The following is a 71,167-nucleotide window of genomic DNA, read 5'->3' on the forward strand; positions in this document are numbered from 1 at the left end:
CTAGACATTTATTTATGCAGTGAATATATATTTATTAAGCTCCAGTTTTGTGCTGACCATGTTGCTAGGCACTGGGAACATAGTGAAACAAGGAAGACAGTCCCTGACCTCAAAAAGCTTAAGTCCAATGGGAGAAGGTGGGGAAAAAACTCAAAAGCTAGCTGACAATAAAATAATTGCACATTAATGGATGGAACAACAAAGAGTAATATACATACAATGGAATATTGGGCTTCCCTGGTAGCTCAGTGGTAAGGGATCTGCCTGCAATGCAGGAGACAGGGGAGTTGAGGGTTTGATTCCTGGGTCAGGAAGATCCCCTGGGAAAGGAAATGGCAACCCACTCCAGTATTCTTGCCTGGAGAATCCCATGGCCAGAGGAGACTGGAGGACTACAGTACATGGGGTTGCAAAGAGTCAAACATGACTAATGCAACTTAGCACACATAATAGAATATTATTCAATCTGAAAGAGGAAGAAAATTCTGACAGTACACGGATTAAGAACCTTATGCTAAGTGAAACAAACTTATCACCAAAGAAAACAAGGACTGTAGCATTTCACTTATCACAACCCAAGTAGTGAAAGTAGAGATAGAAAGTAGAATGGTGGCCCCCAGAGAGCAGGGAAGGGACAAGAGGGAAGTAATTGAATGTGTGTAGAGTTTCTGTTTTACAGGATGAAAAGCTCCTGGGGATTAGTTGCACAACCATGTGAGTGTACTTAACACTACTGAACTGTACCCTTAAAAATGGCTTGATTTGATATGTGCTTTGCCAATTTATACATTTTTTTAATTGCATATTGTAGCCGGAAAAGGTCATGAGACTCACCCGTCTCTGGGCACTGTTACCTGGGGTGCCAGAAAGGTTAGAGAGGAGATTTCTTACCTCTGACTGCTTCCCAGGGAGACTTGTCCTGAGCTTATCTTATTTCAGCAGAAATCCAGTTCCCCCTCACCTCTCCCATTTGGAGAGCCTTAAAATTCCTTATTCATTCCAATATTCATTGGAAGGACTGATGTTGAAGCTGAAACTCCAATACTTTGGCCACCTAATGCAAAGAGCTGACTCATTGGAAAAAACCCTGATACTGGGAAAGACTGAAGGCGGGAGGAGAAGGGGACGACAGAGGATGAGATGGTTGGATGGCATCACTGACTCAATGGACATGGGTTTGAGTGGGCTCAAGGAGTTGGTGATGGACAGGGAGGCTTGGCGTGCCGCAGTCCATGGGGTCGCAAAGAGTCGGATACGACTGAACGACTGAACTGAACTGAATTGCATACTCCTTAAAACAGTTTCCTCTCCAGCCAGGCTGCAGTGGGGACCATTCCTGAGCAGAACTGGGAGTAAGAGGGCGGGTTGTCTAGACACCTCCACTTTCTCCTTTCAGAGCTTCCTGCTCCGTTTTAGCCTGGAGTGAAGGAAAGTGTGATGAAAAGTAGCAAGGACTTTGCAATCAGACTGACCTGGACTTAAAGCCCCAGCTTGCATTACTTCATCTCCCTGAGCCTCATTTCCCTCAAATGGACACTAGGCTGACATGAGAATTAATACGATTAGGCAGGGGAAATTCCTAGCACGGTGCCTTGCATAAAGGCCACCAACAAACATCGGTTCATCCACTCTCGCACCTCTGAAACCACTATCCTTAGTTTTGCACAAACGCCCATTTCCCCCTCCTCTTTACTGCGCTGTTTTGTATTTCACTGATCCTTTCCCTCCTGAAAACAAATCAGTTTTAGGTCCTGTTTCCCCAGGATCCTGCTAGGTGGTAGAATATATTCTGAAAAATAAATACAATATTAATAAATATTCAAGCTCCAATAAATCATGTTGATTTCAAGGAGCATTTTCACCTAACACAAAGGAGTGAATAATGTGGAAATTCCAGGCACCACTACAAGAGTGGGGAAGATATTTGGAGCAAAGGGGCATTGGGGGCATGCCACATGTCGCATGGTGAATGCACATCCCAGGATGGTGCTGGCCTTGATCCTACATGAGTTTGGCATGACCAGACCTATGGTTTCCGTTTTTCACCTCCCTATCCATCTATCGGAGAAGCAGGAGGATATTCACAAATCGTTGAGCAGAGTTGTTTCTTTTTTTTTTGGCCCTAACATATTCAGGCTAATCAGTCTAGAGCTGTCAGTTGTAGCTTGTCAACTCACAGCTATCAGAAGCCCTCGTCTCACGGGGCAGGCTGACATTTCTGCCTGTCTTGGTACTTGCTGTGAGTGACCAAACCAAGAAGCAGAGGCCTGGCTGAGGCTCAGCTCTCAGGTTTTCCAGCGGCCCTTCCTTGACAATCTGCCTTTCTTTCCATGTGCTGACACGGAGGTGGTGCAGCGAGTGAGCTGACTTTCAGAGGCTGTGACCACTCCAGTCTCTCTGGGAACCTTAATTGGGTTCTAGTCACCAAGCAAGGGCTTGCCAGGTGGTTCAGCGATAAAGAATGCACCTGCCAACGCAGGAGACTCGGGTTCGCTCCCTGGGTCGGGAAGATCCCCTGGAGAAGGAAATGGCAACCCACTCAAGTATTCTTGCCTGGGAAATCCCATGGACAGAGTGGCCTGGTGGGCTATAGTACCTGGGGTTGCAACGAGTCGGACACAACTTAGCGACTGAACGACAACACGACCAAGCGAGGCTACTGGCAGGTCGCAGTGGACACATAAGTATCCTCCAAGGAGTGGTCATAGGATGAGGGAAGAGCACAGAGCAGGCAGAACTCAAATTTGGTGAACTGAGTTGACTTGAATGAAACTGCTGGTCACTGGGGAGGATTCCAGAAGCTGGCTGTGTGAGGCTAGAGGTAAGGAGATGTGAGCAGAGGTGCAGGACAGGACAGCCGGCACACAGTACCAACTCTCAGCTCCTTTCCTATATGTGTGGTGCATCTTTAACTCAACAGACAGTAAAGACTAACACTCAGCCAACATCTCATTCAACAGAAATGAACACGTAAGGCAGGGGCTAAGTGACATGGGGGTGCAGAAATAAGCTGGACTGGGATTTTGCCTTCGTAAAGCACTGCAGAAGATGAAACATATGCACAAACTACTACTATGTAGAGTAGAAGGTGGTCAGTTGCCCCATAAGATGGGCCACCAAAGGGACCCAAAAGAAAGGGCAAGCCTACTTCTCTCTGAAGAACTCCTAAAGGGCTTTGTGGAGCGGGTGGCGTTGACTGAACCTTCACATACACAGCACACTCAGAGGCATGAACAACTGAGGGAAGTGGAGATAGATTCCTGCCTTACACACTGTTGGTCCTTTCTTGGACTAGAACCTGGTGGTCTGAAGTCGACGATGAGAGAGTGAAAAAAGGAAAGAGGCTAATATTCCCTGGGTTATGCAGCCAGCTTTCATGCTCCAGGGAATCAGCCAGAAATAGAGAGAGAAAGAAAGACAGACAGACACGGGGACCCAAGCTCTGATGGAGCAAAGGTGTTTTAATCAACATGGTGTGGGCATATATACTGTCTTCCAAGGATCTCAGCAAAAGACATCTCAGCAAAGATAGAGATTAAAATTCCAGATTTACAAAACATAAGGTGATCCCTATTTAAGAGAGAGTGTTGTAAACAATCACTTTTTACTGTATGGTTCCTAAGAAAGAAGAGGGTACTTACCACCATATTGAAAAACTAACGAAGGAAATACCTGGATTCCTCAACCCTGGGAAAGGCATGCGCCTCCTCTTAATTCCTGAATATTCAGGAATTAATAAGGACCAGATGATTCCTGACAGATCCAAAACAGCACACAGGAAGCCTCCTGCTAAATGCTTCCTGACAACACCCAGCACTGTCCCTGACAATGCAGGAATTCAAAGAAACATAATTCAAGGTTGAATTCAGCTGGGGATTAGTTCCTGCAAGAGAGCAGGCATGTGCTTGGCACAGAGATACAAACCCAAAAAGGCTCCAATGTTTACTGTCTACTCAGGGCTTCTCAAACTGGAAGGATTTATCCACTGTGGGTCATGACACCATTTTAGGGGGCCATGACCTACATTTTTTAATGAAATGGGTACCTTCATTGAAATGAAGATATCCTAAGTATGTTTCATGAAATTTTTATTGTGTGTGCATGTGTGTGTGTGTGTGTGTGTACTGGGTTGAGAAGTAAATGTATTTCCAGAATGCTACAGATTTCAGCCAAAAAAAAAAAATTTTTTTTTGAGAAACCCTCATGTAGTGAGAGAGACCAAAATAGAAATTATTCGTGTGCTTCAGTGGATTAGAGAACAGGCAGGGAGTGAGAATTGCTGGGGGCCAGGGAAGCTTAGGAGGAGACAGGAGAAAGGAGGGGAGGGAGTGGCTGATGATGCTTCCTTCATCCTCAGAATTAGAACGGAGACGCATCTGAACGGGCCCTCGGTGCTGTGTTGTCTTACACTGAAGAAGTATGTCAACATCCGTGCCTTACCGGAAGTCACCTTTACCATCCACGGAGTCCCCTACAGCCTCCAACCAACTGTCTGTACCCTGCTGGTGAGACCTGCTTCCTTATTCTGCAAGTCACAGGCCATCCTCACCCACCAGCCACTTCCCCTTTTCAAACAACCGCCTGCCCTCAGGCTGCCCCCTCCCCTAGACCCAGTTTGCAGGCATCCCCTCTGCCAGGGGCCCAGCTGCCCAGGGTGGGAAGGACAGGCGTTGCCTCTAATTTGTTGTTCTGCTGTGAAGCGGCAGCCAGCCTTGCCCAAGCCATTTAATGAGGTTTCCTGACATTGTCGGGGCGACTTTTCAACTGACAAAGTTTAATCCCTCAGCCACCAAGTCAGACCAGGATCCTTTCATCCCATTTTATAGATGAGGGAACGGAGACTCAGAGAGTTAAGTGATTTAAGATATGAGCTGCTGGGGTCGGGGTGGGGATAGAGAATAAGGTTATATCTCTTCTAACAGTCAAGCTAACATTCTCCTCAAACAAGAAAATGCTTGTTCCAGGAGACTGGTAGATTTGGAGAGTGAGGTAAAAAGGGAACTGCCAGGCATTTTGGAAATCTGTGATCCTGAGTTTTCAACACTGCATTTCTTTGGCGACACACTCTAATACACTGGCTTTGCCCTAGAGTTACATATGGCATCAGGGTCATTACACCAGGTTGGAAGCAGAACGGCGTGAATGGAGGGTTTTGCCTACCTCCACACCTTGACCTCCATTAACCCCTTCTCAAAGCCACCAAGTATAAACGGGCAAAGCAAATGAAAATGAACGTTTTGCTTTAAAACACAGCTCCGTATCAAGCCTGCTAAGCTCTTCCAACAAAGGAATTCTGGAGCTGTCAGCTGTGAACACCATGCTGAGGACAAACTAGACATTTCAACTGTGCTCAGTTCCCCAGCCTCCCCTCCCCTCCAGGGCCCCACACTCTCTCGTGGCCACCCTGTATGAGCCCCAGCTCACCCACACACCTCCCCTGGACCATTATGGTGCCATTGTCCTTTTACGCCAGCAGTTTTCCAATCACAGCCGCCTCAATCCATCAAGGAGACTGTCCTAAATCTGCATCTTTATCTCCTTCCTCTCAGGAAGACTCTTGAAGCCCTCATTGAATTTTCCCAAACCCTCACTGGCAACCTCAAATTTCAAATGGCTGTTGAAACAACAACTCCTACTTGTTAGACCCCAAGTTTTCAGCAAATCAAAAAGCAGGTTTGGGGAGGTCACACTCTTCTCATGGAAAAATGGATGCCTACCTGCCATAAAGCCAGAAGAAGCCACTCAAATGATTCTTTCCAGAAAATCAACAAGAGAATAGCAGTGGTGAATCACTTACAGAGCAATACCTCTACTTTAACAAATTAAGTTGAGCTTTGCTGGAAACTAAAGAAACCAGAATTTAAGCCAAGATCTTCTAACGCAAAACCTTTTGCTGTTCCAGCCACAAGGTTTGAGTTTTCTCAGCTGTAAAATGGGGGTGTATAACAGATGAACGATTATCAAAACTGTAGAAGTTAGAAGCCAAGACCTACATATACGAAACTGTGCAAACACTTCGTTGAGTGAACATGGATAGGTGTATGAAAAGGAGAGAAAAACTGATGTCAGGTTGCCACAGCCTACAGCAGCTTGAAGCAGGGCTTCGGTTCCCAGCCAGAGACTGTAGTCAAGCCAAGGCTGTGAGAGCAGAGTCCTGGCCACTAGACCACTGGGACCAGTCGCCAGTGGCAAGGCCCTGGCCCACCAGCTGTGTAGGAGCGAATTTCCACATAGAGATGGGAAGTAGTGAAGTGAGTAAAATGTTTACTAGGAGCAAAAAAGTATGTGTGGATAGACACATGGACGGGCTCAGAGAGAGTCAAACTCTCATGGCAGTTCAAGCCACTTTTCAGGACGCTTCTTCTGGGTTTCCTTTGGCCAGTCATCTTGCCCTGCCTGTTTCTGAGTCCGTATTTGGTGTATTTCAGGGTCCTCCATGTGTGCACACATGTCTCTTAGCAAGATGGATTCTAGCAAAGAGGCCCATGGGTAGCTGATATCACTCACTGTGGGGTGGCACCTCCTCCCTTTCTGACCTCCAGAGAGCTTTTCTGCTTGCATGTAGTCTGGGAGGTCTCCTTAACTTCAGGAATAAGGAATCTGCAGTCTTTTATCTCTTGTCTGGGCAAGGCCCGCCTTGTTTCCCCCTCTATTTTGCAGTATCTGAGTGCCGGGGAGAACCTGTTCAGCTTGGGGCTTATCCATCACCCGCCTCAGAACCAACCAGCCGCAGCAGTGAGGCAGCTCCGGTGCCTTTCAGAGCAGCTACCATCACCACACATGTAGCCTCTAGTCAGCCCTACTTCCTTCTTTCCCTGTATTTACATTCTTCTTTGCAACTCCAGAAATTCATGGGTGGAATGAAGTTTTGAGTCAGTGTCTTTCAAGATTCTGACGTCCAACCTCCAGCTGGGTCCTTCTGGACACTAGGCAACGTATCTATTAGATGCTTTCGCTCTGTCTTTGACCGAGGGAATACCCTTGTGGAGCTGGCCCCAGCAGTCGCCTAAGCAGGGGCCTTGTGTCTGGGCCTAGCCCCTTGGAAATTCAGCTGGGTATTCTCCACAGCTGTCAAAAAACCACTACAATATTGTAAACCAATTAGCCTCCAATTAAAATAAATAAATTGTTTTTTTTAAGTTATTCTCAATAGAGTGTAGTTGCAATTGTTCCAGAGCTACAACCAAATTAGAGTGAAGCAGCGTGAGAACATACACAGAAACACACACTCACACACACTTCATACACACCCACCTTCACGCCAACTCCATTTCCGTGATGGAAGAGCTAAGCTGAATGCCCATACTTCTCATTGCTTTTTGCTGATGGTGGAGACCTGGCCTGGGAAGACTTCTTATTGGAGCTGCTGCACTCTGTCCCTGTCCACAGGATAGTAGAATGACTCCGAGGTCATTCTGGGAATCACAATCACAACTACAATCCTAAGGGATGTGGGAAACTTTTATTGCTTTATTGCTTTTTGTCTTATGATGGGAATCTCCAAACATGTGCTCAAGCAGAGATTACAATACAATAAATCCCTGTGCACCCCAACTCAATTTTTACAACACAGCCACACATGGCCAGGCCTGTTTTATCTTGCACCACCAGGCACTCCTCTCCCCAGCCCCACATACCTGGGTTATTTTGAAGCAAATTCTTAGCATCATATTATAAATCATCACATCAAAAATTTATCCATAAACCCTTCTAATACAGGTATCCCCTGCTTTTCAAAAGTTCACTTTATACCACTTAGACTTTATGAAAGACCTACATTAGTATCTGGGCTTCCCAGGTGGTGCTAGTGGTAAAGAACCTGCTTGCCAATGCAAGAGATGTAAGAGATGAGGGTTCAATCTTTGTGTCAGGAAGATCCCCTGAAGGAGGGCATGACAACCCACTCTGGTACTCTTGCCTGGAGAATTCCATCAACAGAGGAGCCTGGCAGACAACAGTCCGTAGGGTTGCACTGAGTTGGACGTGACTGAAGTAACTTAGCATGCAGGTACGCACACACCAAAAAAGTTCATGGCTGCTCATATATGCACACACTTTTTTTGGTTTTGTTTTTAGTCTTTTTTGCACATGTATATATATATATATATATATATATATATACATATATATATATATAATGAAATTATTGCTTTCAGAGTGGATTGAGAATAATCCGATCCAAATAAACCAAAAGCAGCGTAAGAAATTTCTTGCCTGGGAAATCCCGTGGACGGAGGAGCCTGGCAGGCTACAGTCCACGGGGTCACAAAGAGTTGGACACGACTGAATGACTTCACTATAGGCTTCCCTGATAGCTCAGTTGGTAAAGAATGCACCTGCAATCCAGGAGACCCTGGTTTGATTCCTGGGTTGGGAAGATATCCTGAAGAAGCAAAAGGGTACCCACTCCAGTATTCTGGCCTGGAGAATTCCATGGACTGTATGGGGTCGCAAAGAGTCTGACACGACTGAGCGCCTTTCACTTCACTTCACTTAGCATAATAAAGGAGCTAACAACACAAGCTCTGTGGAGGCGGGAGCCAATGTTTAGAGAACACCCCCGCAGTCTCTCTCCTCAAGGAGGATTTCTACATGGGCAGCTACGCTGGTGTGCCCGCCTGGTACCTGTGGTTCCAGGAGCCTGAGTGGCGGAGCTGAGTGTGAAAGCGATGCTTCAGTCACATCTTAGGAAGTGAAAGCGCCCTCACCTGGTTCTGTTCTGAGCACTCTGGCCCCTCGAGGCAGAAGCGATGCTTTTAGTCAGCGTGGACTCGCTGCCTGCTGCCTGTGTAAACCTGCCTAGCCCGGATAGCTGCTTTGGTTTTTCCACAACTGACTCTGGCTCCTTGTGACCTTCACCTCTGAAATCCAGGACCCTGCTCCGTGTCTGGTGCTAGGTCACCACCTCTCAGGGAGGGGCTGAGAGCTCTGGCCAAGCTCCACCGTGCCCCGGGAAGGATGCTGCATTCATTTCCTAGTGCTGCCACAGCCGGGCACCACACGTGAGTGGCCCAAGGCACAGGTATCCACGGCCTCACAGTTCTGGAGACTGAAAACCAAGACGGATGGTGTCAGCAAGGCCACACTCCTCCTTGGAATCACGGGGAGCAATCTTTGCTCGCCTGAGCCAGCTTGTGGTGGCGGCTGGAATCCTCATCGTCCTTGGCTTGCAGCTGTGTTGCTCCAGGGTCTGCCTCCCTCATCACCTGCTGTCCCTGTGGTCTCTGTGTCCCTTCCTTCTTATAAGGACACCAGCCATACCAGATGAAGGGCCCACCCTACCCTACTATGACCTCACCTCAATTTTAATTGCCCTTTCAATGACCCTGTTTCCAAATAGGGTCATTCTGAGGCATAGGGCTTCAGACTCCAACCTATCTTTCAGGGGAACAAAATTCAAGCCAGAGCAAATGCTCTGATAACTAACCGCTCTTAGAAGGACCCCTAAAGTCCTTTTAGGAGTTTTTGGTGTTTTGTTCTTTTCTTTTCTTTCTCTTCTTTCCCTCATGAAAAATCTGTAAATTAGGCAGAGCAGGTTTTCTTACCTTGCTTTGTTAATGGGGAAATTGGAGTATAAAGCAATGACATGATTTGTCAAAAATAGAGATAAAAGGAGGATGCATGTCTCACAGCTCCTCACCCACGGCTTCTGATTCATACTCCTCCCCCGCTCAGCAGTTCAGGATTTGTCAAAGCTAAGGATGAAAGGTCGATTCCAGCCAGTCTCCCTAACAACGTTTTCTTGTTAAAATAAAAATATGTAAGCTGCTGAAAGATTAGTGGCTGCTGACTCCCCCAAAGAATCCAAACACCTTCCTCCTTTCTGCTCCTACATGGAGATAAGATACTGCCAAGAGGATTCCAGGGAACCGCTTCTGTTTGTGGAGGGAGAGGAGGCATCACTTCCTTTGAGGCATCGTCCTCCTCCTGTTCTAAGTCCTATAGCCTCTCCTGGGGGTCCAGAGTTCCCATCATCACCTCCGACATGATAGGAAGAACACAGGCCTCAAGTCACCGCTGTCAGAGCCTCTCACTTGGGAATGGGAATCTTGAGTGGATTGGGACCACTTGAGTGGGAATTCCCAATCTTGAGTGGGAGTGGGACCGCACAGGGTGGAGGGGTGCCTGGCACTGAGTCGTGCGTGGCAGGCACTTAGAGGCAGCTCCCGAGTCCTCAGTGATGAGGTCGTCAGGGCTTCTCTGCTTCTGTCCTTCCTGCTGTGTCTACTGTTCTCAGCTAAAGAGCTCTGGCATGTGAATATCCCCATGGAAGGGAGGCTGGGATGACTGTCCTCTGTGGTCTTCGTGGCCTCAGGAGCATGGCTCAGCGACTTTGGCTAGGGAGCTCTTAAAAGAACTTGTGCATATGAGAGGAGGTGTGCAAGAGCTCAGCCAACATCCACACAGGGCTGGAGTGTGCGGAAGACATCAGGGTTTAGAGCCACACGGCCAGGCCGCAGGAGTGCTCCACTCCTCAGCTTCAGCATCTGCCCTCGTCTCCTCCACACTTGCTCGGTTATGACACAACGCGTTTCTTGCACAGAGAACCCCCCCAAATCAAAGTGTACTCCTCATTCATGGAGGGGCCAGTTGAAAACACAACGTTTCAAAACCCTGGGCTCCATGTGCTTGGGGTTCCCGCGCCCCCTTGGACCTCAGTTATTCCACTATCTTGTGGACAGGGAGAGAGTGCAGCAGTTCTGCTCGGAAGTCTTCCCAGGCCAGATTGGGAAGAGGCCCCGGTACCAGCGGGACCCTTCTCTACGTTTATTTGAACTGAACTCTACAGGAGCAGGCGCTCTGTCTTGTTCATCCTTCTGTCCATTGGCTAAAATGTGGTCCACGGCCACACCTGTCCACAGGTGCTGGGAATGGCAGCGAGCCGTGGCCTGGCAGTGTACGGTCGTCTCTGCCTCACCAGGCCTCTTGCGAGGATCCCTTCTTTTCTCCTGCTTCTTAAATGTGAGTGTGTCTCGCGTCTGCCTCAGCCTCCTCTCTCTGTCCTCTTCCCACCACTCTGGGATGGGGCGTCTCTGCTGGGTATGGCCGGTGGAGACAACTCCCGAGTCGACAAACAATCTCTAAACATCTGACTTTTTCAAATAGCTCCTGTATCTTTGTTTCTCATCCTGCACTAGCCTGGAAATACAATTCTTTCATTTGCCCGGCAAATACTTATGGAGCCCTACCTTAGGCCTGTTTCCCTAAGGGGAAATTTTTTTGAAATGCCTGAGTCAGAAGCTTATACTTAACTTTTTATTGGGAAGTTCAATTCCAAGGAAGCAAAAAAGGGGAAAAGGGAAGTGAGGAAGACAGAGAAGGGGAATAGATACAAGGAGGCGAGCTCAGAATGGACCATTGGCAGGATGGTGTGAGGGCCGTGAGTGAGGTAGGACTCCTATCTGCCAGCATCTTTCTTCTCCTGGATCTGTTGCTCAGAGCCTTTCTTGGGGGATTTGGTCCCCACACATTCGACTTGTAATCCTGGCCTCTCCAGGGAAGTCCAGGGAGCCAGGGCTCCTGCAACCCCCCAGCCTGGGAAGAGGCCCAGCGCGTTGTCCTTGGCCAGCATCCTGCCCGCAGGCTCCTTGACCCCGGAGGTCGTGTTCACAGGTCTGAGACCAGGGAACCGGCAGGAGTGCTCCCCAGTGCTGCTCTGGCCAGAAGCAAGACGGGGAGCGGTGGGGAGGCAGGCCTAGCCCAGAGCGAGTGCCGGGCACTGTCACTGTGGCCTAGCACAGAAGCATGCACCAGACAGGGAGAGCCTGCCCTCGCGGAGCCTAACTGGGGTCAGAAGACGTCCAGCTGACAGGAGCCCCGTATCCCCCTGCCAAACGCATTGTCTCCCCCCAAGGTGAGCGGCATCACACCCTGACCCCCCGGGTCTGCAGAGCTGCGGCTGCTCCCCCGCCCCTCACGCTTCCCCTCAACCCCGAGCAGGCCTCAGGGTCAGTCAGCATTCGTGAGTGCCCTTCCAGTGCTGGAAGTGAGGGCAGGCAGGGTCTTGCTCCCTGCCGAACACGAGGCACGCAGCCACACCCGGCCGCGGTAGGGTCTGCTGGGCGGGTGATGGTGTCAGGCCGGGGTTTAACCTCCACGACGGCCCCGGCGGGTCCGTCACAGATCGCTCCCGCCACTTGCTCCCTTGTGCCCCGTCACTGCCTTTCACCAGGACTCTTTCCAGAGCATCCCAACGATCTGACCTGGTCCTCCTCCTCCCAGACACATTTCGGAAGCCCAGCTCAAACCACATTTTGCCCCTGCTCCAGGCTTCCCAGCGTCTCCTCGCGGCTCACCTCAAACACAGGCTCCGGGCTCCAGGGCTCTGGAGGGCCTGGCCTCCATCTCACCTCCTCCCTCCATTCCCGTGTCCTCTACCCTGGACCAAACAGGGCCATCTCATTACTTCAGCTTCATAGTTTTACTCCCAAGATTCTTTCTTCCCTGTTCACCAAAGGAGCACAGTCCCCAGAAGGACCCCTTTTCAACAGGTGTTGACACTGTAGCGTGAGGTACTAGAACCAGTGCCACAGACATCCAGGTTGGTGTCTCAGCCCTGTGGGATGTGCCCTGTGAAATGGCCAGCCCTGACAGGCGCCTTTTTTGTGCCATCTCCCTTCTGCCAGGCAGATCAGCCTCTCCTCTTGAAACCAAAGGGGGGCCCTGTGGGGCTTCCAGCACAGAGGCCCTTTCCCGCTCATTTCTTGTAGGCAAGACTCCAGCCTCCGTGACTTTCCCTGAGGTCCAAAGGGCAGCTGTGAACAGTCGCTAACCACGGGAGGAGACACCAAGACCCACCGGAGGCCAAGATTAAAGGGCCCAGAGGATCAGGAGACTCTGCACACACCCTCACCTCGTCAGCAAGCCCACTCCTGGGAAGGACAGTTACGAAGCTTTTCATCCAGTCCTCCTGGGGGGGACACTTACTTTTCAAGGCTGGAGTCTACTGTGTCACCCTTTGCCTGGCAAAGTAATGAAGCTATCCTTTGCTCCTTCACCTGAAAACTCTGACTCTGATACTCCACTCAGCACCAGTGTGCAGAGAAGCTGAGCTTTCAGCGTCACTCTCCCTGCCTCCCAGGGCCCACACCATGCCCCCACCAAGACCACTTCTCATAGTGAAACTCACTCCCTGTCCACATGTCACACATCTGCACATGTTCCCAAGGCTATGCATCCTCCAGTGAAAATCCTTCCTCTCCACAAAGCTTTCCTATTTGAGATCCTTTAAATCTCCACAACCCTTCAGCTATGTTCCTTATACCATGATGTGCACCATGTCTTATTCCCACTGATAAAATGCAAGTATCCATTTTGTGTCCCCACGAAGGGTCTGACTGTTGAATGAATGCATGCAAGAGAAAGAAAAGAAGGAAATTCAGTGAACACATAGTCAGGGCCTCCCCCACAGAGCAGAGGCTGAACGCCATTTCCCAGTGGAGCACGTGTCAGAGGGAGAGAGGGGAAGCTGCTGACTTTTGATCCATGTGGCCAGAGGAAGCAGAGACTAGAGCCCAAAGGTGCTTGGTGACTTGGCTTCCGAAGGCGTTAAGGGCAGTTCTGCAAACGCCTCCTAAAAGCTTAAGTTTCAGTCTCACGTTCAGAACCAGCTGAGGACAGTCCACTTCCCCTACTCACAAGCGCCCACAGCAGTCAGGGGGCCCGTGATCACTTCTGCATGCTCTCTAAAGAGGCTCCAATGCACTTCTATAACTTTACAGATACCGGTCTTCCTCTCCCCCAACACACATATGTCATTTAAAACCAGGTCTCAGAGAAGGAGATGAATGGGGTGTGGGGGATTCCAAAGGGCACCCATTTAAAACCAAATTGGCTGTCAGAAACCAGTGGTTGTCCTGAGGGTGAACTGATACACCCTTTCAGTTCAAGTAGACCAAGAGGAATTTGCGCTGGAATTTTTCCAACTTTAATGTATGGTGTCCAATTATTACACTTCATGGAAATCACTGCACCCTCCCTCCAGGCATGTTTGCCAGTGAAACAAAGAAATGAGTTTCAACTAGAGCTTTTGTTCCACCAAACACTCCTTTTCAGGCCCTGTATCTGTCACTACATGTGGCCAAGTGTGGGTTCAAGGATATTAAGTCCACCCTTAAGAAACGTATAGTCTAGCTGACCAAACAGGCCTAGACAGTAAGCATGATGAAGTGGTGTTGGAGACCCAAACTGGACAAAAAAGAACTTTCTAACAATGAGGATTATTAAACAAAGGATGGACCTCATGAGGAGGGAAAAATCCCAGCTCAGGAGGAATGCGGGGATGGGGGGACGTGTACATCCCCAGTGTATAAATGTATTATAAGCCTTAGAGGGGATCCTTGGGATCTAGTGACCCACCTCATTTGCAAGTGTCTAAACTCACTTTATTCCCCTTTAATCTGCCAACCGTAGTTGCCAAGGCATAGTTACAGGCAGCTCAGATGACCCCCACAATGATGATGCGAGCGGGACTCAAGGGCGACAGGGACAGAGCAAATAGAGTAGGTGACTGAGCAGTTAATCCCACTAGGGAGTTGTCAGTGGAAACATACTGGAGACCGCTATAAGTTAATGCTTGCTCAGGAAAGCAGGCTTGCTTAACCACAAAACCAAGCGGGCTTGCTTAGCAACAAAACCACGCAACAGAAGCACATGACATGCCCCAAACAGTGAAACAACGGTGGCATGAGACCCGTGCACCACCCAGCGAGCTCGGTGCATTAATGAGCCCTAGGACATGCTCTCTGCACACATCAAAAAACAGTAATTGTGGACCTAGCTTGACCACGTAGGGATGAGAAAACTCCCCTGGTCAACCTGGAGGAGGAATTGGTGATGGAAGCATGATGTCTACTCAAGAAATACAAAGACGTTCTCCTGCTCCCTACTTTCCTTTGATTATAAAGCTGTAGCCCAGTAAGTTCTCGGGCGCGGCATTTCTCAACAGCCACCTGTAAGCCTCACCAGCATCCTATTCTAAATGAATCACTTCTCATCTATCACTTTGCTGTCACTGAACTCTTCTCTGCACTGGGACATAAAGGACTATCGCACAAGCTCTTCGGAGGCCCCAGAAATGACACCTAATGGCTTCAAGGGCACAAAACATTTCTGTGTCCTTCATTTCCTTGATTATAGGAAATAGCCTTCATTCAGCCTTCCCTGAGCGCCAATGGGCAGTTTCAAGGAGTTGTTAGTTAGGGAAGGGAGGGGATGCAAGACAAGGGAGAAGCAATGCAGCCCAGCCTTGGGGCAAGGTCCTGTTTCCCATCAACGGATACACACACTATCTTTGAGCCATTCTGCAGATACTGAAACCCCCTCCAGGTGAGAGAAGTTAAGGACTATCAATGGTATGCCGCCCGCCCGCAGGCTTGCAGACCCCAGACCAGTTGGACCTGAAGGATGACGGTACTGACTTCTACTTACCTCATCCAAGAATGTCCACGAGCTGATCATACCTTCTTTGAACAATTACTATAAAACCTCTCACCACCTTCTTAGGTTGGGACACACAATTTTGAGGACATTAGCCCGCTGTGGCTCCCCTTTACCTGGCAAAATAATAAAGCTATCCTTTTCTGCTTCACCCCAAAGTCTGTCTCTGGGTTTTGATTTGGCATTGGTGTACAGGGAAGTTGAGCTTTAGGGAACACTAACATTTTAACTCACTGTAGGTTCCTAAGAACTTCAGGTTGGGTCACATGCCCTTACCCAAGAAGCCCGGGGAGATGTCAGGACTTGCCTCCCATTTCACCAGTCTGGTTCTGTGTGTGTGTGTGTGTTGGGGGTGGGGGTTGGTGGAGAGGGAGGTATTGATGGGTTGGTGTGTATGTGCAGCGTTAAGAGTGAGGAGGGCGAGGTGTGGGGACCAGAACCTCTCCCTAGCAGGCTGACAGCAGGACACATGTGAGTCTGATAATTCAACCAACAAAAGGGCAGCTTTACTGGCTGGCTTCCAGCAGCAGATGCAGAAGTTCCTAAAAACAGCCAGAGGCTTTTTATGCTAACAGACCCTCTGAGCCACAGACTCAGACCCTCACGCCTCTCCTGCCTTACCCCTGCCATCCACCCCGCCCGCCCTGCCCTGCCCCAGGGCCCAACGTCTCAGTAAACTCAGTTCTCAGGGGCCCCAGATCCAGTCCGCTGGGAGCCCAGCTTTCCATCCCCACCCACTCCACCCACACGGCTGAGGTCACACCGGCCCAGCCTCTTTTGCAACTTTCCCAAGTTTGTGCGTAAAGAGAGAGGAGGAAAACTCAGAAGGAAGTGACTTGGCTTCAACAAGTTTGCTCCCAAAGCCTTTTTCCTCTGATCTAGCTGAGACTGCTGTTCTAAGAGGAGCCCCCCAGACTCAGAGAAAACCCCCCACCTGCCATCGGAGGCTGAAAAGGCTCTGGAAGGTTTTCCTGGCTCTTGTCTGTTCCAGCAACACCAGAGGTATTTGGGTTCGGGGGTGTGGGGAGGAGTGGAGGATAGGGAGGCTTTGAATCTGGCAGCTGCGGAGCGTAGATCCAGCCCAGAGACCCCCTCCACGCTTCAGCAGCTCCCAGGGGGTGGCAGGAAGCCAAGACAGAAAGGACTCTTTGCCCAGCCCAGGGAGCCGGGGCCCGGCTCGGGGCTCTGCATGGCCGCAGGTGGGGGCAGGATGGTGCGGCTGGACACACAGTCAGAGGAGGGCAGAGAGGGAGCCGGGCGGGGCTGGGTCCTGCATCACCCCGTCACACTGACAGGGCACCTTCCGGCATGGAACCGCGTCAACCCAAGGGTCTCATAGGGGAATGGGAAACTCCTGGTGTAGGAAAGCGTCCCTCTTGTTCTAAATCATAAATATTCCTCAGCATAGCTCTGCAGGGCTCGGGGAGTCAATGAACAGAGTTGAACAGACTCAGAGCTTAGCCTTGGCTCACCGCAAGCTAGTTGTTCTCAACTCTGGAGTCCACTGGGCTATAATGGCATTTTGTTAACTGCAAAGTGTCATATAAATGCTAGGCATTGTATATTAATAAAAGTAATTGCTTTGGACTGGCTGATCCATTCCCCACCACAAAGTGCTGCAGAGATAGTGACTGATCTATATCTTCAACCTCCATAGTACTGATGTGTGGTAGGCATGCAGTACATATCCTGAAGAAAGGATGGGTGGATGGATGGGGGTGGATAGATGACTGTTTATTGAAGACTCAATATTCCTGGCATGCGTCAGCCTCTAGGGGGATTGAAAGGTGTGAGGCATTGTCCTGCCCTCTAGGCACTGACAGTCTACTTGGGGAGATAGGACAAATACCCCCAAAGAACTTAAAGAACAGGAGTGCTGAGCCTCCTGAAACCAAGACTGGGGGTATACCTCCCCGAGGGAACGGGTCTAAACCTGCTAGGATTTGGGTGGGTGAGGCAGACTTGCAAGGCTTCCTGAGAGGCAATAAAGACGTGTGCTCTCTTGATAGCCTCTTTTCAAAGACAAACTTGCTCCCAAAGACAAAGTTGCTCCCAAACTTGTAAACCCCATTTATGTGTTGGGGTGGATACCTCTGTGATTTGCCAAGGCGTGGGAGCAGAGAGGGCAGGCAGCGCCATGGAGTAGGAGGAGGGGGCAGGCTTTGCCATCTTCTGAACGCCCGTCTGCCCTGCTCACTGCCTCTCATCCCTCCTTCCTGTCCGCAGCAGTGACCCTCACCCAACACCAAGGAGGCAGAAGCTTGTGTCTGGGTCCCAGTTGGGGCCAGAAGGGCAGAGAGAGAAGGAAAGTGGGCAGGTAAAAGCAGTGCAGGTCCAAGAGTTCTTAGGAGACTGGCTTAAAAAAACATGTGCGGAGGGATGTGCGCTGGGGAGGTATCAGCTCTGTCTCTCTTACTCTCTGGGCAATGAGTTACACTGCAGCTTTAGCAGATGGGCAAGGCTGAGTCCTGCCAAGCAAGAGAACAGTCCCTGGCAGACTCTGCTCTGTGTGGGCTGGGCTGGCTGAACAGGGGCCCTGCTTTCCAGACCTGCTTTTCTCTGTTATTTAACAGTGGAGGGTGATGACTCAGTCTGGCCTCTAGGAGGATGCACTGGTTTAAAGCATCTGAGTCAGCTGGGTTGGGAGGGAGAAAGCTTTTGACAGTCACTGCCAAAGCCTAGCCAAAGGCAGAACCCGGAGGATATGGGAAGAGCCTTCAGCACATGCTTCCCTGGTGAGCCCAGCCAGTGTCTACCCACAAGCCACCTTCTGTCACCATTGATGCCATCCTGATCACCCTCCTACTGCTAGTTATCCTGGGGCCAGTGACCAAGCTGTTTTATTTTATTTTTCAAATAGAAGGACTCACACATTTACTACTGAACCACCCTACCAATGCATAAGCATAGAAACAAAGAGAAAAAACATTTTTTCCCCAGTAGAATGTGCCCAGCTGTCCAGACAGTGGTGATGTTTTCAGCTACATGTGATAAATAGCAGTGACCTTTATACAGTATCAACACGGGACCCTCTCACGTGGCATTCCTTACAGACCTAGCTGGGTTCTTCTCCGAGGTCTCTTGGAGTTGTACCTGGTCTTGTTACCAGCTGTCATGTGAACCCATTGGGAGAATGGGATATTTCTTCTGCTTCTGTTTCTTGGCCAGGAATGGCTTGATCCTGAAAGTCTTGGGAGAAGGCACAGTGAGGAACGGGGTCAGCCACACACACACGGGGTGGTGGAGCAGCGGGGGCGGCATGCTGTTGTAAATAGCCGCTGCAGCAAATCTCTGCCGTTCCGGGGTGGGGTGGGGGGTGGAACCGTCTGGCAGCACACTTTGAGGGCACATTAGGGGAAGGACCAGGTGGTGGCAGGTGAGGGAGCTCAGAGGAGAAGCTGAGGTGAGCTAGAATCTGGAGAAGAAAAGACTCAAGTAAAACTCCAACCCTATGAATCTCTGGAGGGCTGCCATGGAGCAGAGAAGCTGGGCCTTCTTTCTGTGGCTTCTGGGGGACATCCACCCCTCGTGGAGAGAAGCTCTTTGGGGGAAGGTCTGGCTCCATCTCTCCATGAATATGGTGGAGGTGTGGGAGGTTGGACCAGGTGAACTTCGGGGTCCTTCTCTGGTGTACTGGAGCAGATCCACAACAGTCACTTGAAATCAGCCATGGTGGGAGTCTTTACACCACAGAAAGCAGCAGGCACTGCGAATCAGGTCTCTGTCCCCCACCACGGTGAACCATTTACCTGGGTCTTTTCAGTTTACTGTAAGAACATAACACACCTGCTACCCTGCAGAGACAGCCTCAGCCATGAGGGATGTGCCCACAAGGGAACAGGCTCCCCAAGTTAAGAAACTCTCCCAAGGTCACAAGCATATGGAGGTGGGATGAAAATCCTGGCTCTGAAATTCATGGTCATGCCATGGTCCCCGGAGGCCTCTCCTGCCCCAGACACAAATGTGACTGTCCTCTCAGATGACTTTGGGCTGCCATCCACCCATCCACCTGCTCTTTTTTAAGGAATGTTATCTTTATTGAATATTTTTAATCACAATAACTTAGACTTGTGTAACAAATTTTAACAAGATGTATATAAAATTAAACAATAGCTCCTAGCTTTAATCTACCTTTCCCAACCTATTAATCATTCAGCATGTATCTATCCATAGCTTTCTGTGTATTTCAAAGAAAGAGAGTGAAATAGCTCAGTTGTGTCTGACTCTTTGCGTCCCCATGGACTGTAGCCTACCAGGCTCCTCTGGCCATGGGATTTTCCAGGCAAGAATACTGGAGTAGGGTGCCATTTCCTTCTCCAAGGGATCTTCCCGACCCAGGGATCGAACCCAGGTCTCCCGCACTACAGGCAGACGCCTTACCATCTGAGCCACCTGGGAAGCCCCAGATTGGACCCTGAGGGTAGTCCCCATAATTGACTTAAGAGCATGGTTGACTGACACTGGAGCCGCTATAATTCAGCATTTCTATGGAGAATTTCTCCAGGCAAGAATACTGGAGTGTTGCCATTTCCTTCTCCAGGGGATCTTCCCAACACAGGGATTGAACCTAGTTCTCCCGCATTGCAGGCAGATTCTTTACCGACTAAGCTATGAGGGAAGCCTCTGTGTATTGCAGGACAAGGAAGTTTGTGTGTGTTTAAGCATAAATACAATATTAAACACATGATCACATACTTAGGGCTGCTGTTTAATGTTTTTATACAACTGGGATCAAACCATGCAAAATGTTCAGTGATTTTATTTTACTTAAATCATCATCCTTTTCCACTTCATTAATTGACTCCTTTGAAAACTGCCTAGTATTCCAGAGTATGAATGGTCATAATTTATGCCACAGTCTCTTACTGATGGGCATTTAGGTTACAGTGTTCTTTAGCAATCATTTTTTTAAAAATGTGTATTTGAGCATATGTGTATTTCTGTTGGATACACTTCTAGAATTAGAATCTAGGGTATGTTCCTATTAAATGTCGTTACTGTCAAATTGCCCTTCAAAAAAGATGGTGCCAATTCATAGTGTAGCAGCAATAAATGAGAGTTTTTCCCACCCATTTGTCAACACCAATTATTTTTTTACTGTTAGTTTTTTTTAATTTGTTTATTTTTTAATTGAAAGAGAAGTGCTTTACAGAATTTTGTTGTTTTCTGTCAAACCTCAACACGAATCAGCCATAGGTACACAAATGTCCCCTTCCTCTTAAACCTCCCTCCCATCTCCCTCCCCATCCCACCCCTCTAGGTTGGTTCAGAGCCCCTGTTTGAGTTTCCTGAGCCAAACAACAAATTCCTATTGGCTCTCTATTTCACATATGGTAATGTAAGCTTCCATCTGACTCTTCCCATACATCTTATCCTCTCCTCCCCTCTCTCCATGTTATTATCAATCTTTTTTTATTATTTACTTAGTTAGCTATTTGGCTATGCCAGGTGTTAGCTGTGGCATGCAGGATCTTTGCTGCATAATGCAGGAACCTTCATTGCAGCGTACTGACTCTCCAGTTTTGGTGAGCAGGTTCAGTAGTTGTGGCATATAGGCTTAGTTGTTCCATGGTGTGTGGGATCTTAGTTCCCTGAACATGAGTCGAACCCACATTCCCTGCATTGCAAGGCAGATTCTTAACCACTGGACCACCAGGGAAGTTCCTATCATCAATCTTCTTAATTTTTGCTGTTCTGGTGGGTGAAAAAAGTAGTATTTTTTAACTTTGCATATCCTTAAAAAGTGGTAGGTTTGAGTACTGCTCAAAACTTACTACTTATCATTTATAAGATCTCTGCAGGTTACTTATTCTTTGCTCACTTTTATGTTCTATATTGTCTTTGATTGTCATCTGTAGAGTGCTTTACACAGAGTGGATATTGATCTTTTGTTATACACATACGCTTTCTACCTCCCCAGCTCTGCGGCACCGTGTCAGTCCCAAACCATCCAGCCCCCAGGACTCTGCCAGGGGCACCAAGAGGGTGTGTGGTCCTCAGTGCAGATTCACAGAAGGCAGGATGTAGGACTTAGCAGTTAAGAGTGTGTTCTCTGGAGTCAGGCCTGGATTCAAATCTCAGCGACTATTAACGTGGGCTCTGCCACTCACAGACTGCTTCTAGAGGTGAACTACATACCTGGCTTCTCTAAACACCTGCTTCTTCAGTGGTAAAACAGAGACAATAGTAGCATCAATCCCCCAGGCTATTTTTGGGTACTAGTAATAGCCATCAGATAGCTAACATTTCTTGAGCCCTTAATTTGTGCCATAAATGCATTGTAATAATGTATTATGTGTGTTGTTAACCTCACGATGATATGCACATCATTTGCCTATTCACACAGCGCTCCACGCAGCACCAAAGTAAACCTTAGCCTAGGGTGCGTGCTGATGGCTCTGCCTGGTGACACCTCACTCCTCTGCTTCAGGATGCTCAGGACCCCTGGTCAGTCTGCACACGGGAGCCCCTCTCCAGCAGTCCGTTCCCTCAGCTTCTGCTGCGCCTGTTGTCGTTTAGGCTGCCTTTCTCTCGGTCCCCTACAGCCCCACCAGGCTTTGGTTGGAGTTTACCAGACCTGAGTCGAATAGTCTGGATCCAGTGCACACAGATTCTACAGATTCGGGCTCAGGAGGTCAGGGGCAGCAAGCGCAGAGCGGCCTCTCTGGCCTCTGGCTCACACACTAGCTCATCCGTACGCTGCGTGTGTGGCCTTAGACGTGCGACGAGGGACTTGGCTTCTCTCAATCCCCTTGTGCTCATCTCGGAGCTCAGGACCCTCTAAGTCCTACGGAGCGAACCTGTGGACGCTCAGCCAGTGCTGGCCCCCTTCCCGCTCCGCTGCCCCGCTGTTTTCTGACTCCCCGGGGCTCTGTACTGGCTTTTGAGGCTAAGCTAGCAGGTTACACCAATGCGTTTAGGCAGGAGCCCACCCTCGCTCCCTTTCCTGAGTGGTGACTGATGCTCAGAGACACATGCCCTCAGGAGCTTCTGAGTCACTTATCCCGCAGCTGGTTTCCTGGTGGGCAGTGACCCCGTTACAACACACCAGCCCTGGCCAATACCTGACTTCTCTTCCTCTGCCTGCCTGAAGTCTGGGAAACAAATGAGTAAACAAACATTTGACAAGATTCTTGGCCTGATAGTCATGACCCTTCTTAACCTTGCTTCCTCCCTAGGCTTTTCTCCCTCCACACTCTCACCTCACGCTTCCTGAGGAAAGCCATCCATGTCCTCCACTCACCTATCCCCCGAGCCTGATTATTTCATTCTCTCCTCTGAAATATTCCCCCAACCTCATGTGTCATTTCTGCAGGGCCCAGGCGGATTGCCGGCCACCACCTACCCACACACACACACACACACACACACACAGACACACACACACACACACACACACACACACACACCCTGACAGCACTTTCTCCAGGCTTCCGTCAGGACACTTTGCACTTTCTCTCTGCTGTAATCGCTCACCCCTGTCCTGCCTCTCCTGACGACTCCCTGCAGGCGTCTCCCGCTTGCTTTGTCTTTTGCTCCTCCCAGTGTCCAGGGCAAGTCTTCACGGTCCAGCAACTCACACCTCCAATAGATAAAGCATTCTTCAACTAGGAGGGTCCCTGGGTCCCAGATGGCTCACTCTGCAGCCGGAAAGCCAAGACTCAGAGAGGAAGTAACCAGCCCCAGCAGCAAAGTGAGAACTAGAACGAAAACCTCAGGATGTCCAGTGGAGAGCTTTTCCCCTGTACCAGGGAAGCTCAAGTTGGCCAACTTTTGATACCTCAACCAGGCAAAGCCAGATCAAGGTTAACTCACATGCATCTAGTGCATTGAGATTAGAAGACCCAGGAGTTGGGAATAGTATATATATGTGTGTGTAGTGTATATGTGTGGGTAGAATGAAAGAGCTAATTAAGCATAATTCCCTGAAATAGTTTTGCTTTATCTTCTTAAAAATAATAATTATATATGCATAAATATGTAATTTATATGTATAAACATGAGGCTTCCCAGGTGGCGCTAGTGGTCAAGAACCCATCTGTCAATGCAGCACACGTAAGAGATGCAGGTTTGGTTTTTTTTATTTATTTTAATTGGAGGCTAATTACTTTACAGTATTGTAGTGGTTTTTGCCATACATTGACATGACTCAGCCATGGGTGTACATGTGCTCCCCATCCTGAACCCCCCTCCCACCTCCCTCCCCATCCCCTCCCTCAGGGTCATCCCAGTGTACCAGCCCCAAGCACCCTGTCTCATGCATCAAACCTGGACTGGTGATCCATTTCACATATGATAATATACATGTTTCAATGCTACCCTCTCAGATCATCCCACCCTCGCCTTCTCCCACAGAGTCCACAAGACTGTTCTATTTATCTGTGTCTCTTTTGCTGTTTCACATATAGGGTTATCATTATCATCTTTCTAAATCCCATATATATGCATTAGTATACTGTATTGGTGTTTTTCTTTCTGACTTACCTCACTCTGTATAATAGGCTCCAGTTTCATCTACCTCATTAAGAGATGCAGGTTTAATCCCTGGATGTGGAAGATCCCCTCAAGGAGAACATGGCAACCTACTCCAGTATTCTTGCCTACAGAAGCCCATGAACAGAGGAACCTGGCAGGCTACAGTCCATAGAGGCAGAGGCAGAAAGAGTTGGACCCAACTGAAGCGGTTTAGCAGGCATGCATATATATAAACATACCTATAAGTATTTTCCTCTTACAGGAACAAAACATGTTTGACGTTTGCTGTAAAAAAAAAAAAAAAAAATGGAACATACTGAAAAGTAAAGAGAACAAAATTAAAATCATGTAGTTTTCTACTACACAGAATTAATCACTTACATTTTTTATATATTTCCTTCTAGAACTTTTTCCATGCACGTAGGAATTCATTTCAGGCTTCCCTGGTAGCTCAGCTGGTAAAGAATCTGCCTGCAATGCAGGAGACCCTGGTTCAATTCCTGGGTCAGGACGACCCCTTGGGGAAGGGATAGGCTACCCACTCTAGTATTCTTGGGCTTCCCTGGTGGCTCAGATGGTAAAGAATCTGCCTGCAATGCAGGAGACCTGGGTTCGACCCCTGGGTTAGGAAGATCCCCTGGAGGATAGCATGGCAACCCACTCCAGTATTCTGGCCTGGAGAATCCCGTGGACAGAGGAGCCTGGTGGGCTACTGTCCATGGGGTCCCAAAGAATAGGACATGACTGAGCGATTAAGCACACCACAGGAATTCATTTCAATACTGGGGGTGGGGATGGGAGTGGGGGTGGGGGGCTGGTATGGTTTCTGCAGTTTAGTGTCTTTTGGTTTTCATTTAGATCCCATGGCATAAGCACTTTCCCACATTATTATAACACACTCACAAACTCCATTGTAATGACTGCTTAAGAGTTCACTCTGTGCCATAATTTTTTTAACCACTTCTTAACTGTTGGATGTTTATAAATGACACTGGGGAAGAACATTCTTGAACAAGAGCCTTTGCCCGCATTTCAGATAATTTTTTTAGAACAAATTCCTAGAAGTGGAGGGCAGGGACATTTTTAAGGCTCTCCGTACTTTCTGCCAAGCAGCTTTCCAGAAACATGTACCAATTACACCCCCACCAGCTACATGAGAGAAGAGCCTTTTGATTCTGCCAAGGCAGCAGCACCTCGGGCTGGGGGAGGGCACTGTTCCACCAGAGGCCTCTCTGCAGTCCGAACAATGGGCCCCTTGTCCCGCCCCCATCTCCTCTTCCCGCACTGCCCTCCATCCCCGGCTCCAGTCTTGTCTGTCTGCAAGGCCTCTGTTCAGTCCAGTCCAGCCTTGGCGCTCCAGGCTGCTGCCTCCAAGAGCAGGGTGGGTAGAGCTAAAGGTGAGAGGAGAGCCTGTCCCGTGGGGCCACCATCCCTCCAGCCCCAGAAAGACCCCCAGGAGAAGTGAGGGCAGGGGTGTGTAAGGGTTGCTAAGTCATCTGCCTCTGCAGAACAAGCCTACCCAAGCCCCTGGTAGGGATCTGCACATGACAGGGGAAAGGAGAGGCCAGCCCCAGTGACAAAGGCCACAGGGGCCTCTGGCTGGCTTGGGAACGACTTCTATTTCCCTGCAGATTCTGAAGCCCCTCCATGAATCCTCGGAAGAAGGTGGACCTCAAGCTCATCATCATTGGAGCCCTGGGGTAAGCCAAGCTCAGCTCGGGGCCTGGGGGCTGGGAAGCAGCCTCTCCCAAGGACAGTGAGACATCCAGGATGTGCTGCCCGCTTCCAAGGGTCCCCTTCTGATTCAGGGTGGCCCCAGGGAGGGTGTTCCACCCCAAGGAAGGGAGCCGAGGTAGGAGAAACAGGCCGGGTGTCAGACTACCTGGTCTCTGACCCCAGCTCTGTGGCAAGGCCACAGTAACCAGATGTGTGAACTAGGCAAACCACTTGGCATGTCTGCCTTCCTCCATCTCGCCACATACAGGAAAGGTCTGGCCGTTTTGCTGGGAGGCACTCAGCTCTCTACAAACTTCTCTGCTCACTTCAGTCCCTATTTCTAGAGTCCATTCCCTAGTCCCTTGCTACTCAAACTGCAAATGTTAGAAATTCAGAGTCTCAGAGAGAAATGCTGGTGAGAGGGGCAAGATGCTGAGAATGGTATGGGGGTGTGTGTTCACGTGTCCTGGTTTTTTCTCTCAGTGTTGGAAAGACCTCCCTCCTCCACCGATATGTGCATAAGACGTTTTACGAAGACTATCAGACCACACTGGGGGCCAGCATCCTCTCCAAGATTATCATACTGGATGACACAACCTTGAAGCTACAGGTGAGCAACCCTCCCATCCCCTCTTCAACTACATGCCTGAAAGTCACCCCACAGTTCCCGGACAGGCACTCACATAGCAATGTGCACCCAGAAATAGAATGGAGCATAGGTCAGCAAACTTCAACTCGTGGACCAGATCTGGTCCTCCATCTGCTTTTGAAAATAAAGTTTTAATGGAACACAGTCCTGCCATTTGTCTCCTCATGACCTTATGGCTGCTGTCACACTACATCAGCAGGATTGAGCAGCAGCAACAGACAGTACTGTCTGCAAAGCCTGTTATTCAGGAGTACTTTCACATCTGACCTGGGAGAAAATGAGGGCTCAGATGTGAAAGTACTCTTAAAAGTGTTAGTTGGTCAGTCGTGTCTGACTCTTTGCAACCCCGTGGACTGTAACCTGCCAGGCTCCTCTGTCCGTTGGATTCTCCAGGCCAGAATACTAGAGTGGGTAGCCATTCCCTTCTCCAGGGGATCTTCCAGACCCAGGGATCAAACCTGGGTCTCCTGCATTACAGGCAGATTCTTTACTGTCTGAGCCACAGGGAAGCTAAACATTAGTGCAGATTCTGTAGTGTACATGAATGACAGAGAGTCATGTCCGTGTATGGAAGGACCGCATGCACCTTTACCAGGGCTGTCTGCCCCCTACCCAAAAAGGAAGCTTTGACATGAGGTGGCCTGGTTGAATGTCCCTTCAGTCACTCACCACAGCCCCATGGGGCCACTGCTCTTTCCCTTCCAGATCTGGGACACAGGCGGCCAGGAGCGATTCCGCTCCATGGTGTCTACATTCTACAAAGGCTCTGATGGCTGTGTCCTGGCTTTTGATGTCACTGACCTGGAGTCCTTCGAAGCCCTGGAAACCTGGCGGGGTGATGTTCTGGCCAAAACCATTCCAATGGAGCAGTCCTACCCCATGGTGGTGCTCGGGAACAAGATAGATCTGGCAGACCGGCAGGTACCGTCAGCTCATTCATCCACTCACCAAACACGTGAGGACCAGTTACATGCCAGGCGCTGGGCTAAGTCCCACACATACAGAGCTGAAGCGGGCATAGTCCTTACCTTAAGAATTTCACAGTCTAGTAATGGATGCATTTTAAGGATAATTATGATGCAATAAGGTAAATCATGAGCAGTCATAGAGAACACCTTGGGGACCACAGTGAAAGGGCATCTATCTAGTCAACCCAGGGTATAGCAAGGGCTTCCTAGAGGAAGTGGTTCCAGGCTAAAAAAACAGCATGAGCAAAGGTAAGAAATAGCATCATGATATGAGCTGAGAACCGGAGGCAATTTTGTCTAGAGACAGGGAATGGAAGAATGAAGGCCTAAGAAGTAGGCAGGTGGGATTTGAATTAACCTGTAGAATAGTATTTTTTTTTTTTGGTAGAATATTAGTTCTACCCAAGATCAGATAGGGAGTCTGTAGTTATGAATCCTTGAATCTTCAAATATTCTGAGAAAGTAGTAATATGTGTTTTATTAGCTTAAACATACTCTACATCATCTGGCTAACCACTTGACAAATGATCTGCTTTCTCCATGACTACAGTGACCACACTTATGTAGGTATTTACTTATTGCAGTGGCATTGAGTCAAGCTCTGTTCATCATTTCCTCCTAATAAGAAAAGAGTAAAAGTAAACTTAATTTATAAGACTCTCTTGAGCCAAACAAAACCCAAAAGACACCACAAAGAGTGTTTGAACAAGTTGTCTTAGTGTTTCAAATAGAGAAAATAAGTGGGGAACTGAGTCATCATATTTGAACCACACTTTCAAAAGGGTTCAAATAAAAAGTGATAGAACTGAGGCATCATTTGGAAGGATGAGGGGTGGATGGTGAGTGAGGGTGCTTCCAGCTAAGCCTCCTGTTTGGAGAGAAAGATGAGTTTGGATTTGACATGCTAAGTTTGAGGAGCTTGTAGAACAACTGATTGGGGATGACCAGTAGACTTTAGAACACATAAGAATGAAACTTCAAAGGAGAAGTCTGTGTTGGAAATAGAAATCTGGAAGTCATTAATTCTCTGGTCACTTCAGGTTGCAAATTTAGTGTCAAGTTGCAAATTTAGTGTCAATTCTCTAATTACAAATCCTCAATCTCAAATAAGAGTCAAAGTCCCAAGTTCATTCACAGCCAAGCAGTCTCAAATGTTCACACTGGGGCCAGCAGCAGGTGAGAACTCGGGGGCCTAGGAAGCATATCCCATTGCCAACTTTACACGTCCACATGTCCTCCCTTCTCAGGATAATTCTGGTTCCAGGCTCTGTTAGGAGTGAAGCAGAAAGAGGGAGAAGTGGTCAGAAGGGCAGGAAAATCTTTATTTGACTGGTACTGTCTTGAGATAGTTTGTGCGGTCCAGCAGATATGTCAAGCTGTCTCTTGGTGAGTGATTCCTTTGGGTCCTAAGAAGCCTCCAGTGGAACATTTAAATGTACCCCCCATGACAAAGGTCTTGCATATTCTTCCTCTCTCTCCCCAGTTCCTAATTTAGGAGTTTAAGAGCCATCCTCCATCCTACAGTTTCGCTTCTCCTGCGGATGCGCTCCTGACGGGGTTTATAACAGCTCCAGGCTGGCGAGCTCTTCGGGGAGCCCACCTCTCCTTCTCAGGGCACAGCGGTGCATGCTGGCTGCACTGGCGAGCCTGGGGTAATTCGTTCTCAGGGCACCATCCTCCCTCTGCCCTGATGCCTTCCACCTTAAATCCCGGGGGTGCAGTTAGACAGCAGCCCACTGTAGCCACAGTCATGTGGCCTCCTTGAAGCCCTCTTTTGGTCAGAGTTGAAGCTTTATACATTCTTCCTCTTGTGGGGGTGTTCCCCCAACACAGTTCTCTGCAAAAAATATCCTTTCTAAACCCTCCTTTTAAATCTTTTTCCATCCATGCCAGAGGGCTTAGAGTCATTCAGCAGACCTTTGGGAATGGGGAGGGTCCCGTGGGTGGGCTGTCTCCCAACCACCTTGGTATCCAGCATCTATCAGATGGTAGTATCTCTGCCACAACTTCCATTTTAGTATCTTGCTTCTATAGTTTGTGGGGTGGGAGGTCAGGGGTGTTCAAGACTGAGAGTCTGACTTTCCCTCAGTGAAATAAGAGGCCTCATCTTCTGTTGAGAGGGAGGAGGAAGGGAGGCAAGAAGGAGTCTTAAGAATCACGGTGAGGCTGCGCCACGTACTCTGGAGAGAAACAGGTGAAGGAGTTGGCCAAGGACGAAGTCCAGAACAGACGGTGGACTGCAAGGGCCCCCCTGAGGGAGGAGACCAGGAGGCCAGCTGAGCGGAGTCGGGGTTGTGGTCCTCTTCAACAGCAGTGCAGGGGGTGAAGGCCAGGGCCCTGACGGCAGGCTTTTCCAGATAAGAGCAGCTGAAGAACAGAGCCATGAGGCCACTGATACCCGTGGAGGGAAGATGAGAGACCAGGAGAGGCTGAAGAGCCAGGGCGCTGTCAGAGGCTGAAGAGCAGGGCAAACGGAGGAAGGGGAAAGGAGGCCAGGTGTAAAGGTTCATGGAGGCCCTGGGCTGGGCCCGGAGGGCAGGCGGAATGGGGAGGAGGTGGAGATGGCGGGAGGGAAGGAAGTGTGAGGCTCGGGGCTGCGTGGAAAGGAAGCTTCACCAGATCACAAGCGTCAAAGGAATGACGGTACCCGGATGGGAGGCGTAGGTGATGACTCAGAGGGGTAGAGGCATCCTATTCCAGCAGAGGGGGCATGAGCTTTGTTCTGCAGAGAGAGGAAGAATAAAGGTTTGAAAGAAGCAGTGAAGCCCCAGGCAAGCCCAACTCCGTCTCTGGGATCTGTGCTGAACAGGGTGTGGAAGGAGCTCCCCCACCCCCCGACTGGAGAAGGCGACAGGATTTGGAGGGGGGCCAGCCGGAGGAAGAGAGGTGAGGAAGTGCTCACAGGCATGAAACGAGCACAGCAAAGTGCAGAGGAGGAACTGGGAGTGGGGCGCGCAGAGGGACTTTGATCCAGAGACCCAGGATGGGGAGCCAGAGGTGAGGCTGGGAGGTGGCCGCCCTCCAAGGGCACAGACCGGGCAGAGGATGCCGCCAGCCCTGAGAGGCGAAGCCCGGGCTTGGGGAGCGGGCTGCAGATAGTCCTCACTTGCACAGGGTTGAGTGGATAAGGAGCACCTTCTCTGAGCTCAAATTCATGTGTGTCTTTGGCCAGTTCCAGCTTCTCTGTGAAACAGACACCAGACTCAGATTTCATGAGGTTATCTGAGGCTCCGTAGGCAATGATGCCTATAAAGCACATGGCAATCTTAATACATGAAAGAGATTGTTCCCACCTTCTTAATTTCATATCTCCAATGTGTGGGCTGGGAATATAGGGAAGTTCTTCCTACTTACCAAAAAGAAAATGAATATTTAAAACGTAGATGCTAGATGTGGCATGATGAAGTGTTAGTCGCTCAGTCATGTCCAACTCTTTGCAACCCCATGGACTGTGACCCCATGGACTGTATCCTGCCAAGCTCCTCTGTCCATGGGGTTCTCCAGGCGAGAATACTGGAGTGAGTTGCCATTCCTTTCTCCAGGGGATCTTTCCCACCCAGGGATTGAACCTACGTCTCCTGCACTGCTGGCAGATTCTTTACTGACTGAGCTAGGGAAATGAATATTGATGATGGTTGCACAGTGAGGTCAATGTATTGATGCCACTGAACTGGATGCTTCAGTATAGTCAGAATGATATATTTTATATTTATATATAAATATGCATTATATATATAATATATAATTATATAAATATATTATACTTATATAAAATCTAAATTTTATATTTATATAATATATATATTTATATTTTATATTTATGTATATTTTACCACAATCAGTCAATCAATATCTCACCAGGATAGTTGTAAAGAAATTGCCGACTTAGGTTTTTCTTAAAGTATCTACCTGTTTTACAGAGATAAAAGTGAAAAAAAAATTGTTAAAAAAACCCAACTCTGCTAGCATCTATGCTATGAGGAATTCATTCACTAGGATATAAATTCTTTGCTCTCAGGTAGGCAGTTTCTGATTTACTGCTGATCCATAACATTGGGATTATGTTTTCTGAAGATATTGTTATTTTTTATTGGTTTAAGATGTATCTGACCTATCTCAAGACATACAATTGATCATTTTAGATGCATATGAGATGGGAAAGCATCATAAATAAACGTCTGCAAAATGGACTAATTTTGTCAAACATTTGACTGCTGATGAAAAGTAAAATGTTAATAGTATGTGCATGCTAAGTCACTTCAGTTATGTTCTACTCTTTGTGACCCTACAGACTGCAGCCCACCAGGCTCCTCTGTTCATGGGATTCTCCAGGCAAGAATACTAGAGTGGGTCATCATGCCCTCCTCGGGATCTTTCGGACCCAGGGATCAGTTCCACATCTCTCACGTTTCCTGCTTTTGGCAGTTGGGTTCTTTACCAGTAGCACCACCTGGGAAGCCCGTTAAGAGTATATTGTCATGGACAGAGGAGCCTGGTGGGCTGCAGCCCATAGAGCAGCAGAGAGTCAGACCCCTGACTGGAGCAACTTAGTATGGAGACACATCAGCCAAGACAAAAATCAACGGAGGTAACGCTGCCAAAGTTTTCACCCTTCCCAGGTCTCCATGTACCACAACCTGAGTTTATGTCTGCAGGCAGAGTCTAAGTCATATATAACTGTTATTTTATAAATAAAAGACAACACGATTTTAAAAATCATGAGGCTGATGCTAGAATTGGAAAGGAAAAGTGAAAAGTGCCTCGTGGGTCATTTTTCACCCCGTGGTGACTCTCTGAGGTTGACTGGAAGAGGTGAGGGGATTATAAAAAGAACCTTAATTTGCAACACAATCTCAACTGATATTCTGGAGTATGTATTTAACCACTCCGTAAAAGCTGGACAGAGAATGAGTGGGGAGAAATGAGATAAATGTCTATCACACCAGGCAGCGGGCAGGGTCGGTCACTGTCCGTGGCAGAGAAGGGGCTGTACCGCTGCATCAGCAGGCTGTGTGTATGGGCTTATCTTCCTAGCTCTGTCTCTGGGTGAACTTGGGCACCAGTCTGGGCTTCTGCTTCTCAAGCCATGAGATAGGAAGAAGCTCCCTGCCTCCTGGAGAAGCAGAAGCACCTGAGTTCATTTCAATTCGCTTCCACGTTTACTGCAACTCCTAAGGACCAACTGTGAGGCCAGAAAGATGCTGAAAGACCTGGTGGGGCGGGGGAGAAGTAGGATACAAAGCAGGAGGGAACAACAAGAAGAGTAAGTCCAGTCCTTGCCCTAAAGTCTTTTCAAGGACTTTAAAAGATACAAAGCCCTTTGCATTCCTAAGATGCCATCAACGGATCACAACAGGTTCATTTCTAACGATCAGTTATGTGTGTGCTACCAGTGAGGGCAATGATAATCAGCAACCTGGCTGTCCTTGACACTTCATCCACATAGTTCAGGATTTTGCCCAAGCTGTGAGGCTTCTTGGCTGTTCTCTGGGTCAGGGGCGCTTATGCTCCAGGGGAGGGGGCTGTCCTGGCCGGCTGGGGAGCCCCTCGCACCACGAGGCAGGAGGACCTTAGAGACCGGAGGCCAAGACCAGCGCCTGGGGCCGCTCCCTGCTCTGCTCCAGCGCAGCAGCTCCCGGGAGGCTGGGGAAGGAAGCCCCAGAGGGCAGGCCGCTCAGCCGACCCCAGTGCCTGGGCCACTCCTGAGGCCAGGACAGCAAGCACCAAAGAGACAGGCAACAGTGGGGCTCCTTTAACCCCAGGAAGACAGACTTTCCAGAACCTGCAGGAGACAAACGATAGTCTCAGATCTCCCCCTGGCTGCCCTGTGTTTAGAAAAAGGAGCCGAGTCATTCTTTGTCATGAAAAAACCTTGGCTCCCTTAAACAAAGTGAAATAATGGTCATAAAGTACCAGGCACAGCGAATATCACCCTATGGTCATTCCCTATTCCCCAAATAACTGATTAGGCTAAACTCAGCGGAGCCAAAGGTCTTTGGAAGGAACCTGCAGAGCTGCCAGGGCCTTCAAGCCAACGTCCTCAAACTGTGACTGGCTTTTGCATTCGGGTAGAGGTGTATTCGTTCAGCCTGTAGAGAGTGGCTTGTGGGGCTAGGCCAAGAGCTAAAAAGTCCTGACTCTGAGCTTGTGGCCCAGACAGTATAGAGTCTGCTTGCAGTGCAGGAGATCTGGGTTCGATCCCTGGGTCGGGAAGATCCCCTGGAGAAGGAAACGGCAACCCACTCCAGTATTCTTACCTGGAGAATCCCATGGACAGAGGAGCCTGGCGGGCTACAGTCCATGGGGTCGCAAAGAGTTGGACACAACTGAGCGACTTCACTTTCACTTTCTTTGTTTCTTTCTGAGCTCAGGAAAGCTAGAGTCCAGTGAGAGAGACAGAACAGAAGCACGGTTCCTGCGCAGGCCTGGGCAGAGGGCAGTGCAGATGCCGTGGGAGCGCGGGGCTGGGGCCGCCTCCGATCTCTGCCTTTCTTAGCTGTGTCATCTGAGGCAAGCTGCTGAAACTCGGAGCCTCAGGGGTCTTACCTATAAGTGAGTGAAAGTTGCTCAGGCATGTCCACTGTTTGCAACCTTATGGACTATACAGTCCATGGAATTCTCCAGGCCAGAATACTGGGGTGGGTAGCCTTTCCCTTCAGGGAATCCTAACCTAGGTATCGAACCCAGGTCTCCCGCATTGCAGGCAGATTCTTTACCAGCTGAGCCACAAGGGAAGCCCAAGAATCTTTCTGAAGCAGGGATCGAACTGGGGTCTCCTGCACTGCAGGCAGAGTCTTTACCAACTGAGCTATCAGGGAAGCCCTCTTACCTGTAAAGTGCAGCTAAGACGACCCACCTCACAAGGCTGTTAGAGGATTAAGTAAGTTAATATGATCAGACGTCTAATCCAGCATGTGGTCCAGAGTAGAAGCTTATCAGCCGCTCCCAGGACTTTCCCCTGGGAAAGAAGGGTTAGTAGGGACCCGAGCCTATGCCCAGCAGCATGGGCCTGATAAGCCACCTCAGAAGAATGGGGTTCTCCCCCTCAGGCCATGGCTGGTGTCTGTTGCACCCCCTTGCCTTTGCAGGCACTGAGGAATGAGCTGGTGGCAAGAAGCCGCTCCCAGTGTAGGCCTTAGGAAGATGCTATAGTGCAGGGGGCTTTAGTTCTTCCAGGCCTGTGTTCAAATCCTGCTCAGCCCTCCACGTGCCAGTCCTCAGCCTCATGTGTGAAACGCAGCTAACGAGAGCCACCTCACTGGCTTACGTTAAAAAAAAAGAATAGCACATGTAAGCTTACAGCCGCATGGAAGGTTCTCAGTATGTAGGAGTGGCAGTGGGGAAGGTGGGGCTTGGCTGGTGGTGATGATCGTGGTGGGGATGTGATGATGGCAGGGATGATGGTGACGATGATACAGGAATGGTGGTCATTTCTTCCCTTCGTGCAGGTTCCGCAAGAGGTAGCCCAAGGCTGGTGTAAAGAGAAGGATATTCCCTATTTTGAAGTCAGTGCCAAGAATGACATCAACGTGGTACAAGCCTTCGAGATGCTGGCCAGTCGGGCTCTTTCAAGGGTGAGTGGCACATGCCAGGGCTGCCCCCTAGGATGGGTGGGCTCAGAAGCATCTAGAAAAGTACCTGGTGGGCACAGGGAGAGATGCGGCTGGGACAGGACTGCTCGTGATCTTCATCAGTTGCTGAATGAGCTCAACAGTACTCTAATTCTGGAACCACAGAATACCAGAGGCATAAAGCTTCCTTAGCTTTATGGGGGGTTCTTCATTGGTGGAGTTTCTATAAAATACAGCCCTGTACCTCACCCCTGGAGATTCTAATTTAGTAAGAGTCTGAGAAGTGATCTAGTTCAGTCCTCACTGATGGGAGAGCAGCACCGTGGTATTAAGTATTGGTCCAGGAGGAATAATCAAGCCTGGAGAATTTGCTGACATTGTCCAATCAAGACGATGGATAGATGTAGACCCCTTGGTGTGGCCTTGCAATGAGCAGGTCTTGAGTGAGCCATTGACGCTGGGCACCATGCGGGCCCCAGGGCCCCTCACTCTCGTAGGAAGACAGGTCCACACGGGAGTGGCTGCAGCGCAGGCTTTGCACGGTGGGCAAGGATGGGTGGGGGGCCCAGAGCGGGGCACAGAGCCCGCACTGCTGAAGGGAGGCGGGAGAAGGAGAGGAAGCTCAGGGCAGGCTGCCCGGCAGCATTAGCAGGGTTTCAATGCCATTCTGTGTGGAGTCTGGAAACCGTGAAGAGGGTCCATGAGAGACTGGCATTGGGAGGAGCTCAGCCCATTTCACTGTTCTGCCACATCCAGCCAAGGTGGGCTTCTTAGCAGCAGGGAGAAGGCCATCACGGCAGAGATTTTTAATTGAGGAAAAGAGCAGATGAGGACAGGCAACTGGAGGGCTGCCCTTTGTGGAGAAGCCCGCTGCCACCAGTCTGCCTGGCACTGCCTACCATTGAGAGGGTTCACACTTGCCATCTTCATACCCCATTGCCTTACCTTAGAGTTTGTCCTCGCGGGCTATTCTTAATACATCCCCTCCAGGCCACCCACCCTCACAGTCTCCTTAGTGGGAAGCAGGGGCTGGCCATCTCCAGCACCCGGTCAAGTGCAGCTCTGTCACCCAGTCGGTAGTACAGACGCGTCTGCTCAGGCCATTCCCTGTAAGGCGCGGGGAGCTGTTGGACCTTGGAGGGTGACTCGTGCTCAGCGATCCACCACAAACGCGGTGCCATGATCACCGAATGCTTACTCACGGGGAAGCTCCAGCAGCTCCACCAGCCAGGATCTGTGTGTGGTCAGCACCTGTCCTTCCTGGGAAAGGCATGTCCTTCATCCCTGAAGCCATGTCCCTCCTGCTGTGTCTCCGTCATGATGCAGCGGTGTTAGTAGGTGGTAGCTTGTCTTGTTTTCCTTTTTTTCCCAATGGCCTAACTTGTCAAAAGAACGGATTGGCAACCCCGTGTCAGTCCCTCATGATGATGGAGGAAATTTATGACGAGAAGTCTAGAGGTCACAGGTGTGATATCCACAGTCAGATTGACCTTGGTTGGATCCTGGCCTCATGCTTTCAGGTGGACTCCTGGGCAAGACATATGACTTCTCTGAGTCTCAGTTTCCTCATCTATAAAATAGAAATAATTCCATCCCATACAAATTCTTGCAATGTCAGGCTAGGGCTAGAGATGTAGACCTCATGGCCCGTGGTCAGGTAGAGGATTAAGGCATCCAGAATAGATGGTCAGGGGGTGAGGAAAGTGCCATGGGGAGGCTTGGCCAAGGCATCAACATGACCGAGAGGTGCTGGTGGCAAGGCCAGTAAGGATGCCTACCCAGAGAAGGGGCCTGTCTTGGATGTTGAAAGGTTTGCAGGTGGACGGCTAGGCTACTGAGGGTGTGAGCAGCAGCTGCAGAAGGGCAGAGAGAAGGACGTGACAGAGGCCCAGGTATGAGTCCACGGGGCTCATGTGAGGGACCACCATGGGCTCCATCTGAACAAGGGGGAAACGTGGCCTGGAGGGAACTGGAGGCGCTGGGCCAAGGTGAGCAGCGAGGCTCTCGAGGTCAACAGCAGCAGACCTGACTGCATACGATAGGCCCCTCGTCTCTAGACCCACTGCCAGACCCCTGGGCCACACAGGGGCCCACCTGGGGCCTGGAAGCCAGCAGAGTGTGTCCTCCGGCCATGTCTCTATCATTGAGAAATTTGGAGGAGAAATGTTTTGCACTAAAACAAACACACGTGCTAGGACACAGAATGTAAAAACACATGTGGCTTTTTGAGGTGAAGCTGGAGTTTGCAAATCTATATTTTAAGGTCAAAGAAGAGTTTTCACGGACACACTTCCTCCAAGGACCTGTGCCTCATTCCCACATGCTCATTCACATCAGCCCAGATACCTGGGGAGGAGGATGTGAGGGGCGCTGCTAGAATACGGAGGGAGCCCAGCCTGGGGAGGGAAGAGATGGGCTCTGAGGTCAGCGGATCTGGCTTTAAATCCTGCCTCTTACTCGCCGCATCCTTGACAAGTCATGTGCCTCCCTAAGCCATCGCTTCCTTCCCTTTACGAACAAGTAACAGTATCTTCCTCACGGGGTTGTTGCCAGGGCTAGATAAAATAGCATGGTAGTACAGAGGAGGCTGTAAATAAAAGGGAGCTATTTTTATTTGTTTTGGCTGCACTGGGTCTTCGTTGTGGCACCTGGACTCAGTAGATGTAGCACATGGCTTAGCTGCCCCGAGGCATGTGGCTCTCAGGTCAAACCTGCATTCTTAATCACTGGGCCACCAGCGAAGTCCCTGAAAGGTAGCTATTTTTAAAGGAAAGCGCAGGGAAGTTTCATGCTGCAGGGAAGATGAGCTTGATGGGCGGTTCTGAAGGTACAGGCATGAAAGGATGGAGATTGCAAGAATGGGGTGGATTTAAGAGACTTTGGATGGAGAACTATTGACGGTTGATGATGATCAAATAGAGGAGAGAAGGAATCAGGAGCTGCTGAGGTTGATGACGAGATTTCTAGCTTGCTAAACGGAGGAATGATTGATCAGTGATGCTATCGACCAAGATAGAAAAGAGAGGAGGGAGAGCAGAAGCCTTACAAGAGGAGGAACAATGTGGTCCACTGGGCACATGGCATTTGAGCTTCCTTGGGATGCCCGAGTTCTGCAGTGAGCTCTGGATGGAAGGAGCGATTTACAGGCAGAAAACCAGAAGAGGTGCTCAGCTTGCATTCTGAAAGGAGAGAAGGGAGGCAGTTACTTTAGTGTCCCTATCTGGCCACTTTGAAGGATCAGTATTTAGCTATTCATGGTTAAGAATGCCCTCATAGAATAGCATTGAAACATGTATATTATCATATGTGAAACAGATCGCCAGTCCAGGTTCCATGCATGAGACAGGGTGCGCAGGGCTGGTGCACTGGGATGACCCTGAGGGATGGGATGGGAGGGAGGTGGGAGGGGGGTTCAGGATGGGAAACACATGTACACCCATGGCTGATTCATGTCAATGTATGGCAAAAACCACTACAATATTGTAAAGCAATTAGCCTCCAATTAATTAATTAATTAATTAATTTTAAAGAAAGAATGCCCTCATAATCAAAGAAGGGAAACCCGCCCGCTTTGGGGGATTTGGGCTGACAGGATTTTGCTCTTACCAAGTTGGCAATATCACCCCTGCTGGGCTGGTCAGGCCTGGCGTGGGCCGCAGCGCGGAGGCCCAGTTCCTTTTGGGTTAATTAGAGAAAGACATAATTACCATGTCCAGGAGAAGGCAGGCTGACTAACAGCTAAGCTTAGTGAAATTACAGGACTTTTATAAGGTCCTTGGGGTGCAGGATGTAAAGGCAGGGTCATGAGGTGACCAGGCTCAGAGAGACAAACTCGCAGCTGCATCCTCACTGAAACGATGTGTTAGGATTCCTGGTGTTATGTTACTCGGCATGCACAAACTTGCCAAGAGGACTGTGGTCCGAATTTCACAGGGAGCCTCACTATGGCCTGCCGGTGACTTGGAAGCTCTGTAGGAAACCCCAGGATTGAGCTGATGCTGTTACTGAGTGAAACGATGTCATAAACGAAAAGCGCTCCGCACTGACCTGACCCTGGGAGGATGTGACTATTCCCGGGTGAAGAGAGTGGCCTGAAGACCTCAGCCTTTACCTGTGTAACAGAGGCGTGTGATCCTCACATCTTCTGAAGCAGCATTTTGTTTGTTCCGAAAAGCGCAGAGAGCTCAGAAAGCGCGCAGCTGCTCCGGCAGCTCAGACTCTCCTCCCAAAGGCTGGCATTGAGGCCGAGGCCCAGGCTCTGCTCTTAGTCTCAACCGGGCCTGGATGTGAGGCTGGGGCACTCTCAGGGGTGGTGAAACAGCAGGCCCAGGCTCCTGGTCCAACAGGTCCAAGAAGAAATGTTCTGATTCCAGCCAAGGTGTATTTGCTGTTCCTGGTGAGAGGGGGACTGACAAAGTACCAAAATAAGAGGCTCCTTTCAAAAGCCTGTCTTTCTGGAAGCAGTGGATCGGTCAGCTTAAAGTGGGGACTTAAGCAGTAATGTCCAGCTCCTCCTTGCCCCTCCCCGTGAGGCTCAGAAGAGTCAGGCTTTTAACCTCAGTCAGCTCAGTGGAGCACGCAGACCCTGCAGAAGGGGCTGACTGCAGGACTAGGCAGTGTCCCGAGCCGTGCAGACCCCAGCCCACACACCAGGCCTCGGCGGTGCTGGGAGAAGGAGCTTCTCAGGCCATTTTCTCTACTTGGGCACCTCTGGGTAGGAGTCTGCTCTCTCGGGGTGAGGAAATCTGGGGTGTGCCAGGCTGGGTCTACAAGCAGTGGGCTAGGATCCTCCCCAGCAGAGGGGGATACAGGGCTGGGGTGTGGAGACATCCCTGGAGGGACAGACTTTCATTGGGAGACGCTGGCCCCCACTCCCCAAAACTAATATATAAAACAAGGCTTCCCAGGTGGTGCTAGTGCTAAAGAACCCACATGCCAGTGCATGAGATGTAAGAGACGTGGGTTCCATCCCTAGGTCAAGAAGATCCCCTGGAGGAGGGCATGGCAACCCACTCCAGTATTCTTGCCTGGAGAATCCGTGGACAGAGGAGCCTAGCAGGCTACAGTCCATGGGGTCACAAAGAGTTGGACACAATTGAAGGGACTTAGCATGCATGCATACATATATGACAAATAAAATTCTAATATCCCTAAAGAATTTGCTGAGGGCTACTCCAGGCCCTCATCCATGCTGACTAAGGGCAGCTGTGCTCTGCTGGCCAGGACACCCTACCAGGGAGCGGCTGAGAGATGGGGGCTCTGCAAGAAGCAAACGTGAAGAAGGGCTGGGTCCCAGGCCCGGTGCCCTGAGCTCTGGGCCGTCAGGCTGAACTACTGCCTAGCCTGGGGGTGGCAGCAAGCGGCAGGGCATCAGAGGACCTTCTCGTGCATCTTGGGGGCCACCCTCATGAGGCTGAATCAGCCTCCTGGGATCCACAGTCATGGGCACTAAGAATTTGGTTGACATTCTCCAGCTGGGACCCAGAGAGGAAGTAAAGGCACAGGCGTCATTCTGGAAATTGTCCCCTCAGAGGGGCAGTTGAGACAGACAGCCCTTGGAGGGGGCGGGTTCCCAGCTCAGGTCCACACCGGCATATCCACTCACTCACTCACCACCACACACACAACACCTGCCGTGGGAGGAGCGTGAGGGCTGGGAGCTCAAAGATGGGGGAGCGTGAGCAGCGAAAGAGACAGGATCCCTCTAAGAAGAGGCCCATCTCCTCAAGGGAGGACGGCCTCCCTGCCTCCCCCCTGCACCAAGCAGGCTGGCTCATGGCTGAGGAGCGGCCAGCCGGGCAGGGAGAGGCATGTCAGACTGACCGCAGGCTTCCTCTGGACCTTGTTGGGACAGGAAACTTTGGGAGGGTGGGCAGAGAAACAAAGAGGCCCAGAAGAAACACTGAGTCTGTGTTGGGGAGGGCTCCCTGGACACGGGAGGGACAGGATGAGGGGAGGTTGGGAGCTGGACACAGAGAAGGTTGGGGTTTGGGGACGTCCGCAGGGACATCTGCAGACAGGAGCAGCAGGCTGTCATCATCTCTGCCCGAGGTCAGACGTCCGTCCCCTCGGCTGTCCTCTCTGGAGAACGGTGAGTGAGGGGACCCGGCTGGGCGTCAGGAGACCTGGGCCGCTCAAGCAGCCGCCTGCCTGCTCTGGGCTCCGGGGAAGGAGCTGGAGAAGGCGGTGAGGCAGGAGCCGGCGGGGAAGACCTCCCCAGGGCCTCCCAGCTGCACAAGGCGAGGGAACGGAAAGCCCAACCGCCACCGGCCATTGAGAAATAGGGGGCAGGGGGAGCCCGGCCGGCCGGGAGGCGAACGCTGACGCCTCTTTTCCTTCCGCAGTATCGAAGCATCTTAGAGAGTTACCTCACAGACTCCATCAAGCTCTCACCGGAAGACCAGCCCAAGAGCAGATGCTGCTGACCCTCCGGACCCCGGCTCTGCGCGCCCACGGACGGAGCTCAGCCCCGCCGGCCACCCGCGCTCAGACGGCAGCCAGGCTCCGAGGCTGGCAGCGGCCCTCGCCTCCGCACGGGCACCAGACCAGCCCCGCCTTGGGCTCAGTGCAGCAGTCAGGGCGGAACCAGAGACAGCCCAGGTTCACGGCCCCCTCGCTGGCCCCGGCTTTCCTGCCCTGCGCCCTCCCCAGACACCTCCTGCTCTGGAAGGCGCATCCCTGCACGCAGGCGGCTGCGTCCGGAGGCGATGGACCCGCCTTCCTCAGCGCGCCCACCGCATCCCACCCCCTTAGAGCCGCCACACAGCTGTGGACCAGGGTCCCTGCAACCAGGGCCAGGGAGGCGGTCCCCCTCACCCCCTGGCAGCAGCTGTTCAGGCCTGGGACACCGTCTGTCTGTCCCCCCAGAGCGCAGGGCAGAGGGAAGGCAGGAAGACCCCCAGGACCGCGCATGTCTCCTTGCTGGCGCTCAGGCTGCTGCCTCAGCTGGTTGTCTGCCACACAAGGGTGGCACGTGCCCTGCCCACATCCCGTGGCTCCTCAGGACCAGAAGCTCGGCTTCAATCCAAGGCGCTCTTGTGGAGACACGCTGGCCATTCCTTCAACAAGTCCTTTTGTGTATTTACTATGTGTGATGCCTTGAGGTCCAGGGACGCGTGTAACAAAGACCTTGCTCTCCTGGGTCTGACGTTCTGGAGAGGGAGGGAGGCAGTAAACCCAGAATTTAACCAGATGTTTTCAATTAGCAGGTAAATGCTTGAACCAAGCAAGGTAATGGGAGAGAGAAGGACGGAGGGTGGGGGTAGGTGCTGTTTCAGATGTTTCAGACAAAGTAGCCCAGGAGGGCTTCCCTGGGGAAGTGACATTGGCCCAAAGGCTGGAAAATGAGAAAAGGGCTGCTGAACTGGAAGAAGAGCGTTCTGAGGACAAGTAGAAGCAAGGGTCAAGGCTCCAGATCAAGGACAAGCTTGTTTTGTTCCAGGGACAGTGAAAAGACACTGATTAACCTGAGAACTCAAAGCTGCTATTCCAGGGACAAGGTGGACCCTCCCAACCCCCCGGAAGACGCCTTGCCTGCCGGCCAGCAGAGGGCAGCAGCGCGCCTCCCAGCAGAGCAGGAAAGGGAGGCTCCATGGACGCTGGAAGGGCCGCCGTTTTCCTCTGCTGAGATGCTCAGAGCTCATTCTTTGGCCCCGGTCATTTTCAGTCCTTCGAGATTCATCAGCCAGAAGATCCCAATTTCTTAAGCCTACTGAGAGATGGGCAAAAACTGCAGCAGCAATGATTCAGGCAAGAAATCAGCATCGGTGATAAATACTGGAAAGCCGGGGAGTCTGTCCCTGCAGACGCTACAGCTAGAATCTTCTGTTTCTTCTGGTGACGGGCAGCGTTTACAGAGCCCAACCTGAAGGGAGTAGGCGAGATGACCGACCACCCCACCCACCCCACCCCACCCCATCCACCCCCCCGCGCAGGGTTTCCACGGCCACATCCGTGCCCACCACAGAAGTCTCCTGTCTACACAGAGGTACCCTTCCCTGAATGTTAGCGTAGGACTTCCAAGCGTCACCCGACATGAAGATTCGCCCAGAGGCAGAGGAAAGGGGAGGTGAAGGGTCAGTAAGAGTTTGGGGAACCCCTTCTGCCCACCCGGCTATCAAGTGATCGCTGCTTGTCCTGGGCCGCAGGAGCAGGCAGCCCAGCGCACAGCTCTGCGTCCTTCGTGGGGCGGCACGCTGCAAGCCATGCGGGCTCTCCTGGGAGGCAGTGGGACTGTGGACTGGATGCCACAGCTCATGCACTTCAATGGGTGTAGGGACCATTCTAAAAGTGCTCAACAGAGAATAAATATTGTCTTTCTTAGTTTTAATCCTTTGTGGTATTTAGCTTTTAAAGTCTTTTTTTTTTTTTTTTTTTTGCAATATCTGCATAGTTCAAATTCAAAAGGTACTAAAAGGGAAGACAAAAGACAACAAAAAGCAAAATAGGACCATAATGGTCAGTGCCCACTGCAAAATGAAAATGCCTTGTCCCTTGTCCAAAAATCATGACAAGTTCCAAGACGGCAATGCTGGACCATTAAAACAAGCATGGGGTCCTTCTGAGTGCAGGTACCACGTGCCTAGGAAGTCATGACTGAGTAAGTGCATGTTTTCAGGGCTCTCCAGAGTGACAGACCCTGGCCAGGCCCACCTGAGCTGCTAGGAGATGAAAGGTTCTGTCTTTGCAAAAGTCATGTGGAGATCCAACCCCAGGCCCAAACCACACATTCTGAGTCTTGTCCGGAGTCAGGGGCCAGGACCGAATGTTCACATGGGGGTAGAGAGTAGGGTCCACGGCCCACAGCCTCGCTCCTGTCACAACCAGGGAATATGCTAGTGACCAGTCTCAAGATGGAACCGAGCTGAAACACTGTGGGCCGCTCCTCACCCCCTGCCCCACACCTGAGTCAGGCTGGCCTCAGTTCCCACCCTGCAGGGGCAGGTATCATTGGCAGAAACAGGCAAGCTGTGGGGGCTCTAACTCCAAGTCCAGGAGAGCCCACTAGAGCCTGCATGGAGGTGGGGCAGCAAGTCGCGGGGCCCTGCCCTCAGCATCCCTTCAGAGAGGGTACCCAGCCAACAAGATTGGGAGACCAGGCTGTTCCTGGACCCACCACAGCCCTGCTCCAAGGGGCAGCTGCAGGCTGCTAGTGAGTAATTGAGAGAATCCAGCCCAGGACTCTGGGCAGCACACACCCATAACATGAAAATGAAAGTCACTCAGTTGTGTCCAACTCTTTGTGACCCCATAGACTATATAGTCCATGGAATTCTCCAGGCCAGAATACTGGAGTGGGTAGCCTTTCCCTTCTCCAGGGGATCTTGCCAACCCAGGGATCCAACCCAGGTCTCCTGCATTGCAGGAGGATTCTTTACCAGCTGAGCCACAAGGTAAGTTCAAGAATACTGGAGTGGGTAGCCTTTCCCTTCTCCAGAGGATCTTCCTGACCCAGGAATCGAACCAGGGTCTCCTGCTTTGCGGGCGGATTCTTTACCAGCTGAGCCACAAGGGAAGTCTGCACATGCTCATGGGGCTTGGAAAAAAAGACAAATCTTATTGCCAAACAAGCTGGCTGGGCCCCACTGGGTGCCCCACTGCCCCCTCCACAGCCAGGGGCAGGTCCTGCTGCCGGGCACCAGCAGGCAACCACGATGTGGTCCTGTTCCCAGGACCGCAGTCCAGGGGCAGCCACACTGGCCACGACACCCAAGACCCACTGCCACACACAGCAGACCCAGCTGCGACTGGACCCGTGTGAGGCCAGACCTGCAGCGTGCACACCTGGAGGCGCTCCCTGAGGTGAAAGGGGGAAGCAGGGACAAGCATGGTGGGAAGTTTAGTTCCATTAGAGGGCAGCGGCCTGCACCACCGTGCCAGGACCAGCGTGTGCCTGTGTGTGTGTGTGTGTGTGTGTGTGTGTGTGTGTGTGTGTGTTGGGTGGAGGGGGTGGGGAGCAAGGGATTAGAAGATCAGACAGTGGATTTCCCTTGCTGAAGTACAGACAGTCTAAATGAGCTCGTAGGCTTGGAGGGGAGCAAAAACCCACGGGAAGCGGTGTTGGCAGTGTGGGGACAGAAACGCTGCTGAGAGCCTTCCTCACACCAGTGAAGCCCCAGAACAGCCCATGGGGGGAGGCCTTGGCCTGACTTTCAGAGGCTTCCCCACCTCCCCTCACATCCCACCTCATCCTTCTCTTGGAATCATTCCCTTCTCCCCCCATCCTCTGCTCCAGCAGGTCCAGCCAACCACATGCTTCGCCTGGACCGCTCTGTCCTCGCCTGGACCACACTGCCCTTGCCGGGAGCCCGCCGCCTGCCCACTGATCCCCTTCCTGGCCGCTCCGCACGGCAGCCGTTGCAGCAGCCTCCACAGAACAGTTCCTGGGACCTGCAGCGCCGGCCCCAGCCGGCCAGGGCCTGCTCGTCGGGGCTCAGCTCTGGCCACAGCCTCTCTCACGGCTGCAAGCGAAGGACCTTCTCTCAGTCCCCAGATATGCCTCTCACCTCCCTGCCACATCTGGCAGGGGGATCTCTGTTGGAAGCACTGGTTTCTCTCTGGCCCTTCACCAGTCTAATCCCTCCTTAGCTACTAGTTATCAGCTAAATCATTATCTTCTTCAGTAAGGATTCCCTGATCCCGAGACCAAGTGAGAGGCCCCACCGTGTACATCCTTGAGCCCCCTCTGAACACAGTGCCAGAACTTCAGCTCCACCAGGATGGAAGTGCCACAGGGCAGGCATTTTCATTGGTTTTATTCACCGTCTTCTCCCCTGTGCCCAGAACAATGCCTGCAAGTGGTTGGGGCTGGAGAAATAGTTTTGGAAGGAACAGCTCCTCCAGTATTTTATCATAGTTGTTTGTCCATTTGCCTAGAATGTAGTATCCCTGAAGGCAGGGCCTATTTTGATTAATCACTTTAACCCCAGCACTCAGCACGGAGACTGGGGCATAGGCATAGTAGATAAAAAATGTTGTGAAATATAGTAGAATTCTACACATGTATTTTTTTAAATGACAATTGAATGGTTTATGTAATGACCTGAAACAGATATCTGAGATGCACTGTTACATTAAAAAGCAATGCAGAATCACGGGAATAATATGCTACACCTTCTATAACAGGAGACTCAAATAAGACTTTATGTTCATTTTTGCTTGTATATAAAGAAAACTCTAGAAGAATGCATGAGAAGTGGATAAAAGTGATTACCTTTCAGAGAGGGACTGGGCAAACACAAGCCAGGAGAGACAGCAAGACTCTTCTTTGTATAATTTTGCAATTCAAATTTTGAATTCTTTGAATGTATTGTATAATCAATAATTTAAAAGAAGGAAAATGAGTATTGGTGGAAAAAAAGAACAAAAGGGGGAGAAGCAAAACTCCAACCAGGATCTGCCTGCCTCCAATCAGTCACATCCTATGGCCTTGAATCCAAGGCTAACAAATGTAGAGAGTACACACTTAAGAAACCCTCCCAGCCCACATGCTCTGACTGAGACGCTGAGTCCTCTGGGATGTGGTGAGAGCTCCTCAGGTTCTCTTGGTTCTCCTGTGTCCTGGAGGAGGGTCCTCTTTACTGGGATGTTAGCTGCTGAGTGAGTGTTTCTAGTCTCAGAAACTCAACTCTGGAGATAAACTGTCAAATCCCTGCACTGCTTTGTGAATTACCATGTAATGACTACACTTAGGAATTTCCCAAGGCTAATCTCAGGGCCTACCAGTTTGTCAACACCCTGGAACCCCCTTTCCTAACCAAAACATTGACCCCTAAGATGCTGCTCTAGCTTATAACCTCAAAAGTAAACTGGTGCAATTACTTTTGGGCTATATTGAGTAAGCCACCACATACAGGCCCTCCAATCCTACAGTTCTGCACCTGCACAGGCACAAACAACCCTTCCTGGTGCACCAGAGGATGCAATCAAGAATTTTCTCCCATGGCCAACATAATAAACAGTAAAAGTCTGAAAGCCTTCCCACTAAATTCTGGAACAAGACAAGGTTGCTCACTTTCACCACTTCTATTGACTTAGTATTGGAAGTCCTAGCCACAGTAATCAGACAAGAAAAAGAAATAAAAGGTATCCAAGTCAAAAGGAGAAAGTAAAATTCTCATTATTTGCAGATAACATGATACACTACACAGAAAACCTTAAAAGACTCCACAGCAAAACTATTAGAACTGATAAATGGGTCCAGCAGGGAGCAGGATATAAATTAATATATAGAAACCTGTGGCATTTCTTTATACTAACAATGAAATATAAAGTAACAACAAAAACCCTGCTTAAATTTGCATTAAAAAAATAAAATTCCTAAGATTAAGTCCAACCAAGTGGTGAAAGACTTACACACTAAGAAATATAAAAATTAATAAAGGAAATCAAAGAAAATTCAAGGAAATGGGGCATGCATATCCTGTGCTTTTGGGTTGGAAGAATCAATATAGTTAAAATGGTCATACTAACCAAAGCAATCTACAGATTTAAAGTGCTCCCTATCAAAGTATCAATGGTATTTCCCCCAGAACTAGAACAAATAATCCTAAAATTTATATGGAACCACAAGAGATCTAGAATTGCCAAAGAAATCCTGAGGAAAAAGAACAAAGCTAGAGGCATAACCCTCCCAGACTTCATACAATAGCTACAGTAATCAAAATAGGGTGGTATTGCACAAAAACAGACATACAGATCAATGGAGCAAAATAGAGAGCCTAGAAATAAACCCACACACCAGGGTCAACTAATCTTTGACAAAAGAGGCAAGACTATACAATGGAGAAAAGACAGTCTCTTTAATGAGTGGCATCGGGAAAACTGGACAGCCATATGTAAATCAATGAAGTTAGAACACTCCTTCACACCACACATAAACAAAATGAAAAGACAACCTACAAGATGGGAGAAAATATTTGCATATGAAGCTGCCAACAAGGGCTTTATATCCAAAATATAGAAATAGCCTCATACAACTCCACAACAACAAGAAAACAAACAGTTAAAAATTGGGCAGAAGACCTAAATAGATATTTCTGCAGAAAGACATAACACAACAGATGGTCAACAGGCACATAAAATATCCTCAACATCACTACTTATTAAAGAAATACAAGTCAAAACTACAGCGAGGGATCACCTCACTCCAGTCAGAATGGCCACCATCAAGAAGTCTACAAACCATACATGCCGAAGAGAGTGCAGAGAAAAGGGGACCGTCCTACGCTGTTTGTAGGCATGTAAGTTGGTGCAGCCATTATGGAGAACACTGTGGAGGATCCTTTAAAGTATAGAAATAAAGTTACCATTGTTGTCGTGGTTCAGTCACCCCGTCGTGTCCAACTCTGTGCAATCCCATGGATTGCAACATGCCAGGCCTCCCTGTCCCTCACCATCTCCCAGAGTTTGCCCAAGGTCATGTCCGTTGCATTGGTGATGCCGTCCAGCCATCTTATCCTCTAATGCCCTCTTCTTTCACCCTCAATCTTTCCCAGCATGAGGGACCTTTCCCATGAGTCAGCTTTTCAAATCAGTTGACCAAAATACTGGAGTTGCAGCTTCAGCATTGGTTCTTCCAATGAGTATCAGGGTTGATTTCCCTTAAGATTGACTGGTTTGATCTCCTTGCTGTCTTTGCCATCCAAGGGACTCAGGAGTTACCTGGGCATATGTCTGGAGAAAACCATAATTCAAAAAGATACATGCTTCCCAATGTTCATAACAGCACTATTTACAATAGACAAGACATGGAAGCAACTTAAGTGTCCATCAACAGATGAATGGATAAGGAGATATGGCATATATATATATATATATATATATATATATATATATATGTACAATGGAAAATTCTCAGCCATTAAAAAAGAATGAAATAAATGCCATTTGCAGCAATGTGGATGAACCTAGAGGTTGTCACACCAAGTGAAGTAAGTCAGACAGAGACAAATACTGTGTGATACCACTTGTGTGTGGCATCTAAAGAATAATACAGAAGAACTTAATTACAAAACAGAAACAAACTCAGACATAGAAAGCAAACTTACGGTTACCAAGGAGAGAAGGGGAGGGATGGGGAAAAATTAGGAATACGGGATTAACAGATACACATCATCATATATAAAACGGGGCTTCCCTAGTGGCTCAGATGGTAAAGAATCTGCCTACAATGTGGGAGACCTGTGTTTGATCCCTGGATCAGGAAGATCCCCTGATAAACAATAAGGGTTTACTGTATAGCATAGGGAACTATATTTAGTATCTTGTAATAAACTATAATGCAAAAGAATCTAAAAAAGAATGTATATATGCATAAATAAACAAATCACTTTGCTGTATACCTGAGCCTAACACAATATTGTGAATCAACTAAACTTCAATTTTATTTCAATTTTAAAAAGGAATTTTTAAAAATTTTGCTTATTTCTTATGGCACACAGGATCTTTGATGCTCATTGTGGCATGCAGGATCTTCGTTTTTTTGTTGCAGCATGTGAGGTCTTTAGTTGTGGCATCTGGGATCTTTAGTTGTGTCATTTGGGGTCTTTAGTTGGAGCCTGTGAACTCTTAGTTGCAGCATGTGGGATGTAGTTTCCTGACCAGGGATTGAACCCAGAACCCCTGCATTGGGAGCGTGGAAACTTGGGAGCATGGAAACTTAGCCACTGGACAACCAGGGAAGTCTCCCCCAAAAGAATTTTTTGTTGTGTTGTTTGTAATAGCAAAAAAAAAAAAAAAAATTTTTTTGAGAAACTGAAAATGATCTAGACATCTGCCAGGAAATCAGATAAATAACTGTGCTATATTCAAACAGTGGCACTTCCCAGCACTGGAAATAAATAAAGCCACATACATCAACTGGGTGAAACTCAGAAGCTCTGGAAGATAGCAAGCCACAGAAGACATATGGTAAACCATTTATGCAAAGTTTAAAACTTAACAGCTTATCTTCATACATATTTATCATAAATGCATGTGGCAAAACAACAGAAAGCAATAAAAGGCAAGCAAACAAGGGAAACCTGGACCCCAAATTCAGACTGTGTTCACCTTTGACAGGGTCAGGGCCAGGGGAGGCAGAGCTACAATAGAGGCCAGACACTCAAGGTACCAGGGCCACGCTGGAAGACTTCTGTTTCTCCAGTTGGGCTGAGGCCACAGGCAGTCATGTCGTTATTACACTTTCTATCTTCGGTGTATGCTGCATATATTACATGTATTTTAACCACTTAGGGATTCAATTTTAAAAATTTTAGCCACAGTCTGAGCCTTGGCATCAGGCCCTCCTGGGTTTGAAGCCTGACTTTCTTTTCCATAGCTGTGTGAACTTGGGCCTGTCTCCCAACCTCTCAGAGCATCCATGGTCTCATCTGCACATAGGGATGATAATGTTTGCCTCTAAGGGTTATGTATGTGCTGTGCCTGCTTGTAGTAGATGCTCAACACGTGCTCAGTCACTTCAGCCGTGTCTGACTCTTCGTGACCCTATGGACTGTAGCCTGCCAGGCTCCTCTGTCCATGTCATTCCCCAGGCAAAAATACTAGAGTGGGTTGCAATGTCCTCCTCCAGGGGATCTTCCTGACCCAGGGATTGAACCCAAGTGTCCTTCATCTCCTGCATTGCAGGTGGATTCTTTACCCAATGAGCCACCTGGGAAGCCCACAATTACTAATAGTGTTCCCATAGTACGTTAAGCATTCTCCATCATTTCTGTTCATTTGATCCTTCCCTGTAATATTTTATTGGCATGTCACAAAATGAATATTAAATTATCACTTTAGTCCCTGAAATAATATATCTTAACATGTTTTTGTCTTTGGTGACCAGGGTGATGAGGGAGGAAAACTAGGAGAAAGAATGGTGATCCCTAGAACACGGGCTTTGTTGGGGTTTCTGCAGGAAAGACAAGGCAGGGCTGAGTAAAAAGTTCAGGATTGGCTGGTTTAAGTAATTTCCACAGGCTTTGGGGCAAGTGACTCTTTACCTGGCCGTCTGGTTCCTGGCCCTGGGTTGATATAGGACAGGAGAAATATTCACATGGTGTGTGAGAGTCGAAGGTGGCAGAGGCTTGGGTCTACACTTGAAAGGTGTGCTCTAGGCAGGCTACCTGCACGAGAGACATAAACAACTCTAGCTCTGAGGTTGGCCCTGTGATTAGTTGCTGCCAAACTGACATACAGAATCTAAGAAAGCACAGTTAGAGAAGTAAAGAAGGACCACAGGTCAAAATGAAAGGAGTTTTCACAGCACGGCCCATAACTAGGTTTACTGTTTTTTATGGCATTAGCCAAGAAAACAGGTATGAAACTTCGGGGGATCTCTACTATTATCTTGGTAGAGTTGGAAAGTGTATTAAAAGTGTGAGACCTGTAATAAATCTCGGTTTATGTCTCAGGGGAAGGTGGTAGGCCCAGCAATAAATGGTGGTTATTTTTGGGTCATGAAGAGTTTCAGGAGGATTGGCTTAAATCTCTTTATGAATAAAGGTTATCACATTCTTTAACTTACCTTTGTTAAGTTAAGGGTGCAATTACAAGAATGAATGAACTGAATGAATGAATGAGTGAGAAAACGAACAAAAGAACTCATTCATCCTGTTCATACCTCCTCATCTCCTTCCCCCACTGACTTCTGGGACTCAAGCTGCCTGGTTAGCACTGTGGTCACTTGTGAAAGCAAAATCCAATTCTCACACCTATCCAGAGTGTCTAGAAGCAGGCGGCTGGCATGTTTAGCCCCAGGAAGACTCTGCCTGCACCCTCCAAACTGGACCAGAGAGGGGACCTCGTGGGTGGAACTCACTGCGTCCTCCCTGCCACCATGCCCCGGCACGGTCCTGAGCCCATGGCCGCTGTTTTGGGAAGACAGGTCTTTGGTCAGCAGGGAGCTCCCCAGACATCCGTAGCCTTGGATCCAGCACTTTTGAATTTCTGGGAGATTTCCTTGCCCTTAAAGTCTCAGAAATATCTGTTCTATATGCAATAACAGCCCATGATTGGAGAAAATTAAGTGCATTTCAAAACTCTGAAAACAGGAGAAGCTGGTGTTTATAGGACTTCTGAGAATCTCTGCCAGTCTCTGATTTGATTTTTTTCCTGTTTCAGGCTACATCTAGGGGAGAGAATTACCTGTGGAATCAGAGACAGGGCCATAGATTTGAAGTCAAGTGATTTTAACGATGTTTTTGTGTGATATTGAGCTAGTATTATTTCTAGCCTCAGTTTTCTTTTCCGTACAATGAGGACAATAATTATTTCCTGGGGACCTCCCTGGCAGTCCAGTGGTTAGATTCTGTGCTTCCATAGAATCTCCGACCTTCCAAAGGTCGGAGAACTAGGAGTCTGCATGCCATGAGGCACTGCCAAAAAATAGTTATTATTATTATTTCTTGCTCATTTCACAGGGTAAGATAGAAAAATGATAGAAAGATAAAATAAAATCATATATATGTTAGTCATTTGAAAACTATACAGCTCTGCATAACATGATGTAGGGAGAGAATGCTGAACTCAAAATATCTTGGTTGATTGGTTGGTGGATTGCTTATTTTTAACACAACACGTATTAATGCCACAGGTGTTAGTTTCTGCAAAAATCCCCTGGTCAATAATGTGTTAGACAATCAAACATATATTGAGGCTTATTATGTACTAGGCACTGTTCTGAGCAGTTTATGAATGTTAATTCTTTCAGTCCTCACAACAGTCCTATGAACTAGGTGTTGTATTATCATCCCCATTAGACAGATGGGGAAACTAAGGCACAGTTCAGTTCAGTTCAGCCACTCAGTCATGTCCGATTCTTTGTGACCCCATGGACTGCAGCATGCCAGGTTTCCCTGTCCATCACCAACTCCCGGAGCTTGCTCGAACTCATGTCCATTGAGTCAGTGATGCCATCCAACAATCTCGTCCTCTGTCGTCCCCTTCTCCTCCTGCCTTCAATCTTTCCCAGCATCAGGGTCTTTTCTAATGAGTCAGCTCTTCGTGTCAGGTGGCCAAAGTACTGAAGTTTCCGCTTCAGCCTCAGTCCTTCCAATGAATATTCAGGATGATTTCTTTTAGGATTGACTTGTTTGATCTCCTTGCAGTCCAAGGGACTCTCAAGAGTCTCCTCCAACACCACAGTTCAAAAGCATCAATTCTTCAGCGCTCAGCTTTCTTTATAGTCCAACTCTCACATCCATACATAACTACTGGAAAAACCACAGCTTTGACTAGGTGGACCTTTGACGGCAAAGTGATGTCTCTGCTTTTTATATGCTGTCTAGTGTGGTCATAAGCTTTTCTTTCAGGAAGCAAACGTCTTTTAATTTCTTGGTTGCAGTCACCATCTGCAGTGATTTTGGAGACCAAAAAAATAAAGTCTGCCACTGTTTCTGTTGTTTCCCCATCTATTTGCCATGAAGTGATGGGACCAGATGTCATGATCTTAGTTTCTGTAATGTTGCGTTTTAAACCACCTTTTTAACTCTCCTCTTTCAATTTCATCAGAGGCTCTTTAGTTCTTCTTCACTTTCTGCCATAAGGGTGATGTCATCTGCATATCTGAGGTTATTGATATTTCTCCCAGCAATCTTGATTCTACCTTGTGCGTCACCCAGCCTGGCATTTCACACAATTTACTCTGCATATAAGCTAAATAAGCAGGGTGACAATACGTAGCCTTGACATACTCCTTTCTCAATTTGGAACCAGTCCATTGTTCCATGTCCAGTTCTAACTGTTGCTTCTTGAACTGCACACAGATTTCTCAGGAGGCAGGTAAGGTGGTCTGGTATTCCCATCTCTTAAAGAATTTTCCACAGTTTGTTGTGATCCACATGGTCAAAGGCTTTGGCGTAATCAAGAAAGCCAAAGTAGATGTTTTGCAATCATTCTCTTGCTTTTTAAATGATCCAACAGATGTTGGCAATTTGATCTCTGGTTTCTCTGCCTTTTCAAAATCCAGCTTAAACATTATCTGGAAGTTCACGGTTCATGTATTGCTGAAGCCTGGCTTGCAGAATTTTGAGCATTACTTTGCTAGTGTGTGAGATGAATGCAATTGTGTGGTAGTTTGAACATTCTTCGGCATGCCTCTCTTTGGGATTGGAATGAAAACGGACCTTTTCCAGTCCTGTGTCCAATGCTGAGCTTTCCAAATTTGCTGGCATATTGAGTGCAGCACTTTCACAGCATCATCTTTTAGGGTTTGAAATAGCTTAACTGGAATTCTGTCACCTCCACTAGCTTTGTTTGTAGTGATACTTCCTAAAGCCCAATTGACTCTGCATGGCTCTAGGTGAATGATCACATCATCGTGGTTATCTGGGTCGTGAAGATATTTTTTGTACAGTTCTTCTGTGTATTCTTGCCACCTCATCTTAATATCTTCTGCCTCTGTTAGATCCATACCATTTCTGTCCTTTATTGTGCCCATCATTGCATGAAATATTCCCTTCATATCTCTAATTTTCTTGAAGAGATCTCTAGTCTTTTCCATTCTGTTGTTTTTCTCTACTTCTTTGCACTGATCACTGAGGAAGGCTTTCTTATCTCTCCTTGCTATTCTTTGGAACTGTGCATTCAGTTGGGAATATCTTTCCTTTTCTCCTTTGCCTCTCACTTCTGTTCTTTTCACAGCTATTTGTAAGGCCTCTTCAGATAGCACTTCTGCCTTTTTGCATTTCTTTTCCTTGGAGATCATCTTGATCACTGCCTCCTGTACAAAGTCACAACCTCCATCCATACTTCTTCAGGCACTCTATCAAACCTAATCCCTGATTCTATTTGTCACTTCCACTGTATAATCATAAAGGATTTGATTTAGGTCATACCTGAATGGTCTAGTGGTTTTCCCTACTTTCTTCAATTTAAGTCTGAATTTGGCAAAAAGGAGTTCATGATCTGAGCCACAGTCCGTTCCCAGTCTTGTTTTTGCTGACTGTATAGAGCTTTTCCATCTTTGGTTGAAAAGAATATAATCAATTTGATTTTGCTGTTGGCCGTCTAGTGATGTCTGTGTGTAGAGCGGTCTCTCCTGTTATTGGGAGAGGGTGTTTGCTATGACCAGTGCGTTCTCTTGGCAAAACTCTGTTAGCCTTTGCCCTGCTTCATTTTGTACTCCAAGGCCAAACTTGCCTGTTACTCCAGGTATCTCTTGACTTCCTACTTTTGCATTCCAGTCTCCTGTGATGAAAAGGACATTTTGGGGGTGGGGGGGAAGCGGTTAGTTTTAGAGGGTGTTGTAGGTCTTCATAGAACCGTTCAAACTCATCTTCTTCAGCATTACTGGTTGGGGCATAGACATGGATTACTGTGATATTGAGTGGCTTATCTTGGAAATGAACAGAGATCATTCTTTCATTTTTGAGACTGCACCCAAGTACTGCAGTTTGGACTCTTTTGTGACTATGAGGGCTACTCCATTTCTTCTACGGGATTCTTGCCCACAGTAGTAGATATAATGGTCATCTGAATTAAATTTGCCTGTTCTAGTCCATTTTAGTTCACTGATTCCCAAAATGTTGATATTCTCTCTTGCCATCTCCTATTTGACCACTTCTAATTTACCTTGATTCATGGACCTAACATTCCAGGTTCTTATGCAATGTTATTCTTTACAGCCTCAAACTTGACTTCCATCACCAGTCACATCCACAACTGGGTGCTGTTTTAACTTTGGCTCTGTCTCTTCATTCTTTCTGGAGTTATTTCTCCACTGATCTGCAGTAACATATTGGGCACCTACCAACCTGGGGAGTTCATCTTTCAGTGTCCTATCTTTATGCCTTTTCATACTGTCCATGAGGTTCTCAAGGCAAGAATACTGAAGTGGTTTGCCATTCCCTTCTCCAGTGGACCACATTTTGTCAGAACTCTCCACCATGACCTGTACGTCTTGGGTGGCCCTACAGGGCATGGTTCATAGTTCTTTGAGTTAAGCAAGGCTGTGGTCTGTGTGACCAGGTTGGCTAGTTTTCTGTGATTGTGGTTTTCAGCTGAGGCACAGAGAGGTTAAATCACTTGTCCATCTTGTTCACTAGTATGTGACAAAGCTGAAACCCAAACCCAGGCTGTCAAGCTCTAGAAGCTGAGCTGTCAGTCAGCTATTCTGCCCCCTCCTTGAGAGATTTGAAACCTACACCTGCCTTTCTCTAATTCTGTCTTCTAGCTTCCATTCATTGATTCCATTTATATTTACTGAGTGACAATTATGTGTTGGGCACTGTTCTAGTGATGGAGCAGTGAACAAAACATACTGTAATGGAGCTTGTATTCTAGCATGAAAAACGGACCTTGGACAGATAATCATATAAGTTGTCCAGAAGAGTGAGTGCAATGGATGAAGAACAGGGTGGGTGTCTGAGTCTGTTCAGGCTACATGAACAAAACACCAGACTAGGCAGCTATCAAACACCATAAATTATGTCTCACGGGTCTAGAGGCTGAAAGCCCAAGTACAGTCAGGTCCTGCTGAGAGCCCTCTTCCGGGTTTCAGATGGCCAGATTCTTACTGTGTCCTCACAGGGTAGAAGGGACAGCTTGTTCTCCAGGGTCTGTTTGATAAGGGCACTAATCCCATTCATGAGGGCTCCACCCTCGTGACCCAACCACCTCCCAAAGACTCCACGTCCTAACACCACGAGTTTGGGGTATTAGGGAGGACTACGTATGAATAAGTGAGGAGTACAAATAGCATTGTATGAATTTGGGTGGAATACAAATAGCAGTGCAAGGGAATATAAGGTGACTATGGGTCATGTGGCATAAGTCCTCTTGGAGGAGGTTTCCATTAGCTCCACCATAAAGCTACCGAGCAGACGACCCACAAACTGCAGAGCAATTATACCAAAGAAATTCTCAGACTGTTAAGAAAGTTCTAGGACCCACAACAGATCTCCCAACCTGGGGATCCAGTAAAGGGACTGAGACTTCCCGGGGAATTTGACTTTGGAGGCCAGTGGTGTTTGATTACAGAACTTCCACAGGACTGGGAAAACAGACACTTAGAGGGCACAAACAAAGCCCTGTGTGCACCAGGAGCCAGGAAAAAGGAGTGGTGTCCCCGCAGAGACTGTCAGACTTGCCTGTGCATGTCCAGGAGTCTCCAGCAGAGGTGTGAGTCTTCAGTGGCCTGCTGCAGGGCCAGGCACTAGAAACAACGGTGCAGGTTTAGGTCCTTTTGAAGAAGATCACCATTATTGTCATTGCTCCTACCACAGTTAGGCCTCATGCCAAACAACAGGGAAGGAAGCCAACAGAAAATTTGATTAAAGATTTACCCTGCCCATCAGAACAAGACCCAGATTCCCCCACAGTCAGTCTCTCCCATCAGGAAGCTTCCACAAGCCTCTTATCAGAGGGCAGACAGAATGAAAACCACAATCACAGAAAACTAGCCAAACTGACCACATGGATCACAGCCTTGTCTAACTCAATGAAACTCTGAGCCATGCCCTGTAGGGTCACCCAAGACGAACGGGTCATGGTGGAGAGTTCTGACAAAATGTGGTCTACTGGAGAAGGGAATGGCAAACCACTTCAGCATTCTTGCCTTGAGAACTCCATGAATAGTATGAAAAGGCAAAAAGATATGACACTGAAAGATGAACTCCCCAGGTTGGTAGGTGCCCAATATGTTACTGCAGATCAGTGGAGAAATAACTCCAGAAAGAAAGAAAAGACAGAGCCAAAGTTAAAACAGCACCCAGCTGTGGGTGTGATGGTGATGGAAGGCAAGTCTGATGCTGTAAAGAGCAATATTGCATAAGAACGTGGTGTTATAGCCACGCGTTCCAGGAAACAAACTCACTCAGAAGGACAATGCAGATAGCGGGGTGCAGTTTGTTACACCGGCAGGCCCGAGGCAGAGTCTCCTCTTAGCCAAGGACCCTAACCAGTTTTTGTGAAAACATCATATACCCTAAGTGTATGTGCCCAAACCCACCTCCTCAAGTTCCCTGAAACTAATCTGGACAAGGTAAAAGAGAGATACGATCAAAGTTAACCCATGATTCATGTGTCACAAGACTAGATAAACAGTGTATATTTATCGATAGGCCTGTGGTCATATCCCAATAAACATAATGGAATTTACCACTTTGCTCTGTTACAGAGATACTTAGCATATTCTTTTAGGCAACAGAGAATCCAAGTACACGTCCTGAAGCTCTTTTTTCCGGGGGGTCTGGTTCCCATTGGTGTGCCACTTCTATAGACACCGGGCACGAAGTTCAGAGTCCATTGGGAGGGTGACCACGCGTGTGGCCTGATGTTCTCAACCTGGCCTAAGACGGGGTCCAGCTCTGTCCATTTCCTCCTTCATTCCCCACTCTTGATGCTCTTAACTCATATTATGAGCATCATTCATAGGGATATATTGCACCCTGGCTCTCCGACCACCAATTTGGGAGAACATCACAGACCTTTGGGTTACAAAGTTCCTAATACATTGTAAAATGCCGGGTCCACAAGGCAGAACTATCAAGGCAACTATAACCATGGTAAATACAGTTTTCCGTCAATCACCCTTCACCCAAGATAGGACCAAAGTCCAGAAAGGAATGTTTTCATTTGACATTGCTTTCACCTGATTTTTCATGTCATCTAAAGCAGTTGATACATTGCCAGATAAGTCAGGAATGCATACACAACATTCAACCTTAATTATAGCACAGGTCCCTCCTTGAGCAGCTGTGAGTATGTCCAAAGCCATTCTATTACGAGTTACCACTTTTCTCATTTGGATTTGCTCTTCATTTAAGGCTTGGATGGCTTCTGTTCTATCTAGGAGAGCCCGTTTTGTGAAATTAGTCAAAGGCCTCTACTTTAATCGTAATATCTGTTGTCCCTACAGAGGGTATGAATAAGGCAACAATATACTCATACCATTGAAACACAGATCTTGTCCACCTAGCATGTAAATAAGGTAGATTTACTGGGGCTTGTTGTAGGTTAGGCTTTTGTTACACTGGCATTTATATCAAATGTAACCCTATGACCCAAGTCTATTGACTGTAGGTCTGGCTTATACCCAGAGAGCAGGGAGAGATTATGATAGTGTCCCAGAAAAGAGCAGAGTGGTTTAAAATCTCCTTGGCAGAGTGGTGACAGCCCCCAGGGAAGTCCATCGATGGACAGACAGAGGCATAGCCCCACATACCCAACAGCTGGAGGTATTGTGGAAGTTGGTGTAGGAATATGCACGTTGATGAGGCCAAGCAGCAGGAGTTGATTGTACAGCTTCATCCTCAAGGGGCTCGTCCGGGATCTTCTTTTCCTTCTTCTTAAGGATGGTCTTAGTCTCTGAAGGGTCAGCGGGGTCCCTCTGTGCAGTCCACTCAGCGTTTTCTGGGCCTGCATGGTATGCTCTCTCCACCCTCGTATGATGGATCCAAGGGGCAATACCTGCAACTTTAAGTGCAGTAGGGGTAGTTAGAATAACAGTATAAGGTCCCTTCCACAGAGGGGCTAGTAAATCAAGTTTCCAATCTTTGACCCATACTTGGTCACCAAGCGTAAACTCATGAATCTGTTCCCCAAGGGGGAACGGCACCCTTTCTTGTACAAACTTAGTTACCTGGTTTATTACCTTACCCAGTTCCATCTGCTGCGAAATCCTATCCCCCCTTGAAGTGAAGTGAAGTGAAGTCACTCAGTCGTGTCTGACTCTTTGCGACCCCATGGACTGTAGCCTACCAGGCTCCTCCATCCATGGGATTCTCCAGGCAGGAATACTGGAGTGGGTTACCATTTCATCCCCCCTTACCTGAGGCAAATTTGGTGACACCTGTTTTATTATGGGAGGGGGCCTCCCATGCACAATTTCATATGGAGAATAGCCTTGGGACAGTGGGGTCATCCTGAGTCTGAGCAGAGCTGTTGGAAGCAAGTCCACCCAGGAGCAGTCAGTCTCTATGATCCACTTGGAGAGTCTCTTTAAATGTCCGGTTGATTCATTCCATCTCAGAACTCTGGGCCTATATGCAGTGTGCAGTTTTCATTTGATGTTTAAAGTTTTGCTTACTTGTTTACTAAATCAGCTACAAAAGCCAGGCCACTGTCTGATCCAATGCTGGTAGGAAATCCAAATCTGGGAACTATTTCCCTAAGCAGGCACTGGACTACTTCTGGTGCTCTTTCAGTCCAGGTAGGAAAAGCTTCTACCCATCCCAAGGACGTACATACCATGACCAGCAGGTAATGGTAGTGTCGGTGAGGTTTCATTTCAGTGAAGTCCACTCCCAGGTGTTCAAGGGGAAGTGTGCCTTTCAGCTGAATACCCGGAGGTTTTTGTCTGAATACCCGAGAGGCAGCATTAATCTGTGAGCAGGCAGCATGGCCTAGGTGGGTTGCTTGGTGTGTTTGGCTTACCAGAGTGTGTGCCAGGTCCTCCAGTACCAATAATTTGCCACTTGGCAGTTCCCACCATCCCTTTTCAGTCTTGATGGCCCCTTCCACTTTGGCTAAACTGACAGCCATTGTCCCTGTTTTATCAGGCTAGTGCCATCAGTATATGGGACCCAATTAGGGTCTGCAACCTTGTGTCCTTCTTTAAAACAAACCCCAGATACTTTGCCTCCTCCTTGCAGATCTGTGCCTTCTTCTTCGACACCCGGTAACCTGCTTCCATCAGCAGCTGGAGCAGTGTTTTTGTCCCTTCCCAACATTTTTCCTTGGTCTTGGCAGCCAGCAGCAGGTCATCCCCATATTATAGGAGCCAACATCCACACTCTTCCGGATGGAATGAGTCCAGGTCAGAAGCCAAGGCTTCCCCAAAGATGGCTGGGGAATTCTTAAACCCTTGTGGGGGAGTCCAGATGAGCTGTTGTTTGGTGCCCCGACTGGATCTTCCCATTCAAAGGCAAAGATGGGCTGTGACGCTGGGGCGAGGCGTATGCAGAAGAAGGCATCCTTGAGATCTAGGCGAGTATAAACTTTAGTCCTCGGTGGGAGGAGGCTAAGTAAGGGTTTGGAACAGCGGGGTGTAAAAGTCACAGTAGCCTGGTTGACTAGCCTGAGATCTTGTACAGGCCTATAGTCCTGTCCTCCTTCCCTTTTGACTGGCAGGATCGGCGTATTCCAAGCCGACTGGCACTCTACTAGAATGCCCCCTTGTTTCAATCTATTGATGTGGGGCAGTATGCCGGCCCAGGCCTCTATCGGTAATGGGTACTGGTGCTTTCTAACCAGGATGGAGCCTGGTTTGAGTTCTGTTATCACTGGGGCTTGATGTTTAGCCAGCCTGGGGGGAGGGGGGTTATCTTCTGTCCTGATCTCACGGAATAATTGAGTTAGCTCTCTCTCATGCTCTTCCGGCCCTCCCGGTTCTTCCTTTGGAGGCTCATGCAACCTCCACTCATCTTGGGGGCTATTGAGAGAGAGAGAGAGAGCAAATAAGTCATAGTGCCCATCTGGAAGGTGGGCCTCCTCTCAGGGGAGAAAGTCACTTGTGCTCCTAGATTGGAGAGCAAGTCTCTTCCCAACAGGGGTACTGGGCACTCAGGAATGTAGAGGAATTCATGAATCACTTGGTGCCCCCCCGCATCTGAGATTTTCTGGGCTGGCAAAACGATTTAATCATTTCTTCTCCCGATACCCCAGTTACAGCAGTAGTCTTTTTGGACAGTGGTGCCACAGGTTTTGTTACTACCGACAGTTCTGCTCCTGTATCCACCATGAAGTCAATGTTTTGGTCCCCCACTTTTAAGGTTACCATGGGCTCTCGGGGACCTGATATCTCTGAGCCCTGGCGGCCCTATTTAATTTCCAAGTCAGCAAGCCCCAAAACTGCAGGAGTTTCCTCTTCCTTCCTTGCCTTAGGACATTCATTCTTCCACTGGCCAGAAGCTTCACACCTGGCACACTGGTTTGGCTGCAACGGGGCCCGGGGCCTCCGTTGGGACGGGTTGAAGGGCTGTCCTGTCCCTGGGGCAGAGGAGGTTTTCCAGAGCCCGAGATAGACTGTCCCAGAGCAGCAGCTAGCAGTACAAATCTCTTGTTTGTTCTTTCGTTCCCTCCGGCTCTCAGGCAGAGCGCAGTCTCTGCTTAATTCCAACGTCTCCCTCCCCTTCTTGTCAGTACTCACTGGGAGAGGCGGGTATAGCTTGGGCGGTTTGGCTGGAGCCGGATCCTGGAAGTGTTGGCCAGAGGCTTCTGTCACCGGGATCTGAGCCCGCGAGGTGGCAGCTCTCTCTCCGGGAGAGCTGGCAGAAGAACACTGGCTGCTGCAGACACTTCACCTGGCCCCGGATGGGGCATTAAGGCGGCCTCTGGTCCTGGTGGAGCACTGGACGGCAGGCCGTCATCATCCAGCATGGGGGAGGGGCAGGTCATCCCCGTCCAAATCTTGCCAGATCCCAGAGGGAGAAGGGGGATCTGCGTGTCTTCACCTGCCAGTCAGCACAGCCGAACCAGAACACCACGTGGTCCAAGACTGTTTCTCCCTTAAAGTCCGTTCTGCCTTGGTGGGCTTGATCAGGTGTGAATGAAAACATAGATGGTTAAATATCCCATGTCCCAGGCCGTCTCCGGAAAAGCCAATTCATACTCACTTATGTATCCCCCTCCTTCTAGCCTGACAATTCCGAGGGGGTCAAGAATTTCGCAGCAGACGGGACACCTCCTGGGGGAGGGCAGAATACGAGCATACAAGGACCAGTTTCCTATCCTAAAAATCCCCTGGTGATCGCTGGTAATAATTTTCCCTGAAACGGCATGGACACACCTCCTAAATGACCTTCACAAATTCCTTTCCTAAGCCCTAGCATGCTCGTCGACCTGTGTAACAAGCAATCACCGCCTGCCTATTCTAGGCTCCTGTGGGTCCATGCCCCTTCTAGTCCCTCCCAGGGGGATGATCTGACCCCCTCTTCCACCCTGCTGGGGGGGTTCCTCCTCACCTGAGAGCTCAGTTTCCCTGCTGCCGTCCCCTACCTGCTAATGTGAAAGGTCCGGGCGTTGAGAAGCAGAATCCTTCCAGAAGGGTGAGGTGCCTTCCCTGCTCTAGAAGATTCAAGTCACAAGGCCTCGGAGTAGTCCGAAATGGGACTTGTCTTCTCAAAGTGAGGGGGTTTCCAGCCCATGCACCAAATGTTGTAGCCACGCATTCCGGGAAACAAACTCACTCAGAAGGACAATGCAGATAGTGGAGTGCAGTTTATTACACCAGCAGGCCCAAGGCTGAGTCTCCTCTCAGCCGAGGACCCCGACCAGTTTTTGTGAAAACCTTATATACGCTAAGTATACATGCCCAAACCCGCCTCCCCAAATTCCCTGAAACTAATCTGGACAAGGTAAAAGAGAGATAGAATCAAAGTTAACCCATGATTCATGTGTCACAAGACTAGATAAACAGCGGATATTTACCAATAGGCCTGTGGTCATATCCCAATAAACATAATGGAATTTACCACTTTGTTCTGTTACAGAGATAATTAGCATATTCTTTTAGGCAACAGAGAGTCCAAGTATAAGTCCTGAAGCTCTTTTTTCCGGGTGGTCTGGTTTCCCATTGGTGTGCCACTTCTATAGACACCAGGCACGAAGTTCAGAGTCCATTGGGAGCGTGACCACGCGTGTAGCCTCATGTTCTCAGCCTGGCCTAAGACGGGGTCCAGCTCTGTCTGTTTCCTCCTTCAGTGGTGTATTAGGTCCATGAATCAAGGGAAATTAGAAATGGTCAAACAGGAAATGGCAAGAGTAAACGTCAACATTTTAGGAATCAGTGAACTAAAATGGACTGAAAGGGCAAATTTAATTCAGATAACTATTCTATCTACTACTATGGGCAAGAATCCCTTAGAAGAAATGGAGCAGCCCTCAGAGTCAACAAAGACTCAGAAATGCAGCACCTGGGTGCAGTCTCAAAAATGACAGAATGATCTCTGCCCTTTTCCAAGGCAAACCATTCAATATCACACTAATTTAAATCTATGCCCCAACCACTAATGCCGAAGAAGCTGAAGTTGAATGGTTCTATGATGACCTACAAGACCCTCTAGAACTAACACCCAAAAAAGATGTCCTTTTCATCACAGGAGACTGGAATGCAAAAGTAGGAAGTCAAGAGATATCTGGAGTTACAGGCAAGTTTATCCTTGGAGTACAAAATGAAGCAGGGCAAAGGCTAACAGAGTTTTGCCAAGAGAACGCACTGGTCATAGCAAACACCCTTTCCCAATAACAGGAGAGACCGCTCTATACACAGACATCACTAGACGGCCAACAGCAAAATCAGATTGATTATATTCTTTGCAGCCAAAGATGGAGAAACTCTATACTGTCAGCAAAAACAAGACCGGGAGCTGACTGTGGCTCAGATCGTGAACTCCTTTTTGCCAAATTCAGACTTAAATTGAAGAAAGTAGGGAAAACCACTAGACCATTCAGGTATGACCTAAATCAAATCCTTTATGATTATACAGTGGAAGTGACAAATAGAATCAGGGATTAGATTTGATAGAGTGCCTGAAGAAGTATGGATGGAGGTTGTGACTTTGTACAGGAGGCAGTGATCGAGACGATCTCCAAGGAAAAGAAATGCAAAAAGGCAGAAGTGCTATCTGAGGAGGCCTTACAAACAGCTGTGAAAAGAACAGAAATGAAAGGCAAAGGAGAAAAGGAAAGATATTCCCATTTGAATGCAGCATTCCAAAGAATAGCAAGGAGAGATAAGAAAGCCTTCCTCAGTGATCAGTGCAAAGAAGTAGAGGAAAACAACAGGATGGGAAGGACTAGAGATCTCTTCAAGAAAATTAGAGATACGAAGGGAACATTTCATGCAAAGATGGGCACAATAAAGGACAGAAATTGTATGAACCCAACAGAAGCAGAAGATATTAAGACGAGGTGGCAAGAATACACATAAAAATGATACAAAAAAGATCCTCATGACCCAGATAACGATAATGATGTGATGACTCACCTAGAGCCAGACACTGGAATGCAAAGCCAAATGGGCCTTAGAAAGTATTACTTCGAACAAAGCTAGTGGAGGTGATGGAATTCCAGTTGAGCTATTTCAAATCCTCAAAGATGATGCTATTGAAGAGCTGCACTCAATATGCCAGCAAATTTGGAAAACTTAGCAGTGGCCACAGGACTGGAAAAGGTCAGTTTTCATTCCAATACCAAAGAAAGGCAATGCCAAAGAATGCTCAAACTACCGCACAGTTGTACTCATTTCAACATGCTAGCAAAGTAATGCTCAAAATTCTGCAAGCTAGGCTTCAACATTAAGTGAACTGTGAACTTCCAGATGTTCAAGCTGGATTTAGAAAAGGCAGAGGAACAAGAGATCAAATTGTCAACATCTGTTGGATCATGGAAAATGGAAGAAAGTTTCAGAAAAGCATCTACTTCCGCTTTATTGACTACTAGCCATGTGGATCACAACAAACTGTGGAAAATTCTTCAAGAGATGGGAATACCAGACCACCTTACCTGTCTCCTGAGAAATCTGCATGCAGTTCAAGAAGCAACAGTTAGAACTGGACATGGAACAACAGACTGGTTCCAAATTAGGAAAGGAATATGTCAAGGCTGTATATTGTCACCCTGTTTATTTAGCTTATATGCAGAGTACATCATGCAAAATGCCAGCCTGGATGAAACACAGCCTGGAATCAAGATTGCCAGGAGAAATATCAATAACCTCAAATATGCAGATGACACCACCCTTTTGGCAGAAAGTGAAGAAGAACTAAAGAGCCTCTTGATGAAAGTGAAAGAGGAGAGCGAAAAATCTGGCTTAAAACTCAACATTACAAAAACTAAGATCATGGCATCTGGTCCCATCACTTCATGGCAAATAGATGGGGAAACAATGGAAACAGTGACAGACTTTATTTTCTTGGTCTCCAAAATCACTGCGAATGGTGACTGCAGCCATGTAATTCAAAGATGTTTGCTTCTTGGAAGAAAAGCTATGACCAACCTAGACACCATATTAAAAAGCAGAGACATTACTTTGCTGACAAAGTCTATCCAGCCAAAGCTATGGTTTTTTCTGTAGTCATGTATGGATGTGAGAGTTGAACTATAAATAAAACTGAGCACCGAAGAATTGTTTTTGAACTGTGGTGTTGGAGAAGACATTTGAGAGTCCCTTGCACTGCAAGGAGATCAAACCAGTCAATCCTAAAGGAAATCATCCTGAATATTCAGTGGAAGAACTGAGGCTTAAGTTGAAACTCCAATACTTTGGCCACCTGATGCAAAGAACTGACTCCTTGGAAATGACCCTGATGCTGGGAAAGAGTGAAGGTAGGATAAGTGAATGACAGAGAATGAGATGGTTGGATGGCATCACTGACTCGATGGACATGAGTTTGAGCAAGCTCCAGAAGTTGGTGATGGACAAGGAAGCCTGGCGTGCTGAGGTTCATGGGGTCACAAAGAGTTGGACATGACTGAGCGACTGAACTGAACTGAGCTAATGGCTCGATAATGTTATCTCTTTGAGCCTCAAATCTCTTATTGTAAAATGGAGCTACTGAGTCCTTGCCTACTCCAAAAGTTTCAGTTCAATTCAGTTCAGTCACTCAGCCGTGTCCGACTCTTTGCGACCCCATGAATCGCAGCATGCCAGGCCTCCCTGTCCATCACAAACTCCCAGAGTCTACTCAAACTATGCCCATCAAGTCGGTGATGCCATCTAGCCATGTCATCCTCTGTTGTCCCCTCCTCCTCCTGCCCCCAATCCATCCCAGCATCAGGGTCTTTTCCAACGAGTCAACTCTTCACATCAGGTGGCCAAAGTATTGGAGTTTCAGCCTCAGCATCAGTCCTTCCAATGAACACCCAGGACTGATTTCCTTTAGAATGGACTGGTTGGATCTCCTTGCAGTCCAAGGGACTCTCAAGAATCTTCTCCAACACCACAGTTCAAAAACATCAAGTTTTCAGTGCTCAGCTTTCTTCACAGTCCAACTCTCACATCCATACATGACCACTGGAAAAAACATAGTCTTGACTAGATGGACCTTTGTTAGCAAAGTAATGTCTCTGCTTTTTAATATGCTATCTAGGTTGGTCATTGCTTTCCTTCCAAGGAGTAAGCGTCTTTTAATTTCTTGGCTGCAGTCACCATCTGCAATGATTTTAGAGCCCCCCAAAAATAAAGTCAGTCACTGTTTCCACTGTCTCCCCATCTATTTCCCATGAGGTGATGGGACCAGATGCCATGATGTTAGTTTTCTGAATGTTAAGCTTTAAGCCAACTTTTTCACTTTCCTCTTTCAATTCACTTTCATCAAGAGGCTTTTTAGTTTCTCTTCACTTTATGCAATAAGGGTGGTGTCATCTGCATATCTGAGGTTATTGATATTTCTCCTGGCAATCTTGATTACAGCTTGTGCTTCTTCCAACCCAGTGTTTCTTATGATGTACTCTGCATATAAGTTAAATAAGCAGGGTGACAATATACAGCCTTGACGTACTCCTTTCCCTATTTGGAACCAGTCTGTTGTTCCATGTCCAGTTCTAACTGTTGCTTCCTGACCTGCATACAGGTTTCTGAAGAGGCAGGTCAGGTGGTCTGGTATTCCCATCTCTTTCAGAATTTTCCACAGTTTATTGTGATCCACACAGTCAAAATCTTTGGCGTAGTCAATAAAGCAGAAATAGATATTTTTCTGGAACTCTCTTGCTTTTTCGATGATCCAGCGGATATTGGCAATTTGATCTGTGGTTCCTCTGTCTTTTCTAAAACCAGCTTGAACATCTGGAAGTTCTCGGTTCACATATTGCTGAAGCCTGGCTTGGAGAATTTTGAGCATTACCTTACTAGTGTGTGAGATGAGGGGTCAGTCAAATAAACCATGGAAGTGTCCGTGGTATACAAACTGTAAAATGCTATTCCAGTGCAGGCATTTTAGACTTTGTTGTTCACGCCTCTGTTCCTGTGGTACTTGGTTCATATCTCTGTATGCTCACCATTGTTTCATGGTAGGCCACGCAGGTCTCTGTGTCTCTCAATAAACTGAATTTTTGAGGGCAGCAATAGATTTACGTTCAGAGTAAGTGTGAAATAAAGGTGTAATTCTCCACATGAATACTCTGTATTCAATGAACCCCTACTAGTGCCACACACTTCACCTTCATATTAACTCTGTTGCCAGAAGAGACTCAGAGAGGTGAGCACCCTGCCCTCAGCCATTCACCAGAGAGTGACAAACCAGGATGGGAGCTTACATCGCCCTGCCTCCAAAACCCATGGTCTGTCACCAACCCCAGGCTATCACCTGATTACCCATCACACAGCAAAATACTTCATGAGCACTGCTATGTTCTAAGTGCTAGAGGCATGGAGATGGATAAGGCAGGTGTGCTCTTGTCCACATAGACGACAGAACCGGTAGCTCAGCAAAGAACTAAGAGAGGCCCACTTTGACATGCTAGGAGTCCTATCCAGGTTGAGAGAAGGAAGGCGTACCTGAGGCAGGGGCTGCAGAAATGAGCCCTGGGAAATGAAAAGAAGATGACTTTCAGAAGATCTTGGAGGAAGGGCCAACAAAGAAAACAAGTTGAAGTGTGAATGAGCAGGGAATGTTCTCCAAGTAGCAGGGCAGTGAGTTGGCCTGAAGAGTCATCGGAAAGTAAGAGGTGAGTTAGGAGAGGAAGTCTGGGTCTGCACCGGAGCAGGACCTCAGAGACTGTGGAAAGGAGCGTGGGGACCTTCAGAGGTTTCCCGGTGGAAGAGTGATGTGATCTGATGTATGTTTCAGAAAAGACATTATTAGTAGTAGTAGTTTAAATACAATTGGGGTTTGCTAATACTAATTACAACAATGTTTTAAAAAACATGTTTAGAAGACAAGAGACAGAGGTAAAAAGTAGGGCATAGGGACAATGGTTCTGCAAGTGATTTTTGCAGGTGTTTCCCTGCATCTGAAGTCCAGCAGAGTTAAGCCTCATTTATTTTATATATAATAATAATGGGCTGTAAATGGGAAAGAACTAAATAGATTTTCAGAGCTCTGCTGTGAGAGGGATCAGATTTCTTCCCCCTTCTCTTCCCACTCCCAAGGAGAGAGGTGGCCCAGCACCCCAGGGCTGAGGGGATCCACCTGCTGCTGTCTGGAGCAGGGCCATCTGTTTAGTAGCAGCTTCCCTGGTGGCTCAGATGGTAAAGAATCTGCCTGCAATGCAGGAGACCCCAGTAGCAGTCTGGAGAATGCTTAAGACCTCTCCCTTCTCCCCAGGAGCAAGGCTCTTAAGTTCTAGACAGAGTTCAGCCTTGGCCAGACTGTGGCCTGGGAGTCACGGTTCTTATTGTACAGCCTTGGCTGTCCTCTGGGAAACAGGCAGACAAGCCCAGCCTCATCCCTGCTCTACTGTGGTGAATTTGTGAGGCGAGAGCCGGTCCCACAGAGTAGGAACTACAGAAAGGGGAGACAGAAAGCAGAGGCCTCAGATGTCTGCACTGCCTGTCTTCTGCTCCCCACCCCCTTTTCTATGCTCCTACCCTGTCCTCTTCAAGAAGCAGAAGAAAATTCATGTTGAGGTTTGACAGAAAACAACAAAATGCTGTAAAGCAATTATCCTTCGATTAAAAATTAAGTAAATTTAAATTTAAAAACAGAAGAGGAAGCAAGAGAAAGAAAACTACAAGAAAGAAGAACTTGTAAGAAGCAAAAAAAGATCGAATTTGAACATTTCTGGACAACTGAGTAATCTCACCCATGCAAATTACATTGGATTATGCTAATTGTAGTGTAGATCACTACACTGTCACATTTCCTCTTCTACTTCCAACCTCAGCTTTTTGTACCCTAGAGGTGTCTTGGGCGGAGGGCATCCTGGCAGAACCCCCGTTGCTGGCACAAAGCTTGCAGAGGTGTTTTCCAACCCCTCCCACTCCCAGAACTGCAGATTTCTTCCTTCAGTTCTGCTTCCCTCCTCTCTGGCCACAAGGCCTCTCCCAAAGGGACCTGGGGAAAGCCTTTACCCATGTCTACCCCACCAAGACACGCTTTGTCCTAGTGCCTGGACAGTATATTTGTGTACTGTATTTAGAGATGATGTGGCAAGTTTGAAGGCGGGAAGGGTTTAAAATAGACTCATGCAAATAGAAGTCCTTTATGCTAATGATATGTAAATACCACTTTTTTTTTCTTGGCCCCCTAGAGTCAAGAAATGACTTGTCTGTGTGTAGTGGACCAAAAAGAGACCCAGAGAGAGGGCTAGAGAGCAGGACAGTAAGAGTGGCCTGAGAACCCTGGCTTACACGCCACCCACCCACCCACACACACACACACTCACACACACCGGATCCACTACCACCACCTCCCTGCCCAGCCTAGACTCATCTGAGCCCTGGGCAAAGGATGCAGACAAGGCTGCCCAGGCCTCCAGGAGGAAGCACAGGGGTCAGACAGGGCTGGGGGGTGGAGGGGCAGGGATGGGAGTATCACCTGGGTTCTGAGCTTCCAGGACAGGTGCTTCCCCTTCCTCCCCGCCCTGAGTGCCTCTCACCGCCTCCCTCCACCTGTGGAGAGATTGTCTCTCTCTGCTATTATCTCCTACATTTGCTCGTAAATGACAACACCCCCCACAGCAGCCCGCCCAGCACTTGAACCCCTTCTGGCCAGGCGGCTTGCCCGAGGATTAGCTCCTCTTTGGAGAGTCCACAATAGCCCTCCACATCCTTTGTGCCTCTGTTTGCTGCAAATATTGAAGCTCTCTCCTGAAACTCATTACAGGCCATCAGGACAAAGGCTTTCCACGGGTCTCCAGGACAGAGCCAGCACCAGGATGCTCCTCAACATTGTACCTGCTGCCTCACCTGCCACTTCTCCAGTTACCCCTGAAGGGAAATGATCCACATTCACACCAGCCGTCTCTGCTCCAAGGCGGTGGGCAGGCGGAGGCCATGATGCCCACTTCCAGGCTTGCCTGTCCGAAGGGAAGGGCAGGGCTGGGCATTCTGGGGGCGAACAGGGGTCACAGGCAGTTGGGAGATGAAAGGATCTAGGGAGAGGGAAACGGATGGAGCCGAGGACACAGTAGCAGGTGCACTAAGTGCTCCCTTGCCATCAGGCCTTCTTCACCTCGGCCTGGAACATTCCTCCTTTCCTCTCCTCAGCCTCACTTTCAGGGGCTGGTTTTATCTTTCCATCTGGTCTCACCCTAGACTGCCTCATCACCTCCTCCAGGAAGCCTTCCCTGCTTCCCAAATTTAGGTGTCCTTCCTCAGTACTCACACCGGGTATTGTAGCTGCTTGCTCACCCTCTGCTTCCCTCGTTCCTCTGACACCCAGGCCTCCGAGGTCCCAAGGCAGCTCATCATTGCACCTCACATCACACAGCCCTTAGAGCGCGGCGAGTGAATACAGCTGAGCAAATGAACGACTGAATTAATT

The 71,167-nt window shown here is 48.5% G+C and overlaps 1 protein-coding gene and 1 long non-coding RNA gene across 4 annotated transcripts; one reads left to right on the forward strand and one right to left on the reverse strand.

Moving 5' to 3' along the window:
* Positions 1–16,105: 16,105 nt before the first annotated feature.
* On the forward strand, positions 16,106–43,146 carry RAB7B (RAB7B, member RAS oncogene family). 3 transcript variants are annotated; one of them, XM_020903045.2, is made up of 6 exons: positions 16,106–16,440; positions 25,545–25,613; positions 26,113–26,239; positions 26,984–27,199; positions 34,695–34,820; positions 41,162–43,146. In XM_020903045.2, the coding sequence occupies exons 2-6, from the start codon at positions 25,561–25,563 to the stop codon at positions 41,240–41,242; spliced, it is 603 nt and encodes a 200-aa protein (XP_020758704.1). In that variant the 5' UTR covers positions 16,106–16,440; positions 25,545–25,560; the 3' UTR covers positions 41,243–43,146. The 3 variants fall into 3 exon arrangements, with proteins under 3 accessions (XP_020758704.1, XP_020758705.1, XP_070330688.1); XM_020903046.2 differs by lacking the exon at positions 16,106–16,440 and adding an exon at positions 25,205–25,294; XM_070474587.1 differs by lacking the exon at positions 16,106–16,440 and adding an exon at positions 25,222–25,310.
* LOC110143427 (uncharacterized) lies at positions 27,702–41,274 on the reverse strand. The gene is made up of 4 exons (XR_011490432.1): positions 41,186–41,274; positions 38,929–39,225; positions 37,864–37,996; positions 27,702–29,968 (listed from the first exon to the last, which is right to left on the reverse strand). It is a non-coding gene; the product is annotated as an uncharacterized lncRNA (long non-coding RNA).
* Positions 43,147–71,167: the final 28,021 nt, after the last annotated feature.

This window comes from Odocoileus virginianus, chromosome 11, assembly GCF_023699985.2.
Source record: "Odocoileus virginianus isolate 20LAN1187 ecotype Illinois chromosome 11, Ovbor_1.2, whole genome shotgun sequence".
NCBI lineage: Eukaryota > Metazoa > Chordata > Mammalia > Artiodactyla > Cervidae > Odocoileus > Odocoileus virginianus.

Coding starts and splice junctions, on each gene's coding strand:
- RAB7B (XM_020903045.2), top strand. CDS start 25,561: ATGAATCCTCGGAAGAAGGTGGACCTCAAGCTCATCATCATTGGAGCC. Junction 26,240..26,983: donor ACACAACCTTGAAGCTACAG/GTGAGCAACCCT, acceptor TTTCCCTTCCAG/ATCTGGGACACAGGCGGCCA. Junction 27,200..34,694: donor TAGATCTGGCAGACCGGCAG/GTACCGTCAGCT, acceptor CCCTTCGTGCAG/GTTCCGCAAGAGGTAGCCCA.